Consider the following 72089-nt stretch of genomic DNA (forward strand, 5'->3'; position numbering starts at 1 on the left):
GCAATTCAAAGGCGCACATGCTACGGCTGAATTCATACGAATGTTTGACCGTCTTTTTGATGTCCTCAACTCAAGAAACCCGTTTGGCAGGTCGTACAAGGCAGCTCTGCGAAAGGCAAATGAGGCGTCCATGAGGACCTTTTTTGAGAAGGCTGAATTGTACATAACAAAACTCAAGGACGCAAAAGAAAAACCAGTGATCGAGAGCCTCAATAAAACCGGATTTGTGGGACTCCTGATCTGTATGCGCAGTGTCACAGCACTCTTCGATAGACTTGTGGCAACAGGGAAGCTGCAGTACTTGCTCACCCACAAAATGTCTCAAGACCACCTGAAAACATTTTTTGGTTGCGTAAGAGGAAAGGGCGGCTATAACAACAACCCCACTGCCTGCCAGTTTACAGCTGCCTACAAGCGTCTTCTTATTAGAACAGAGGTCGCATCATCAGAGGCTGGAAACTGTTCTCGGGATATTGTGACTGTTCTCTGTCCCTCAAGCGACGTAAGCCTTGTTGAGTCACCAACGTCTCTGGTGTCATTAAGACGATCATCACTGTTGCAGCCACCCGACGATGATAACGATTGCACCCAGCGAGTGGGCTTCCCCACAAGCCTTTCGCCTGTTGTCGGCGCAGTAGTGCCATATATAGCAGGATTTGTGGCACAGAAAGTCTATGGTGGCACATCTTGCGATGAATGCTGCTCTGCACTGCTCTCTAGTGAGCTGCCACCACTAACAGCTGTGAAAACAAACGGTGGTCTGGTGGCGCCATCGAAAGACGTCTTGAAGATCTGCCACACTGTGGAGAAAGGGCTTCGTGCCCTACAGGTTCAATGTAAGGACCTAAAATCGTTGCATGCAAACAGTGATCGCCTCATGGTAGAGGTGTTAACGGAGGTGTTTGAACAAGCATTATTTTCTGAGTTAGAGCCTCATCTGTTGGACTGCGATCCACTCGACAATCACATCTACGTTTTGGCGAAAAAGATTGCCAACCTGTATATAACAATCAGGCTTCACCACATTTCCAAAGAAATCAACCGCAAGAACTCGCGCAGTGGGGTACGAACCCAGCTGACAAGGACTATTATATTTAAAAATCTGTAAGGTACAGATGAGAACCAGCGTTGAACAAAGCGGAGCAGCTGGTATATTCTATATTTTTTGCAATTTTAGTGTGTTGTTATAGAGTTGCCTGATATAACCTGCGTTTTGGGAATCAGGCCGTTTTCATGTGAATTGTTTCTGTTTTATTGTATGTGCTTTTGGAAATTGTATAAAGCCGTGAATGAATAAAAACTCATATACCCCTGTGTTGCTTCCACCGTGAGCCTCATTTCGAGAACTGCAAGCGAATCCGCACTTACAGCAGCTAACCGTTGTAATGCATATTCGCTAATACGTAATCGCGTACGGCTCACGTGTAATATCGTAACTGACGGCTTTGTACAGATCTTGTTTATCTAACACGAAGAAAAAAATGCGAGTGAAATTAATTACACTAAGTGCCCCGTTTCATTCGAAAAAGCCGCCACGGAAGCGCGCTGGATACGTTGTCTGCGCTCTCTCTTGCCTGGAGCAAGATGGCCGCCAACCGGTTTCCCCGGCTTCACCCGCTTGCGTAGGCGTGAATAGGGGACCTCCACTCCAGAAGTTTTTTTTAAACCTCCTTGTTTCTACTACACCGATTTACCTGTCGCACGACAAAAAAATGGTTCTACAAACATCTAAACCACAAAAGGCTGTAGAGCACCTAATGTCGAAGCAGTCCAAATACGTTGTGATGTTCCAATGTTATGCAAATAATAGCGAGAGGGCATTGGTGACTCGATCAGTTAATTTATTGGCACTCTTTTAGGCAATCACGCAATTTTTCAGGTTCCCGGAATCCGTCCTTGGTGTACTTCAGCAATCCTTTGAGGCAGAATAGCCTGCTGAATTTACCAAAATAGTTTGTAGAAGAGCAGGCGTTACTGAAGTCATCGTAGTCCACGTCGTATGCAGCGACACCAAAGGCATAGGACCCCTGTTGCGCCCTCACCTTGCAGAGCTGTGGATATGGCCAGTAAAAACAGGAATAGTTTTGTAGCTTAGTGCCTCTAAGTTCCTGCTATGGTTAGTTGTTGCTGATGACAGTGATAGCGTTATAAACGTCACGCTACGTAACCTGACTGTGGGGAGCAACTGTAAGTATTAAGAGGCTCTGCCGACTACTGCGATAGTTGTAAATTAGGCATCGAATGTGGCGAGGGAGCCGAAAATTGTTGTTCGGCGTGCCACCTTGTGTAGTCACTGTGATATTAGAGTCACGTGTTTATTCAAAGCACTTGAAACGTTTCAAATAACATTTAACGACATTCACAATGAAGCTCAATTGGCATCAATGCTCCCCTACCTTGTCGACATGAGTGGTCTCATTGTCAAACGTGAATGTCCGGCCATCCGATCGGTTGTAATACAGTGGCCCATAAGCTCCCGCTTTGTATCTGGAGCCATTAATAAAGCTGGGATCTTGGCAGACCTGATTCAAGGAGTGTGTGAGAGAACAGGTACACAGTCGATTCAGCGTTTACACACAAATTTGACATTACACGAAAGGCCATGACACGAGAATCACAGACAGGGGGTGCAGGTAGCATTGAATGGAATTATTGACATTGCTATTCGTTTATTTGGCATACGTCACATATCCGTTTTTTATACTCTAAGAGGATCTCTACAATCGAATATATATACAAATAAGTCATGAAAAAACTGTGGAAGATACAACTGCACATCGGACATGAATTTGAACACGTAAAGTGATTCGGACGTATAGTAGATAGTAACAAAGGTAAACTAGACAACCATTCGTTTGTGGCAAGAAGCCAAGCGACTTCTTAACCTTTTGCTACCTTGCAGGTCCAGGCAGAACTTATTTGCAATAGTAGGTAATACATGCAGACTAAACACAGAATATATAACATTTACACTTTAAGTACATTTGTAACCTTGTGCCATCAGCTCGTGATATTGAATCTCTCATTAATGAATAAGCTTTCAAAAGTATTCATTTGCTATTGTTATCATGGCTTATGCTTGCGAAGTCACTAAACCTTCAACCAATATATTAAACAAACAGACCATATCATAAGCATCCAATTTTGAGAGGCCACATGGCCACAGCTTTACAGAAACTCGGGAGTACGTTTTGGTCGAACTGCGCACCACATGATCTTAGCACGTTTTAAAATCACTCGAGCATATCTCGTCCAGGTTTCTGGTAACACATAGCAGATATTTGGCATTTTCTTCTGTCTCGCCATTCCGAAACTTCTGACGCTAACTATACGTTCAACGCAGGAAAATTGGGGGGGAATCTTAAACTTCATCTCTAAGAGCTGAACGCCATGGCGATATTTGCGTGTGCGTATGCGCACCCAAGCATATATACGCACCCAAGCATATACGCACCCACGCACATACATGCAAAACCATGCACATACATACACATACACAGGCACACACACACTTAAGTGACATACCTAAGGCAAAGACACTTTTTTGTGCCCGTTTCAACCACTCCTTCATGGCAACCGTATATGGTATGTCCGAACTACAAGTGAGTATAGTATGTTGGTGCACTTTTAAGACACACTACAAGGACAGTGTCCTGCGGCTATTCTCTTTGCGTTCGTAAGCGCTGAATTGACTCACTACGCACAGGCACGAACATTGCCGTGACATTTTCAGTCACTGCAGCCAATACAAAGAATTACCACTAAAGAGACTTCATCACAAGTGGACGTGACATGATAATTTTGGGTCGTAGTGTCAAATAGTCATCTATATCTGTGTAAGAGAATGCGTGCCAGCATGTGTGCACCATTAGTTACGGGCAACTAGCGATGCGCCAACTTCGTCTTTGCCGGTAAACATCCACAATGTAATAGAAACTGGGAATGTACCACGATCATCCGGGCCACCACCATATGTATTTATATAGTGCCTATTAGTGATAATAAATTAGTTAAAAGCCTGCGCTGGTTCTCGCTTTTTGTGCTCGTTGTGTATTTTTGTACTGAGTAGTTTGATAATGAAATACCAAGAAGCCCGATCCCATGCTTCACCACCGCCACATTTGGTCTAGGGCGACTGGCACTGCAGCGGAGCACTGTTCGTTTTACGTGAAGTACTCAATGCTTTCCACAATGCCTGTGCTTCAGCAGCCCCAAGGAAAGTGTACCACTCTTTTTCAACTGACCAACAAAAAGTAAGTGGCAATTTCACTTACCTAAACGCACACGCCCCCATGCTAACACTATAAAAATGAGAGCTGATCTATCTATCTATCTATCTATCTATCTATCTATCTATCTATCTATCTATCTATTTATCTAACTATCTATCTATTTGTCAAAATATCTATATATCTTTTTATCCATCTATCTCTCTATCTATGAATCTATCTATTTATCAAAATATCTATATATCTATTTATTTATATGTCTAATTATCTTTATGTCTACTTAGTTATCGATCTATTTATATATATATATATCTATTTATTTATCCCTCTATTAGTACAATCACCTAGGACTGCGCTTTTCCGGACCGTTTAATTGAAGGGACTTGTACTGAAAATGATGTGGCATAAATGACGGCGTGTCAAATATAACTGGCAAGGCACGAGTACAAAATTATAACATGCATGTGATGGAGCACATGATCTGCACGCCGCTACCTCGGTGTTTTTGGCGGCTGCTCTGCTAACTTTGTATATACTACAATTAGTACGGCGTGACAAGAGTGCTTGACGAACATAAGCGACTGGTTTTAACCTGCAAACAATGACACGCAGGTTATATACAACATGATTTATATCAAGTGTCTTGGCTTTCTCGGGGCAGTTTAAATCATTGCATGTATGCCGAAATCACTACGACAAATGCACGTGTACTACAAATGTAAGGGGCAGGCGGTAAAGCGAAAATCATGACTTGCGCATTGTGTACGCCATCAGTTACAAATTTCCCCGCCTATGACGTGCTGGTGATATGATTGGCAGGTGGTGAAAAAACATATATTTTATTGCACACAAACTAAGTGATATGTCCTACTTTATGCTTATATTGTGTTATTTATGGTCGTCATTTAGTGACGTTAGGACATACCTGTTTTGATATATATCAAGAAAGCAAAACCACTGCGAGCGCTTCACAAGCAAGGCTGCTAAAACTTCGCTTACATGAAATGCCTGTCCTATTTCTCGTTACTACCTCTAGTTATGTTCGTTCTACTGTCCCCTCACGCATTAGTTATTATCAAGGTCGCCAACCCGCCATGAGCTCAATTAGGCGCGGCATATATTGCTGTATATGAAAATGCGTGTCACGATTTTCATTTCCCAATTTATCTTTTATGTTCGCGTTATAGTCACCTAGCAAAATGCCAATTTTAATGAATATCAAGCTAGCAAACCGGCCATGAGTCCACCTTGAGCGCGGCGTGTAAACAGAGTCGAACGCGATACAGTAATCGTACCCTGCTCGTATCGCTTACCCAATAGCTAAAACCTACCTTCGCCTCTCGCTGGAGACTTTAACAATATAAGAAAAGTTACAGGTTGGTAGGATGCGCTGTTTTGCGCGGTGGAAATGCATGTCACAAAGCGCAAGACATGATTGAGTGCAAGCGCGGTGCTGCTCAAGTGGCCCCAAATCATTAAAGAGCATCGCACACGTGGATGGATGGTGCAACGTTGAAGATGTTAAAGAGAGAAAGTGTGCGCCAACACGCTGGTCCAGTCGTCAATGATCAGGACGAGTCATGTGGGCCGGAGTTTAAGGAAGATACTGAGGTACAGAACAAAAAAGATTTGGAGCAGAATGAGACGAGCGCAATGTGGTCGTGGGACCGGGTGCTTAAGATCGGCTGTCGGGTAGCGGACCCACACCACGAAGCGGGAGCTTCTGCTGTCAAGCTCCCGTTCTATAGGACCGTAGCCATGCAGTCCTGCACTTCAGTACAGGGACTGCGGACTTCGGTGCTGACAGGCAGCAGCAGCAGCAGTCGGGCAAGTGCTCTGCACTGTGCATTGAGCTGCCTGGCTACGTAGCCCCTGGTCTCACGCTGCGTCGCCCAGCAGCCCGCGTCGCCTCACGTTAACCAACCAACTCATGCCAAATGCACTAGTGAACCCTCCACATATCGGTGTGATCACACTCACAAGGTTCACCATTGCGCCACTCAGGCGCGTTGTTGATAGTTTAGCTCAATGGACTAAACTTGGACCTTTTGGTTCATTCTGAGTCTTCTACTACATGCTGTGAACATTTTGTTGAGTGTGTAGATTGACGGAAATATTTTAGGGGTGGAGCTCTTTATAGCACCACCCGTTCATTCCTCGTAGTCGTAGTAGTAGTCGTAGTGTGTAACCAGTCTTACATTTTGACCTCCAAGGTGGTGCCGGTGAGAGATTTCTTCTGTGCGTTGTTGAACAATAAAAAAATCGCAGCGTGCACGTTAACTAAGAACCAAAGTCTCCTGTCCCTCATTCCCCCTTAGCAGCCATTGGCATGTACATTGAGCGCTATCTGACAAGAAAGGGTTGCTACGTTATACTCGCTGGGCATAACCTCCTAGGTTTTAGAAAGGTTTAGCGAGCGCTGTGCCGTATCGCCACGAATACAGTGAACTAGTATATACCATGAACTCGAGATGGTTAAAGGTGGGAAGCAGACACGAGGCGCAAGCTGTCAGAAAGTGTGAGTGTGCCACTTCTCGTTCAGTCCTTGGAATGTCCGCTGGATGGCGGTGCAATGCGGAATAAATGACCAAAAGATGCGAATGGTGGTACTTGGAATGTTGAGTAGATGAATGAATGGGCACACAGACAGATGCATGGACGGACTCACGGATGGCTGCATTGACGGATGGACGCAGGGGCGGATGCATCGATGGACGCAGGGACGAACGTACAGATGGACGTGCAGACGCACGAACAGACGCACGCACAGATGGTCACACAGGCGCACGCATGGACGGACGGAAGCAATAACGAATGAATGGACGGATGCTTAGCCCCACTCTCCATCATTCACTCCGTGTACATGTTGCAATTTTTTTACTTTAAATAAAAATGAGTGTTTTCTGTTGTCTTCTAAACCAACGGTTTTTTCCTTCATAAAGCTCTCAGTGGCTTAACCACACAGTGATAATGAAATGAACAAAAAATACCTGAATCGCAAATGGCGTCCGAAGCAACAAGACGTGCTATTACAAGCTTTGACAGTGGCTATAACCACTGTTACAAGCTACCACTCTAGCGTCACCAGCGCGAAGTCGGCGACAGGAATGACAGCAGGTTAGTTCGATCCGTACGCAAGCAGGAACAGTGAAGAGATCAGAGACGTGAGAAAACAAAACAAACATTACTCTAGTGATATTTCAGCAGAGGGATCTAGTACAACACTTCAATACAACTAACAAAACACATCAACACTTGATATAACTAAATATACATATAAAGAACAATAAATCAGCTTACGAGAGAGAACTATTACAAACTACACAAACCAACAACAATAGAACTAAGGAGGATAAAGTTCGAAGATATAAACAGGTGAAGGCATACGTGTGATGACCGGCAGCGTTGCGTCCCCGACGATCGGATGCGAGAAGTCGAAAAGAGTTCTGGCACGACTGCGATGTCGGTGGTGTTGCGACGCTGGTGGCTCCGGAAGGCTAGTGCTGGCAGGTGACCTCGGGCAGGTGGAGCTAACTCGAAGCGAAGTCCCGATGTCTACGTTGCAGACGTTAAGATCGCGTCACAACTAGACGAACGGCTACGTTTAGGTAGCCAGCCGATACAGAGCCCCACTAAGAATTTCTAGAAGAGATACTTGTTGATCTGTTTCTAAACCATGTTGGTCAGCCTGCCTAGCAGGGCAAAATAATGTGCCTAAATCCCCCTCGTGTCCCCTCGCTCTCGTCCTTGGGGACACGAGACCTCTACATGGGTCCAATCATGCGCGTTTCATTGTTGGAAACTCCGCCCCAAAAATATATTGACCCCACCCCTTTTTAATTGGGAGAGGGCCCTCAACTAGCGAGAGTGACAACCTGTTGGGGTGCTGTCATACGGCTTGGCCACCAGAAGTTTTCCCGTGGGAACGGTCAGACTGTTTGGCTCTCAGCCGGTGCGTCCCGTAGTCTAAACCTTGTTCGTGGTACATCGCGGCCTTCCACGAACCTTCAGATGCCGCTGTAGGTACAAAGGATCAAATGTCGGCGGTGACGTTCGAAGAAGAATACCCCATTCTGCACTTCCCGGCTCTCTTGCATGCGCCCGCAGTTCCCGCCAGTCAGCGGGGTAGTACGGCGCCCGTTAATTGCCGTGACGCCGGGTCGCGAAAATGGCAGTCTGTGACATTTCAAAGGATCAAACGTCGGCGGCAACGTTCGAAGAAGAACACCCCATTCCGCACTTCCCGGCTCTCTTTCATGTGCCCGCAGTTCCCACCGGTCAGCGGGGTAGTACGGCGCCCGTTAATTGCCGTGACGCCTGGTCGCAAAAATGGCAGTCCGTGACAACCATGATGAGCTGGTTGTTGGAGCTGACGGTATGTATGGCTCCCAATGGATTGCAGTTTAGGAAGTGGTACGACGGCCAAATGGTGCGAGCGCAGGATGGAAGGTTTGCGATATAGGAAGCTAGAAAGCTGAAGTATTAATATGTGAGGTTTAACGTTCCAAATCCACCATATGATTATGAGAGACGCCGTAGTGGAGGGATCCGGAAATCTCGACAAGCTGAAGTTTTTAACATGCAAGCAAATCTGTACATGGGCCTACAGCATTTTCGCCTCGTACAAAAATGCAGCCGCCGCAGCCGGGATTTGATCCCCAGACGCGCGGGTCAGCAGACGAGTACATTAGCTCCTAGACCACTTTAGCACAGCAGATTGAAGCAGCTAGAGTGAGCAGTTCAAGGCAGACACGCGTAAAAGTAAAAGGCTATTCGAGGTATAGAGACACCCGAAAAAAAAAAGTTGGCTAAAACGGGAGTATGAGACTTTGCAGCTGCTTCTTAAGTTGTCAAAATGCGTTAAATTCGCTGTTTTAGAGCCAGATGTGTGAGGCAGTGGATAAGGTGTGCTCGGATTTCAGTTACATTGAAAGTGAGTTGGATTTCAGTAAGGCAGACCTTAAACCTCGTCATATCTTTGCGTTAGAAAGAGAACCTCAAGTAGAGTATGACAGGTAGAAGGGCAGTGAAGATTTTAACAGACCTGAGGAGCTCCTTGAAGAAGCGGAAGGCTTCGAGAGCATAAAACTTCTCTGTTCTATTCACAAAAATGGCTGTGCTGGAACCTTCGAGAGGCCAAGCGCATACCATATCGCGAAAAGTTAGGATTACCTCTCATTTGCTCAATTCAATGAGCAATAAATAATTTCCAGGGTAACGACGGCGATCGCCTAATTATGCTTTGATGTGGTGGTTGCCTATTTTTTTCTTACCGCTGAATGTAGCAACAGGTGCCACGCACAAGGTCTAAGACTGGGTATAACTCCCTAAGAGAGAAAGAGGGGAGTGTTCGTTTTTGATATAGCGTAAATGCTACAACTCTGAGAGAGCGGCTTGAGAGTGCAGACGCACTTTTCTAAATAAACAAGGTGTGGTTGGAGGCGGGCTGGGTAGTAATGTAAATGTGGCCAGACCGAATGACCACTCTGAGAAGGCGAAGAGCGTTAAAGATCATGCCATATTGGTTGAAGGCGAACTAGATGAGAGCCTATTGCAAGGGAGTTCAATTCTAAAAAGAGAGGAAACTGACGCGTTTCACATAGCATCTTGATATACAGAGGACACTTCATTTACACTCAGTGACGACGTTCTAAGGCAGCACAGTGCATCTAGTCCACGAACGCTAACTTTTGTGTACTGCGTAGCCTCAAGGTAAATATAAAATTAAAAAATTTGATTAATATGTCCATGATTGCTATCAACATTATTAGGAAGTTTACATTCTGTGGAATTCTGCAGAACAGACGCCTTGTGTCGCAGCGCGCCTCTAATGAGCTTTGTTGGAATCATAAGAGGGGTGACCGGCAGGGCCATCGTGAGTGTTGACCAGAGAAGTGTAGGCACGCCGGTGGCCACAAAATTGACTGGGCTGGAGCTTAACGAGCAAGCTCCTAAAATATGACAAATCCTAATTCGAAAGATGTTCAATAGCTGCGGCAAAAATATTTATTAATTTAAGAATGCAGCACAACGTTGCCCAAGTCACGTAGAACAAATACAGTTTCGATATATGACGCGTAATATCACAGCAGTGGAAAATATTGCTGCAGAAGGTCATCTGAAAAATTTTGAGAGTCACATTTTCTCTGCAATGAACACTTTCATTGAACGCCTACCTCGGATGGGAACCCAACACTACTAAATATTAGCAGTTCAGCTTAGCGAAACGCCTCGTGCAGCTGCTGTCAGGGGTAGTTTTGAGGCACGCAAAGCTCCAACATTGATTTGATTTATATGTGGGGCTTAACGTCCCTAAACCACAATATGATTATGACAGCGCCGTAGTGGAGGGCTCCGGAAATTTCGACCTGCTGGGGTTCTTTAACGTGCACCCCAACCTAGGCACACGGGCCTACAACATTTCCGCCTCCAGCGGAAATGCAGCCGCCGCAGCCGGGGTTTGAACCAGCGACCTGCGGATGAGCAGCCGAATACATTAGCCACTACTTTAGCCACTAGACCATATTCTGTCCTCGCCAGCTTGTGGCAGCACAGTGAGGCTCCCTGAATATTTCGCGCTGTATGGCGGAAGAAAAATACGCATTTTCTTTGTCTCAAAGCTCCACCAAATACCGTCGTTCAACCTCTCCTTGACCTTTCCTTAAAGAGGCGCCAGCAATCGATTCCGCGACCGTGCCAAACAAAAAATGGCGGACGTGCCTGGTGTTGCAAGAAGACTAAGCGTTATGAATATTCGCTATTATGGACGTTAAGATACGTGATGTCCGCAGTTACTTTTTTCAAGATGTTTTCTCCTTCAGATTAAGCGACCAAGTGCCGGTGATGCGTAGGTGGGAGGAAGAGCAATGGCCGCCTAGAGAAGTGGTGGCTCCCTTTCTCGCACGGGGTCGGAACCAGCCGAATACTGATTCCGGACAACATTTTGAGAGAACATGTTCCAGTAATGTTCATATGTAGTAACCCGCCAAGTTCTGGCGGCACAAATATATATATATATATATATATATATATATATATATATATATATATATATATATATCATGCACTCGCCAACAGGTACCACGCTCAACAAGCGCAAGTTTTCTCACCCAAAATAAATCAGCCGTTTTGTCATGCGTTTGTATCATACACTGGTTTAAGCAAGCAGTAAATATTACCGCTGCGCTAGCATGCTTACTGCATTACTTACTTCTGTGTAGCTTCCGAAGGATTCCGCCGCTGGATCGTGAACACACTCGGACAGAAATGCGGCCGGTTGTCCGGCTTTCAGTGTATTCCATCGGCCTTTCATGGTAACGGAGAGGGCCCACTGGGAATTCACGCCCCTTTCAACAAGCTTCCTCATGGTTTCCGCCGCCGTGCTCTGTGCAACATAACACTTGGACTGTCATTTGCTTTTTACTCAGTAACAGCATCAAATCAAAGTAAATAAAATGATTCTTTCGAAAGCTTTTCAGGGTCGATGCACCTAAACTTTACACACTGCTCATCCTTCTCCGATCGGTCCGCGCCATAATGCACAGTCGCAGCAGAGGGAATGCTCGGGTAACGTATTATATGTGAGACAGAAAAGAAAGATTGGAGAATGGGCTAACTCAATTCGTCCGCGCCATAATGCACAGTTGCAGCACAGGGAATGCTGGGGTAATGTATGATATGTGAGACAGAAAGGAAAGATTGGAGACTCGACTAACTTCGCTCATTATTGTGGCGGAATATAACATGGCTAGAAGCACAAACTCGTTATACTAGTCGCCAATTTCAGCGTAGACATTACGGACACTTTTGCGACTTTCAAAATATATTTGTGTATGTAAATAGAGTGATGGTTTCAAAAGAATGCCTGTGTACTTCGAAGTCATTATCACTCAATTTGTGAAAATGCGTGATTTTGTTAGTTTAGCGACAGTGCGCCTGTTTCAGGAAGAGAGAAATTTCCCACATATGTACGAAGTGAATGAAGATGAAGGAGCTTGCTCAAGAGGTTGTATTCGGTAAACCGTCAATCCTCTGTACATATGCGTAATCATCATGAGATAACGATGTGGCACGAGATATGTTGTGCTGTTATTCTATACACACGTTATATGCACAATTTTTATTATTTACACAATAATTTACTGTATACAGATTTTATATACCGATGCAGTATATGCCTTTTGCTCAAGAGCTTACTTGCGGATGACATAGGCTCAGAGTAACCTTTTAGATTTAGTATTATGGCTTTTTGATCCGTGAAGTACAAATCCAGAGGATCGTGAATTTAAGATGTAGTGGAAAGCTCAAGAAGGGTCCTGACGGCGAGCGCGCGCTTCCGCCGCATTGCGAGTCTTTCGTGCCGCCACCTTGGCTTCCGCAGTGTTCATCATGCGTAGCGCTATTGGCGAAAGAGAAAAGAAGCGCGCCGAGAGCGAGCGCGATGTATACACGCGGTCACCTAGGAGTCTGCTAACAAACTGGAGCGCAAACCGACAGTGGAACAAACGTCGCCTCTAGAGTGCATCGCACTCAACGAGGCACCCTAGTCTCCATAGTGGCAGCACGCAATCAAGTGAGCGCTCTTGAAATGAAGAGCCCAGTTGCGCCTCTAGCGGGAGCAATGAACATTCCGTCCACACCGCCGCAATGACGAGACAACTTCCCAGCAAAAGGAACAAGCTCCTGAAAATGCAGAAAACTACGTGCCGTGAAAACTGGCGCAAAGTAAAGCGGTGAAAGTTCTAGAGTCGATCAGGGTGAGTTAAGACCTCTAGTCCTAATTAGGTAACCATCGTCATTACCGTTTGGAGGACAGTCTTCATTCTGATCATTATATGGCATTATCCTCTTTTCATTTGCAATTACCATCATCATCAACATACCGCCCGTTATCGTCATCTTTTTGATATGCTAACGTGCGGTATCACAAGAAATGTGTTTCTACGGCTACTATACTGCTACTACTACTACTTCTGTACCTGTTGCTGCTGCTGCTGCTAATACTAATAATAATCAAGCGGTATGAGCCCTGGGACAGGAGAGCAAGAAGCACGAGAACTGGGCAGGAAAGGAAAGAAGGATGTAGTTAGGAATACAGCAGATTAAGATGAATGCCAGTTCGACAGAGAAGCTATAATGCTGTTCCGTTCTTTTAGGTAGGAACACTGCCTTATTTTTTTTTTTGGTAGGTGTAACCTTAAGAGACAAGAAGAGAGCAGAGTGGATTAGGGGACAAACGGGGGTTAAGGATTCATAGTTGAAATAAAGAAGAAGAAATGGACATGGGCCGGGCATGTAGCGCGTAGACAGGATAACTGCTGGTCATTAAGGGTAACTAACTGGATTCCCAGAGAAGGGAAGCGGGTTAGGGGGAGACAGAAGGTTAGGTGGGCAGATGAGATTAAGAAGTTTGCGGGTTTAAATTGGCAGCAGCAAGCACAGGACCGGGTTAACTGGCGGAACATGGGAGAGGCCTTTGTCCTGCAGTGGACGTAGTCAGGCTGATGATGATGATGATGACTGCCTTATTTTGGCGCAGCCGGCCATAAAATCCAACAAGTGGGTAACATTCTTCGTTGACGAGGCCCACGTGGACAAGATGATCTTTTCTAAGTACCAAGTTCAAAATGAAGCAGCGGTGGAGCTCCCTCGTGAGCTCTGCTCGGAAGAACTCGCGAAACTTGATGCAGGAAAGCCAGCCGTGAACACTACTGCCATATGACAGAAAGGGATCGTAAAAGTGAACTTGCGTGTGGCGACCTTCTACAGCTTAGTCCTTGAAACAGCACGTCCAAGAGACCCTGGATCAAGGTCTTGGACAGAAGAGGTGAGCCTCGTTTTGAAATCTCTTCAGCTGCAGCAGGAACAGACTGTGCAACAGAACCAAATATTGACATCTCTTATAAGCTCTCTAAATCCTGAGAAAACAGTGCCTAAATTCGTAGAACGGTATGTCTTCATGTCCACAATGTTGGCTTTAGTTTAACGAATATACCGATGAATGAAACAGGTGGCTCTAGGATTAGGAGAAAATCACTAACATGCGTGTTTACTTGAGAGGTTTTGCGCTCAAGTGGTATGAAATATGCATTAAGGAAGACAATGGTGACTCTTGAAGTTATTGGAAGAAGGAACTTTCGACCGCATGTGGAAGCAATCCAGTATATAGACGGAGTGCAGCACTTATTTCAAGTCGAAGCAAAGCTCTCTTGTCGAGTACGTCTTCGAAAAACGCCGTCTTTTGAAGTTAGCTGAGCCTTTGCTTCTATTTACGGCCGTATAGTAGCATTATTAACGCATGAATTACACACTAAAGTATTGAAGCAGGTAAAAATATGGTCATCTGAAATTTTAGATGACATCCTGGGGTGTCTTCAGAACATACCATCAACTTCGGAGACAAGCATAACCGCTAATTAAAGCAGCTGTTTCATACAGAGTAAAGCAGACTGGTCAAGCCGCGATCAGCGAGAAGCAAGCCACCTCGCAAGTAGCACGCCTAGCTTGACCTGGTGTGCTCTAAGAGGTGGAGTGAATAATATTGACACTAAAGCTCAGGAGGATTCGACAGAAAAAGAAATAAATAAATGAGGTTGTATAGTCCCACGCGATGGCTCCAAATGAGACTGTTTATTTACGTTGCTCTAGCTATACTTCACATTCCAGTCAAAATAGGAAACAAGCTGATGAGGGCTCTCGTAGACAGCGGTACATCTGGGTCCATTATAAATGCCAAGATGGTGGACGCACGTCGCGTGAATAGTGGGAGAGTCCTACGGGTGTAAGGCTATGATGGAAAAGTAACGTTACATGATCAGTGGGCCTTTGTAGACATCGAGTTTCAGGGTCAGCCATTAGAGAGCGAAGTGTTGGTGGTAGAGGTGGTGACGTATGACTTTTTCCAAGCAAGACCAGGTATAAAGAAATTAAAGATAGACGAATACTGGGACGATGTGGTTCTAGTCGAGGCCACAGCAAGAAACGAGACATATGCAGGTGGTCTCTCAAGGTTGATGGTACGAAATAACACCGAACAATCCGAAGAAATCAATGAAGTGAAGCTGCGGGAAGGCTCCTAGCAACTGGTTTTAACTGATGTTCTGTATAAAGTCCCACCAACACTTGTTTCCAGAGTCCTTTATTTGTTCCACGATATCCCGGAATCTGGAGGACATGACGGATTTGGCGCACTTACAAGAAATCGGTCAAGAGATTTACATGGCCTCACATGAAGAAAAACGTCAGTCAGTACGTTCGTTCCTGCCATGTGAGTAAACTACACAAAGTCAAGTATAAACAGCCCACGGATGCTATGGTACTACCTTGCTATTCGAACGTTCCTTTCGAGGAAGTTCACGTGGATTTCGCCGAACTAAATAAGAAACAGGAAGGGGTCATGAAAACGCAAGCTTTTCTTCTGGCCATGGATGAATGCACGAGGATGGTCGTGGCATGAGCAGGAAAAGAAGATACAACTAGCGTCATAGTCCTCCTCGAAAGAGACATGTTTAAGATTACGCGGTGAATCGTATGCGATAACGGCCCTGCGTTCAAGAGCGACAAGCTAGCAACATGGGCTCGAGATCACAGTATATCGATAAAGTTCTGAGCTCCTTACCATCCCGCAGCGAATGGTCTGGCAGAACGTGCCATACGAGACGTGAAACAGTAAATCAAGATGCCCGATAGTTATCGTGTTGGATGAAAATGTTTTTTAGAAGCCACCGTGAAACGTCATAATTGATCCTATACGTGAAGGGCTTGTGGTGAGTAGCTTGGGGTAATCGTGAGAGGCTTGGGGTGCAGTCCATAGTACGCTTCTTCAGAAGAAACCCCTAATCTGCAGGCAGACCATGAGTCCGGACTCTTGGAAAACATCAACATCGTCGAGGAGAAGCAAGATAAATCATGGGAGGAGAGGTACCGAAAACAAATGAAACAGAATTTTGACAACAGGTATCGAGCAGACATGCTAGACATTCAAGTCACCGACCACGTACTAGTGAGGAAAGGAATAAGAGTTGACAGTGCAAAATTCTATGGTCCTTACACTGTGACCAAGACAGCTACCTAGATCGGAATTTTGAAGACTGTCTGGTAACTGGTGAACGTGGATCAGTTAAATGGGCTTCAGTTGGAAATGTGTTCAAATATTACCCCAGGAGGGGTACTAAAAGAAACCGGGAAGGGTGAAATGGTATGAGCAGAAGAAGAAGCACGAGAGCCGGGGCAGAAAAGAAGGATGAAGTAAGAAATAGAGCAGAATAATATGAACGCCAGTTCTATACCGAATCTATAATGCCGTTGCGCTTTTTTAAGTAGGAACACTGCAATTCATAATAATAATAATAATAATAATAATAATAATAATAATAATAATAATAATAATAATAATAATAATAATAATAATAATAATAATAATATTATTAATATTAATAATATTAATAATAATATAAATAATGCATCACTGTACACAACCATGAGAAATACGAAAAAACAGGCCTGTCTAAATTTCTGAAGACTTGTGCGACTAGGTCCCGCAGAGCGGGTTACAGCGATTTGTTTCCAGGGCTACGAACTTATCTTTGTTTCTTCAATGTTAAAGGTAATATTACTAATAGTATCACTTGAACTAGTGAAACGACGATGCCACAGGGTAGGCTGACGGCTTTGCTGTATATGTTTTACCACATGAAGTTCTCTATAACACACAAAAGTGAAAGTTTCTGGTGCACAATCGGTATCGCGATAACATACAGTTTAAGGGCGATGGTGCATTAAATTACCTAAACGTCCACATAGGATTGCATGAAACATCTTGCTCCTCTTAAAGCACATCGCACAATGGGAGTGCGTCAGCCCCCATAGACATTGGAAATGTGGGTAAACAACGTGGGAAGTGCTGGATAAACAATTTTCAGTTTCGTAGCAAGGGCGAGCTAATGAATCGGATAACAAAAACAGTGTGTAAACCTTACGCACACCTTTAATAAGCGTGCGCTCAAGTATTGAAGGCATTATGGTGCTAAATTATATTTATTTTTTTGACTAAGCTGCTACATGAATAAATTTGATGGCATTTAACCTGGTGAAGTCTCTAATAGGAAAATTTGAAATCAGGTATTTAAGGTTATCATTTATATTAATAATCATAAATAGGCTTGTTAAGAGCTCTAATATGCGTGTACGAGCAACGGCATGCCGTAGTGAGCATTGTATGCTTCCTTTAGCTTGGGGTGGTCCCTGTTTTTTGTACAACGTTGCAACTGAGCACATCAACTCTGGCCATTACTTGTTGAATCTGAAGCCTAGAATCCGATATGGCGCCTTTCATGTAGATTCCGCTGCAAGTATGAAGCGAATATTTATTATAGTGCAATCGTAAAATAGCAAGCCACGTGTCATAAGTAATGAATAAAACGCTTTTCACATGGCGGTAACTACATGAAAGGTTTTAAGGGTGAACTCAATGGACCCAACAATGACCCATCATAAACCGCCATCCGGTGTTTTTAGCAAACGTAGCGCAGGTACATGTGAACAATGGGAAACGTCTCTTAACAAGAAAAGAGGTTAAAAAAAGGCCGTTAAGCAGAAAAAAACCAAATACCAAGTCACGTTCTCGAAACATTAATAATTAAACACCCATCAATCACAGAATATTACAGAAGAAAAGGTTAACAAGAACAAAGTGAAAGGCTGTGGTGCAGAACATAAAAAAGGACCGCAACACCATACGACCGGTAAAGCGGCACCGCCAGCATGCTATCACAAAGTTCGCTGCGCCTCAGAGAGCGGCTAAATGCCAAAAGCATTGTCTACCTGTGGTGCAGACGCATTTACACGTGCGAGTAGGCATGTCAAGGTTTATTTACGTGAACAATGAACGATCCCCAGTGCTTCGTCCAATCATCGTGGCTCACTTGGTGGAGATGCGTGGATATTTGTGTGTGTATGTCTATCTACTGTACGGATCAGGTTTCGACGCTGAACATCTCAGTTGAATAAGTTTTAGCGAAGTCACTAGGTGACGAGCGGCCCCATAGCGAATGCCCTTTTGTTTACCCGTGCGGCACCGCACAAGTGGCATTGGGGTAGTGCCACCTTCTCTGCTGATGTGCCGCAGGCGTAAGGTGATTGTAGCGTGACTTTTCTCATGTTTTGCTGCTCTGTGGATGTATTGATACCTCATTTACGAAAGGTTTTTGCGCTTAGCATGGTTTTTGCTTCCTCCTGAATCAGAGCCATCCCCCCTCCCCCAAAGCAATCTGCGCTTGAAGGGCCGCTCACCGCTCAACACGCCCCATAACAAATTTTAGTTAAACCATGGAAGTTGTGTGCCCAAAAAGGAGCATAATGCCACAAATTTTTTCAATCAGTTATTTACGAACTGAGGAAACTGTTTTTTTTTTCAAGCTTGTGAGACGAGGATGAGGGCGAGCTAGAAACTCTTGCCGTTCGCCGCTCGTGGACTTTGCATGTCTTCCCTATTCTCTTCGGCACCTGAGCAAGTTGTTACGTGTGCATTAAGTCCCCGAACAAGCGAAATGCCGAACCGAAGACATTAGTGCTCACTCGTTTGGAAACACTGGTTTAGACGCAGTACAATAGATGAGCGTATTGAGGGCTCGAACGCACAGGACCAATATTTTGTTTCCAGGTGTGGCTTGTGCTCGATGCGTTAACCACAGGGACAAAAACGCCTGCAAAACGCAGGCGCATTAGCCCAACATTGCGGTGCAATTCACGTGAAAAAATGAAAAATACAGGCACATATTTTTTCTGTTTCTTCCTTTATTTCAAGCTTTATAAGCTTTATTTATCTATTCGAGCAAGAACTTACACAAACTGCACATGTAGTGAAAAATATTTTCGCCATGTCACATGCTGCTGTTGGCCACGTAAGAGCGCAGTCGTCTACGTAGAGCGCCAACGTTACAGCACTAACGTCTATGCATAGGGCAATTCCTACGTCTACGTCATGCACTCAGCCTCAAGGCGCGCGCCCGCGAAGAGAAGGAAAAGCAGCGTTCATCTTGAAATTTGACCCGTTTCCGTGGCGCGTAGCGTTGAAACTTTTGGCGAACGTGAACGCGAACACTCTATATATGCATTGCGATCGTCATCTTGAAATTGTCAAATCACGTGAGTGGCTTTTATTATATGCTTTCAATGTCCCTTTAAAGGCCAACTACGGTGATTTTTTACTGTATCATGATAACGGTAATATTATGTTTTCCAAGATGCTCTTCTCACGCGGCTAATAGCTAAAATGCTCAACCAATTAGAAAATAGTATGTAATTACCAAAAAATTGTGATACCAAAACCCAACTAAGTGCACTTCTTCGTGTGACGTAATCATTAACCCAAACCTGCCTGATTAGTGTTATGCCCCCCAAATGGCACTACACTGTCCACACACTCACAAGTTCAAGCAAGGCGAAATGAGAAGTTCAAGTAAGACTGGAAATTAAACGACGTGGCATACGCAGACTTGCTTTCGGAGCACACGGGAATACCCCAATTTAGGGTGTACAGGGATACTTGGGATAGACTTTGTGTGAGTGCAGGGAAGATAGCAGCAAGATAAATTTAAGGAGCGATTGAGAATAATGAGAGAGGAGCATTGGGATAGAAAAGATTTCAGCTACTTGCACATGAAGAATATTGATAATAAATGGAGGAAGCGAACTCGAAAATTGTCAAGCAAGTATCTAGACAACAACGCAACACCAAGGCAAAAGAAAACATCGGTTAAGAAGAAGGTTAAAAAAACAGAGAGGGGCACGTGGAAGATGGCAATGCTAACGAAATCATCACTGGAGACCTACCAGAATATTAGGCAGCAAATTGCAAGGAAAAAAATCTACGATAAATTTCAGGGTAGTTCTCTGCTCTTCGAAGCTAGAATCGCAGTATTGCGGACCAAGACGTACCGAGCAAAATACGAAGGCACATACACGGTATGTAGTGTGTGTGGAGAGGAGGCAAAAACGGCTGAACATTTGAGGATATTTTGTAAAGGGCTTCGCCCTATTCTCGAAAATATTGTCACCAAGTTTTTCGAATCATTGGAGTTTAGGGACAGTGAAGGCAAAAGAAACTTTAAACAGGTAAAAATAACCGTGAGGAGTCTAACGTATTGGTGTCTACAATAGAGGCGCGACTGAAATACAATCCTTAAATATACAGTGATAGTACTTAACTTTATGGCTAGGGGGCGTGAGCCGCCACCCGATATAAAGGCCACAGCCGGATACATCTATGCATCGCTTAGTCCGCTGCGATCGGCTAAAATGTTTACGCTATTATGGCGAAGGTATGGTGACTCGTGTGTGGCCCACAGCGCACCACTTGCCACACTGTAAAAATGTTTACACCCAAAAGGGTGTAAATAGGCTTGTCCTAAGGGTGACACCCTAAGGGTGTTAACTAAGCACCTTACAAAAATAACGCTTTTCAATGGGCCCTTAAAATAGGGCGTACATGTAAACAAACTGTAGGGTGTTACAAAAACACCCTTTAAAAAGGTGCTTTCAACGCCCTTCACTTTTTAATACCCAATGAACAGGGTGCGAAAAGGGTGCACAAAGGTGTTATGTGCCAATGGCAGGTGCGCCAGTATTTTGTTAGAGTGCACTAATAGATATCAACATGCACTGATTACCCAGTACTTGAATAAAGCGGTCCAGATTGGTGATGGTGTGCCTCTAGTCTAGCTTCACTTATAGCGTGGGACAAATATATATATATATATATATATATATATATATATATATATATATATATATATATATATATATATATATAGTGGGAGTAATAATTCAATGGGCCAGTTAGTCTTCGTGAAGGTATGGCATATGGCACAACGGGAGCGTTGTCAACAAGGATAAATATATTTATTTCCCAACAGTTTCGGGAGGGGACCTCCCTTCATCAGAGGATGAGTTATACTGACATGAGCTTCCAAACTTCCTTGCTGCCGCGTCCCTCTCGCCTTGAAAGACGTTTGCGAGAGTGAGAGGGAACTGGAAGAAGGGGGAAAAAGGAGAAAAAAGACGAAAAAAGAAAGAAAAGAAAGAAAGTAAAAAGAGGAAGAACCACTGTGAACACTGAGAACGAAGCCAACTGTCCGTCTACATCCACCTACGGTTCATATCACGTGCTGTTCAGTTCTTGGCGTGTGTCGGGCCACCCAAGATTGTTGCCGCGGTGCCGGGAGGGTCCGGGACGGCGTGCCTAAAGAAAGGGGTTTCTTTCTTTACCCCTTTCTTTAGGCACGCCGTCCCGGACCCTCCCGGCACCGCGGCGACAATCTTTGGTGGCCCGACACACGCCAAGAACTGAACAGCACGTGATATGAACCGTAGGTGGATGTAGACGGACAGTTGGCTTCGTTCTCAGTGTTCACAGTGGTTCTTCCTCTTTTTTACTTTCTTTCTTTTCTTTCTTTTTTCGTCTTTTTTCTCCTTTTTTTCCCCTTCTTCCAGTTCCCTCTCACTCTCGCAAACGTCTTTCAAGGCGAGAGGGACGCGGCAGCAAGGAAGTTTGGAAGCTCATGTCAGTATAACTCATCCCCTGATGAAGGGAGGTCCCCTCCCGAAACTGTTGGGAAATAAATATATTTATCCTTGTTGACAACGCTCCCGTTGTGCCATATCCAATACCTATATATATATATATATATATATATATATATATATATATATATATATATATATATGAGAAATTTATACCTAAGGGCTCGTTTTTCCGTGTTTTAACACATTATAATGAGATCTAACAGACAGTAATGCCAAGGAATGTACAGCGGAAGTTATTAGAACCAATGGAATGTAAATAAGAAGAAAGAAGAAAGAAAATTGGATGAAAAAATAACCAGCCGTGAGCAGAAATCGAACCTACGACCTCCGAATAACGCGTTCGATGCTCTAACCACTGAGCTATCACAGCGGCCTTCCCTCCATCCCCTAGGTTTATATGTGAATTTAGAAGTAGGAGTGACAGTTAGCGCCATCTATAAGCCAAAGAACGAGTGTGAAAACACTCTTATTCGCATGTTTGGCGTCACGTAGCACGTGAACTTATTATGAGCGGGCAGCTGATTAATTGTCCCTCTTATACAACCTAAACACACCAAGTCTGCCAGTACGAGACCCTCGTTCAATGAAATAAGAGAAACAAGTGTATACCTAAGGGCTCGTTTTTCCGTGTTTTAACACAATAATAATGAGATCTAACAGGCAGTAATGCCAAGGAATGTACAGGGGAAGTTATTAGAACCAATGGAATGTAAATAAGAAGAAAGAAGAAAGAAAAGTGGATGAAAAAATAACCAGCCGTGAGCAGGAATCGAACCTACGACCTCCGAATAACGCGTTCGATTCTCTAACCACTGAGCTATCACAGTGACCTTCCCTCCATCCACTAGGTTTATATGTGAATTCAGAAGTAGGAGTGACAGTCAGAGCTATCTATAAGCCAAAGAACGAGTGTGAAAACACTCTTATTCGCATGTTTGGCGTCACGTAGCACGTGAACTTATTATGAGCGGGCTCGATGAGCAGGTTCGATTCCTGCTCTCGGCTGGTTATTTTTTCATCCACTTTTCTTTCTTCTTTCTTCTTATTTACATTCCATTGGTTCTATTAACTTCCGCTGTACATTCCTTGGCATTACTGTCTGTTAGATCTCATTAATATTGTGTTAAAACACCGAAAAACGAGCCCTTAGGTATACACTTGTTTCTCTTATTTCATTGAACGAGAGTCTCGTACTGGCAGACTTGGTGTGTTTATGTTGTATAAGAGGAACAATTATTCAGCTGCCCGCTCATAATAAGTTCACGTGCTACGTGACGCCAAACATGCGAATAAGAGTGTTTTCACACTCGTTCTTTGGCTTAGAGATGGCGCTGACTGTCACTCCTACTTCTAAATTCCCATATAAACCTAGTGGATGGAGGGAAGGCCGCTGTGATAGCTCAGTGGTTAGAGCATCGAACGCGTTATTCGGAGGTCGTAGGTTCGATTCCTGCTCACGGCTGGTTATTTTTTCATCCACTTTTCTTTCTTCTTTCTTCTTATTTACATTCCATTGGTTCTAATAACTTCCCCTGTACATTCCTTGGCATTACTGTCTGTTAAATCTCAATAATATTATATATATATATATATATATATATATATACTCTTCACAGTATATGTATAATTCGCGTTACAGAAAACTAAGCCTCGCTGCACTTTCATATTGTATTCATTTATTAGACGAAATAAAACTCATTTAGAAGTTGGTGCCATTCGTGCATGTATAATTTTTCTGCCACACAACTTTGCCAGCATACGTGTAACATGTTGACGTGCACGCATCGCACGCCACCAACTCCTAAAAGGGAATGGCACGCTCAACAAAGGAAGCACTGCCCAACCAAAACACAGTCTGTAGTAGACAAGCAGACGCTGCAGTGGCACATCAGTTATGTCACTTCCGCCGGGCAAAACTGAACGTCACACGCACAATGTTGCCATTCATTCTTGGCAAGCGAAGGGAGCGTTGCAAGTCAAAGTATTAAATTCATTTGAAAAAAATCTGCGAAACTATCAAGTTTCCAATCGGCATGAATGGCGCAAACCTCCTAACTACGTGCCCAATAAATTCGATTGTGATCTATTGACGGGAAAAAAATTGCCGGAGTTGCGCTTTTACAATCATTTTTTCCGCTGCCTCGTGGATGTGAGGCACTGTAAGTTTTCTGCAGCGCACTTGGCTTTACATTACTTTCGTGTTCGGTTCATCTTTCATTAGGTGGTGACACAGTCTGATGACGAAAAAATATGGCGAGGTGTGGCGTATTAATAAAGCTTCACATAATAACGCCATGACTGGGTGATTTCATCAAGCATTTACTCGTTTTCATGTCAGCTGAGCCCAACAGCAATGACAACTTCTCCTGTTTGATGACGCATCTAGGCACCTTGAAACTTGGATGCGGGACGAAGTAACTCCACTAGCTTAAAAAGCAATATGAAAGGGCGGCTCGATTTGAAGTAAAGGCACTAGCTATACCTAGCATATAGACCCGGAAACAAATACGTGTAGTATTTCGCATTCGTGGCATAGGTGTGTTTAGGCAAACACGATCGCAACACGGAGGTGATAATTGTGCACACACGCTATCAAAAGTCGGGTGTAAAGAGATGAGGCCGCTGCAGCTTGTAGTGAAAATACTTTGATGCAGTATAACGTTCCTACACAAATTGAAGGATGAGGACACAGCACATACAAAGGCGTGAGCCTTCTGATGATCGCTGTACAGGCGAGCCATGCGCTGCCATTACTACCAGTTCAAGCCCAGCAGATCGTTTTGCTCCCCCTCTCCCCGACCTTTTACGTGAGGCCAAGCAAACAGCCAGCACGTTTCCTTTACGCTTACGAGCCGAGGTCATTAGCTGCACTTCACACACTTTCACTCACACATAAAACTGAAGAAGAGGTGGATGGTATCTCTGTGCTGTGGCTTTATGCTGAACCTCACGAAGATGGCGATGGCAAAGATGGGCACAGAGTGCCGGTGTAGTTGCTAGCGCTCTTTTAGCTGTGGAGTTTACCATCAGTTGAGTTGCTGCGAGAATAACACCAGGCTGCTAGATTGGCTATATAATATAATTACGTTATAAAGAGAGGTTGGGGCTCGAGTTTGCAAACGTATCAGGCGGTCGAGAGAAGTCGCCTCAAAATTCAGTGATATGCATACACTGTTAACGTAAGTTCTCAGTACTAGAGCACTACATTTGTTTTGACTAACTACACTAGGGAAATATCACTTACTGGCACCTTTGATAATGACAGCGAATGAGCGGATGGGACTTATTCTCCCTTGACTTCTGCAGAATGCATGGGTATTGCATTATATAGCTGTCGTGACAGTGAATTCTTTTGTGATATCCTATTGAAAAGACGAATAGCCCGAAAAAAAAAACGTTTCTCACCATGTCGTATGTGTAGCTGCTGTTGGTAGTGAGTAGCGGCGGTCTTTTCAGCATGGCTGGCTGAACAACCCGGCAGTCCTCGAAGGTGTTGTCACCTTCCAGGTAGTGACTGATGATCACTACAATGCTGGGCGTATAAGAATACCTGCACATTCATACGAAGAGGACGGTCAGAAAGGTTGATTGATTGATTAATTGATGTGTGGGGTTTAACGTCCCAAAACCACTGTATGAATATAAGAGACGCTGTAGTGGAGGGCTCCGGAAATTTTTACCACCTGGGGTTCTTTAACGTGCACCCAAATCTGAGCACACGGACCTACATTTTCGCCTCCATCGAAAATGCAGCCGCCACAGCCGGGATTTCATCCCGTGACCTGCGGGTCTGCGGCCGAGTAGCTTAGCCAGTAGACAACCGTGGTTGAGCGACAGTCAGAAAAGTGACGATATTTACAAATCTGTTGAAGTCACGTTGGCTGCCGTGGTCATCACGAATTCGTCAATGCCAATATTTTCTTTTTCTTTGCTAATTGATCAAATCATACCACTATAGCATATATACCCTAGTGGCACGACCGACAAGCCACGTCTGCTTTCTAGGTGGCCCAAAACGACACGAAAGGCTGCTAGGATTCCTCGCGGCGCCACTGCGCCTTTTCATGTGAGCTAGCTTGTGCCGGCTGCGTGTTCTCTCATTAGCCTGGGCAGCCCGGGAGTCAGTCAGTGCTTGTGCAGGGTACATGCCTGAGATTGGCGCATTCAGACAACGTCACCTATAAAGAAACTTCTTCAGGGCCAGGAAGCTCTACCACATACCTCAATGAGGCGACAGCGCTTGTTGCGTTGTGCGCTGTGGTGCTGCACAGTGCAACCAACGCCGACATGCCACGGCGCGTTTGCATCGGCGTTGCAGCCCCTGAAGCATTACTGCGCTTCGACAAGAAAAAGCGAATGCTGCATCCTTCCCTGTGTGCCATCGCGTTGTTTGAATATTGATGATTGCTGCTTGTTCTTGGGTTAGTGTTCTTCTTTGAGTTACAAGACTGCAAGCAACTGCGTTGCCAAGCCAGTGTTGTGAAAACATTTCTGAGGAAATCGTGAATCTGGGCCGCTAGTGAGCGTATCCGGATTTTTGACTGACCAAGGCACGTGGAAGACATAGATACGGGCTTTCGTTAGGGATAGTGTCAACCCATTAAAGATGCCAAAGCAAATGCGCTTCTTTTAATTCATTTCATGTGTTGTGTTACATATAAAATCGTGTTATGCCCTGTCACTTTTATCCCATGCGCGTTTCAAAGTACACGTTAAGACCATTACAATAAGAGGGAACCGTAATGCTGCTGGTTTCTTGTCATTCACAAATGTTGGAAATGATTTTTAGCCAGAGTGATATAGAAGAGAGGGCCAGCGACGGCCGGAGGGAGGTCTAGGGTACACAAGACGCGCTTTTTTGTTCCCCAAGTTCGTTCTCATGCTTATCAACCAGAATTCTTGCGAAACGCGTACCGCTGTCGTGTGGGCCGTGTAAGAAAACGAGACTTATGAGCGTCTCTTGCAGGATGGATAATTAAATTTCAAGTTCTAACAAGCTACTCTACTGCACGTTTGCCATTTCGCGCTGCTGCACAAGAACCGTGGTGGAGTCTGCGCTTCGTTAGATATCCCGCACCAACAAACATGTCCTTAGTGACATGTAAAAATTGAGAATGAATTCTCTTTGTTTTGCCCGGGGTGTCTGAAGCAATAATGGGAGCGCTCTGGCGGCTTCGTTGTTTGGATATTCCATGCCAACGCTCAGTTTAGGTTGTCCACGCACTAACCGGGTAGTATTGCGTCTGCTTGAACCAGGGAGAAAACGCGCGTTCCAAGTAACTACAGCTGCAGGTTTACAGGAGCCCGCGATGGCACGACAACGCAGCCGAAGCTGGCAAGAAATGCAGCAGTGGTGGCACCTGGGGGCATCCGCGTGAAAGCTTACGGCACAGTCTAGCCGCTCGTGCCACAAGAGTATATACGAGTTTACTATAGACGTGTCATTTACCTCCGTCATCCATTCACGTCACGAAATACCGAATTTGGTATATGTGAAGCTGGCGAAACTGTCGCCAGCATGGTATGAGCGTAGCGTGTCATGTTTTACATGACACGCATACCATGATTATCGTGTTTGGACGTGCTATTTACACACGTCATCTATTCACATCACCTGATGTCAAATTTGGTGTATGTGGAGCAGCACGCTATGAGATTACAACGTAATTATGCTTCACTTGACAATATTGTCCTGATTATCACGTTCAGACAAGTCATTTACCTTCATCGCGTCTTCACGTCTGTGATACCAAATTCGGTAAACGTGGAGCTATCGAAATAGCTGAGAGCGAGCTATGAGAGAGCATGTAGTCATGTTTTACATGGCACGCGTGTCTTCATTATTATGTTTGGACGAGTCATTTATCTTCGTCGTTAATTGACGTCACGTAAAACCAAATTTGGTGTATGTGAAGTGAGCGAAACGGCTGCGAGTGCATCATGAGCATAGAATTTAGTGATGGTCATACAATACACTCATGTGATGATTATCACGTTGGCACCAGTCATGTAACGTCGCCATTCATTCTCGTTCCATAATAGCAGATTTGGTGTACGTGAAACTAGCCAGGCGACCACGAGCGCACGATGAGCGTGGCGTGTAGTCATGACTAGTCATAACATGAAGTAATTACATGCAAGTTATTATTTCCACGTTTGAATCTGTCACTTATGTTCGCAATGCAGTTATGTCGTACCATACCAGTTTTGCAAAATGTCATGTGAACGAAACCACCGCAAGAGCAGGAAGACAATGAAATGTATATCATGACAGTCATGACATAAGACTTCATGAATTTTATGTTACGACAAGTCACTTACGCTCGACGTATCGTAATGTTATGTAATACCGATTTTGGTATCAATACTATAATCCAGACAACCAGTAGAGTGAACGTTGTAGGCGGCTGGATAGCTAGATACTCTCAAAGGCGCCGAAGTTCACTAAGAAATGCTCCTCATTCAAAATACTAGGAAGTGAACAAAACAATTTTCTCGGCTCGGCGTTGGCGTTTCAAAGCGGCGTCTCTAGCACACAATTCAGATTTTTCTTGAGAGGCATCGGTCGAGAGTGAGGCGCAAGCGGGCGAGAAAGTGGGGTGCAGGAAGGAAAAAGAGAACGGCGAGATAAGAAATGGCGAAGCACTTCACCTACTTTTAGGGGCAATGCTCCTTATAGCGGCACCCGTTCGTCCCTCGTAGTCGCTATAGTAGTGTGTAACCGGTCTTTAATTTAGACCTCCAAGGTGGTGCCGGTGGGAGATTTCTTCTGTGCGTTGTTGAAAAATAAAAAAATTTGCAGCGAGCGCGTTATATAAAAACTGAATTCTCCTGTCTCTCATTCCCTTTTAGCAGCCATTGGCATGTACATTGAGCACTATCTGACAAGAAAGGGTTGCTACGTTGTACTCGCTGGGCGTAAGGTCCTAGGTTTTAGAAAGGTTCAGCGAGCGTTGGGCCGCAGCGCCAGGAATACAGTCAACAAGTATATACCATGAACTCGAGGTGGTTAAAGGTGGGAAGTAGACATAAAGCGCAAGCCGTAAGAAAGTGTGCGTGTGCCTCCTCTTGTTAAGTCCCTGGAATGTCCGCTGGATGGCAGTGCTTCTACATCAGGAATATATGATGAAACGATGCGAGATGGTGGTACTTGGAGTGTTGAAGAGGTGGACGAACGGACACATAGACGGATGCATGGACGGACACATGGATGGCTGCAAGGACGGATGGACGCATTGACGGACGCACAGATGGACGTGCGGAAGCACGAACAGACACACGCAGGGACGGGTAGATGGATGCATGGATGGCCACACAGACGCACGCATGGACGGACGGAAGCAAGATTGAATGGACGGATGAATGCTCTGCCTCACTCTCCATTATTCACTCCGTAGATATGCTGCCAATTTTTTCCTACACTCCCTCGCACTGCATTCTCCAGTTGCTAGGGACGAGGATAAGCGTGTCGGCCCGGAGCTGTTGCTGTTACCTTGTTTCATTGAGGGACCTTATATTTTGGTTCAGAAGTTCCCTTCAGCACTGTGGAGGCTACAGGCTCCTCCACCAATAGGAAAGGCGTTGAGCCACCCAACGTGTATTCATTCGCGCCATGTCATCTGCTCATCGTATTCACGGCGTCTGCCCAACAAATTGTTGTTATTATGGCTAGTTTATTACCTTAAACTGCAGTAAAACTACTAAACAAGCAACTACAGTGGGAACTGGAAAGCCCGAATAGGTTCCTCAGCTGAAGATCGCTAGAATCCTATGCCGCGGGATTACTTCACTTATTGGCTGCTTCTCTGCGACGCTGTTCATTGCTCTGTTATGTCTGTCTCTTAGTCGAAACGTTCATTCGCGTCTCCCGCAGCAGCGCTTCTTTACTCTTTTTTTGAATGCGAAACATTTCTTACCGAGCTTCGGCGACTTTAAACGTATCTATCTATCTATCTATCTATCTATCTATCTATCTATCTATCTATCTATCTATCTATCTATCTATCTATCTATCTATCTATCTATCTATCGATCTATCTATCTAGCCGCCTACGACTTTTAGGTCTCCCAGCAGCTTCAATATTAGTATCAATACAAAATTTGGTATGGCATACCATGATTATAGAGCAACATATTTCACAAGTCATAACATGAAAATCATGACATGTGTCATAAATGTCATGATCTTCATTTCATGGTCCTGCAGCTTTTGCGGTGGTTTCGGTCCCCGGCATGTTGCAAACTGGTATGGTATGACATGATTGCATGGGGAACACCAGCGACAGACCCTAAGATGACAACCATGACATGTGTGCCATGTAACAATATGACTGCATACTACGCTCATGATGCGCTCACGGCCGTTTCACTATCGTCACATATACCCAATTTGGTATTACGGTACGTTAATAAATTACAAACGTATGTGACTGGTACAAACATGATAACCAGGAGATGCGTGTCATGTCAAAACATGACTACATGCCACAGTCAAGGCACCAATACTTCTCTGCGTGACGCGGTGTGCGTGCTCGGCGGCGTTCATTTCATCGCCACGCCACGCGAACAGACAGACAGACAAAGAACTTTATTCAGGTCCTGAGGAACTGCGTAGTAACGGCCCCGTTTAGGGGGAATCCGTAGCAGTCGCGGGCCGCTCCCACGTAGGGACCGGAAGACCGTTGCCCTCCGCCCTCTCGCAGGCCCTCTGGACAGCCCGAAGTTGAACCAGGAGGTCGCCGCTGTGAAGGGCTTCCTCCCAGTCCTCTTCTTTGTTGAACTCTGCGTCACGTAACGCAGGACATTGCCAGAGCATATGAGGTAATGAGCAATACGCCTCACCGCAGTCTGGACAATGCGGCTCGATGTTGGGCGAAAAATGGCTGAACCTGCCACGCGAAGGGAAAGACCCCGTTTGGAGCATCCTGTAGGCCGATGATTGCGGTCGCGTAAGTTTAGGATGAGGAAGTGGAAAAGTCCTCCGAGATAGATGATAATGAGTCATGATCTCGTGGAAAGTGAGTAGCGAGTCCCTGTATCTTCCGGCGTCCCCGCCTGCGAATCCGCCGGGACCGCCGCGGTGAGCGATACCTCGCGCACGGTCATGGGCAAACTCATTGGCGTTGGGGACATCAGGATGTACGTTGGCCCCCATGTGGGCCGGGAACCATGTTATGGGGTGAAACCCGGCAGCCCCCTCACAGCCGAGGATGGCCGCTGCCTCACGCGAGATCGAGCCCGAGGCGAAAGCCCTAGCTGCGGAACGCGAATCTGTAAAGACATTAGGACGCGATGGGTCCTTCATTGCTATGGCGATGGCGATTTGCTCAGCCACCATTGCCGAAACCTTTCTAACCGAGGCAGAGCATAGGAGTGTGCCACTATGATCGACCGAGACCACTGCGAAGCGATCCGAACGCCCGTACTGGGCTGCATCGACAAAGGTCGCGAGATGCGGTCTGTTTGCAACTGATTTTAATAAGGAACGGGCCCGAGCTATGCGGCGCCCTACATTGTATTGTGGGTGGACATTTCTTGGAAGTGGAGCTACCGAAAACGTGCCTCTGATCGAGGGTGGTAGTGTTACATTACGCTGGTTAGTCGCCGTAGGACCGCAGCCTATGGATTCCAGGATGCGCCTACCAGCCCTCGAGGACGATAGTCGCACGACCTGAGCCATCTGCTGGGCCTCTATCACCTCCGAGAGGGAGTTATGCATGCCCAATTGTAGGAGCTTCTCGGTGCTAGTGTGGATAGGCAAGCCTAGAACTCGCTTTATGCTTTTGCGCAGTAGTGTATCAATTCTTGCCTCTTCTCTTTTGGACCAGCGCAATGCCGAAGCGACATAATTAATGTGGCTTATGAGAAATGCATGATAGAGCCGAAGGAGATTGCTCTCGCTCAGCCCACCCCTGCGGTTCGAGACCCTGAGTATGCGCCTAAGCATGTTCTCCGTCTTGGAGGTGATGCGGGCTATAGTTCGTGAGTTGCCCCCCTTGGACTCTAGCAGGAGTCTGAGGACCCTGATGGAGTCCACCCTGGGTATTCTCTGCCCATCCCGTCTGTATAAAGCTATGGGAATCTGTTCTAAAGGAGTGAGGTTCCTCAGTCCTTGTCGGGTGGGTCTGTATAGTAGTAACTCAGACTTTGCCGATGACAGGCTCAGGCCTGAACCGACTAGAAAGTTCTCCGTGATGTCTAATGCCTCTTGGAGCGCCTGCTCTACCCCGGCGTCGGACCCTCCCATGCACCACACGGTGATATCGTCCGCGTAGAGAGCATGGTTAACCCCGCGCACCGTAGCGAGTCGCTCCGAGAGGCCCTTCATGGCAATATTGAAGAGTAGAGGAGAGATAACTGCCCCCTGTGGGGTGCCTCTCGCTCCCAAGATAAATTCCGTGGATTGGATTTGACCAATCCTAATGGTAGCCCTACGATCCCTGAGAAAAGACCTAACGTATGCGTGGAACCGTTGCCCTAGACCCATAACCGAAATTGCCTCAAGCACAAACTTGTGCGAGATATTATCAAAAGCTTTAGCTAGGTCTAGAGCTAGTATGCCTCTAGTATCCCTGGTGTTGTTGTCAATGATTTGTCTTTTGATAAGGAGCATCACGTCCTGTGTGGATAGTGCAGATCTGAATCCTACCATATTGTGTGGAAATAGCTCTCTGCTTTCTATGTACTCGCATACCCGATGGTGAATCGCATGTTCGGCCACCTTGCCTACGCAGGACGTAAGCGAGATGGGTCGCATGTTCTCCAAAGCCAGAGGTTTGCCTGGCTTTGGGATAAGCGCTACCGAAGCTGTCTTCCAGGATTCGGGGACGTGCCCCGTCTCCCAGATCTTGTTGACTTCCTCGGTAAGCTTCTCGATGGATTTGCCATCCAAGTTACGTAACAGCTTATTTGAGATTCCATCCGGGCCCGGTGCAGAGCGTCCGTTGAGCTCGTGGAGGACCTTACAGATTTCTGGTTCAGTGAAAGGTGCGTCCAGCTCCGCCACCATTCCACCCCTGTAATGCGGATAGTCCGCATCGCCGGAAGGGCCCAGCGGAAGATAGCTGTCCGCTAACCTCTTCAGGAGGGCCTTTTCGGACACTCCCTTCGCTTTTTGGTTGTGAACGATTCTGTCAATAGCCAATCGCTGATTTCCCTTCGACTGTGACTCATCAAGTAATTGTTTGAGGAGGTTCCATTTGGCCCCCACTCTCATCTGTCCGTCAACCGAATAACATACTTCATTCCACTGCTGTTTGGAGAGTTCAATAAAGTAGGCTTTGATCTCGCGATTGAGTTGCGCAATTTTCTTTCGAAGTCGGCGATTGAGCCTTTGCGTCCTCCACCGGGACAGGATGGAATTCTTAGCCTCTAAGAGATGCGCGAGGTGTGCATCCATCCGATCGACCTTCAGGTTCATTTTGACAACCTTGGTCGCAGCATTAGCATCCGCCTTGAGCCTTGCAAAGAGGCTGTCTAAGCTGTCGTATTCATCCCGGTCCTCCTTCCGCAATTTACGAAAGGCATCCCAGTCCGTTACTTTAAATTCCCTGGGGGGAGCTGCATTGACTGCTAGGGTAATAGCCACTAGGAAGTGGTCACTACCTAGATTCTCTTGCAAATTTTGCCACCCTGCTCCGGCGACGTTCTTGACGAACGCCAAGTCTGGAGTTGTGTCTCGGACCACCGATGTGCCAATTCTTGTCGGGTATTGCGGGTCCGTAATCAATTCAAGAGAACAGCTAGATACGGCCTTTAGGAGGTTGTTGCCTTTGGGGGACTGCCTGGCGTATCCCCAAGCGTCGTGCGGAGCATTAAAGTCTCCCGCTACCACGATGGGGGCCCCCCTGGCCAGAGCCACCGCTTTTGCCATGATCGAAGCGAACCCCTGCCGCTTGTCCGACGGCGAGCTGTACACATTCAGGAGGAATACGCTGTTCTTGAGCCAGCTGCTGGGGATTATTTCGAGGATAATGACCTCAGCCTTGCTGTTGCCAAGCTGTAGTTTGTGTTCTTGAAAGGAGCACTTTTTTGCGACCAAGGTTGCCAAACCGCGCTTCCCTTGCTCGCGCACCGAGACGACTCGATAGCCCGGGAAAGTTAGCGCATCACCGAGAGTTTCCTGTAACATAATTACGTGCGGTTTGACCGCCTGAGAAGCAATAAAGTGCAGCAGTGGAGCCCTGCGCCTTTTGAAACTGGCACAGTTCCACTGCCACACGACCAGTTCATTAGTGTTGCCCGCCATAATTACTGTTCTGAGACAGCCAATCTCCTGTCGGGTTGACTGTTACCGCGCCTGCAGGCGACTGTGCCCTGTTCGGGCCTATCGGAGGCGAGCTACCCGTAGCTAGCGATGCCTGTGTACCTTCAAGAGACGACACCCTTTTCAGTAGGGTAGTCATGCTATCAGCCAGTTGTTTAATCGATTGCTGCATGCTTTCGAGAGCCTTGCTGTTGGATTCTGTCTCCATAGCATCCCACTCCCCTTGGGGGGGTGAGGCCCTACGTTTTCCTGAGCGCGCCTGCACGTCCTCTGGTGGGGGAATCTGTTGTCTCTCACCCTGCGAGGAGTAATGTTTGCGGAACGACTCAAGGTCAGCCCTCAGCTGTTGAATCTCTGCCTTAAGGCAAGCATTCTCTTGGATCAACTTAGCTACCCTGGGGTCTTCCCTATGCTCTGGCAATGGTACCCGCGTTACCTCTGGTGGCGGCGCCGCTGGCTTCGGCTTGGCTCGATCCGCCCAGGTAGGTACTTTCTGGATTCGTGCCCGGGAGCAAGAGCGCCCTTTGGTGCGAGCGCGGCCCCTGGAGCGGTAGCGCCGGCGGCCAGCCGGAGTGACGGAACGCCCCTGCCTGGGAGCGCTTGCCACGCTGGAATCCCTTGACCGGTCCGCTTCGACCAGCTGTTGCTGAGACTTTTTGACGCGCTTTCGGCGCCGTCGTCCTCTCCGTCGCACGACGTAAGGAACTTGAAAGCGTTCTTTGCACGTTCTGTCCGCCGTCGGATGTGGGCCTCCGCAAAGGGCACATTTCGGCGAGCACTGGTGATTGTCGTGTGGAGACACGAGCCCACAGCCCCTGCACACCTCTCTCTCTCCTTGTTGGGGTTGGGGCAAACATCGGCCCTGTGACCAAGTCCTCCACACGCGTAGCACACGTCGGTTTGGCGCTTGTAGAGCGTGCAGCGCAGCATGCTGACGCCGCATATGACATAGTTTGGTACCTTCATGCCGTCGAAAAGCACTACCACAGTAGTGGTGTTCTTGATCCTTTTGGCTTCTAGGGCCTTCGGATTTCGCTGGTTGACGATCATCGTTTGGAGCTGGGCCTCGCTGATGTCAGTGTCCACTCCTCGTGTGACTCCTTTACAAGTGTTATCGGGGGCCGCGACATATGCCGCCACATGGTACATTCCTTCACTTATCCGAATCTGTTGGATCGCGGCGTAGGCGTTTGCGTTCTTCTGCTCCGGTGTGGAGACTACGAGAATGTTCTGGGCGATGTTTGGGCAAACGATGTCCCCTTCCGTCTCTGCCGGGGCAAGAGCAGCCGCCATGGCAATAGCCTGTGCGAGCCTAATTTGGCTTACTTTTCTGACGTCAAGTCCGTCCCTCGGCCTGACGATAATTCGTATGTGGTCCCTCGGCAGCCGGGGGAGCCTCGATGCAGATGCGAGGCGCTTCATTGCACCTTGCGGGGCTGCCGTGCGGCGGCCTCCCTTCGAGCCCACATGTGATGCATTGCCCGCGGAAACTGGCGTTTCTACACGAGCTTTCTTGTTCCTGCCCAGCGCTGTCGTCCAACCCGGGCGATTGGCTTCTTCGTGAGAGATTTCCTCTCCTTCCACCATCGCTACTTCGGGCATGTTGCCCCTTTTCTCCCGCCTCTCGCCGTCGACGCTAGGCTAAGCCCGGTAGGGTTAGCCGAGCCGCGGCGCGTTCCACAAGAAAAGTTCCAATAATTCAACAAAAGGACCACTCACCGAAAAAAGTCTGGTGTCGACGTGATCCTCAGAAGAAACTGCGTCGAATGAAACGCAGCTCGAGCACAGGCACCACAAAAATCCTAACGAAAACATTAACAGAAACGGGAGCCGATCTTCTCGCGTCCGCACTGGTCGGCGCCCCCTGCGTCTCCGCCACGCGAAGGTCATGCCAGATACTAGCAGGCGTGCGCCATCCTTCGTTGCTTTGATGCATGCGCGTTTCAGCACGTCCGGCGTCCCTCCGTGACGAAAAGAGGGAGACGCAGTGTTGTTGTGGGTAACGCATCAGCGCGAAACGCACCAAGTCGCTTTTCGCGCTGGTTGCCAGCGAGTCGCGCAGACGGATGCTGGTCGCGCCTGGCACCAGAATAGAGTTCTCGCGTTTCGCAAAAGTAGCGTCGCTGAGGCCAGTGTGCGCGTGCAATGCTACATGGGAACACTCCCATTGAGTCCTTCATGATGCCGTTGCGGCCGTTTTGCTAGCTCCACATATTCGAAATTTGGGGTTAATGATGTCAATGAATGGCGAAAGTACATGGCTTGTGCAAACATGGTAATCCTGGCAAGCGTGGCATGTGAAACATGCCAACATACCACGGTGATAGCCTGCTCACGGCCGTGTCGCTGGCTCCAGATATACTAAATTTCGTATCACGTGACGTAAATAGAAGACGAAGGCAAACGACACATCAAAACATGCATGATAATCGTGACACGTAAGTCATGTGCACTATCTTTTACCTCAGGCCCTTAACATTGTTGTGATATTAAAGTGATATTTCTACCTTACTCATTTGTGTTTCGCATATTATCGATTCCCACTGTACGTGGGATCTGTCAATTTGTTTTTGTTTTCTTCGAAGCAGAATTTGACGCGCATGGAATGTTGTGAGAGGTGGCATATAAGATATTTAGAGGTGCAGTGTTCTTGGCCTGACGGTGCAGTCCGAACATTGCCTCGGCACGTTATGATAGCAGGTGCAGCAAGGAATGCAGCATATCTCGCTAATATTGACAAAACGTACCTGATGATTTAGTGGCCAAGTTAGATGAAACAAATCGATGGCTGATTTTAACATTTCTTTACTGCTGACAGCGCAGTGGGCGCGTAGCAAGGGCAAGTCCAGATCGAAGCGGAGAGTCACTTCTTCATGGGTGTTGATTTGTTGTTTATTAAACAAAATTATCGGTGGTAACCAACACAAATAAATAAATGCGTAAGAAATGAAATAATTGCGAAGAAGACGAAAAACATATAACGTATATTTGGTGTGTAAAACACACCAAAGACACAATATTTCAAGCGAACCTCATCAATTTTAAGCCGTATATGGGAATATGTTTTACTGTGCAAACGTCTGGCTTCTTAGAGCCGTTCCACGCACTTCCCGCATGGCCGCAAAGCACTTGCCGGGAGCCCTACCACACGCAACCAGGGGACAAATGAGCCAATTGGCAACGCTCTTTCAGCTTCCGCAGCGTCGCCAAATGGCGTATTTGTCCCCCACTTAGGTGCGGTACGGGTCCCGGCACGTGCGTGGCAGCTGTGTGGAAAGCGCGTGGAACAGCCCTTACACACTGTAGCTTTGATAGGGCAGAACCAAAGTGGTGAAACACAGTAGAGTTTCCATGGGAGATGCCGGTAGACAAATCCCGAAGGGCGCCTGACATAGACCGCCTAAGAAATGCATTCGCATATCAAAAATAGGATCAAAGAAATATTTAAACACTTCATTTAGCACTTGTTGGTGCTCGGAACTGCAACAGCTTGGAAAAATTGGCACTTTCTCTCAGAAATATTTCTGCACATAAATTTGCTGTGCTCATAGACACATATATAAAGCACTTTTGGGACAGGGAATTTTTTATGATTACGGTACCCACCTTTTAATGACACACCAGCTGAAACATGCCGTTTGGGATTCCTATAATGCAACCGTATGCTTCCGTATGGTACCAATATATTTTCTGTCTATTTATAATATTTCGCGATGCATATGTTCTTAAGAATCTTAATTATTCAGAACGAATAATAAAAACTCTTTACGCTAATATTTAGTGATTAGACGTCTGTCAAATTCATTGCTTTTTTTTAAATAATAAAAGTTAAGTTCAATGGAAAAAGCTATTCTTTCAATACGTTGGTAGCCGCCATGATGTAAAAGAACTTTCCAACACCGCAATAAGGCACTGTCTGATTTTTAGTGCTCGTGAGATATTTCGCAAAGAGCGCATCTATAGCTTACTTACAAAAAGTGTTCAGCGTACGCGTCTTCGATTTTCGGGTCTGCAGGTGGTAAGGCAAAAACGGTGACGCACTTTTCATCATGAGGCTGCTCTCTTGTGAAGTAGGAGTCGATGCACTGCAAGAAGTAGGAAGACTCAACACCATGCCAAGTACAAAGGTAGGTGCAAGAACTCAGTACTGAGAAGTATGAAAACTCGAAGAAACGAAAGCATTCGTTGAACAGTCGGATACACCTTTTCGAAGTCCGCCGCATTTCCTCCTCAGAGACGGATGCACACAAGCCTGCACCAATGGGCACGCACTCCTGACTGCGCTGAAGAGTGGGTGGCCGCGCTTTTGCAGAGCTTTGGCAAGTGCGTGAGCGGGAATGTTTGTTTAGTCGAGGAGCAGGTCGGCATGCCACGCTACCGTTGTCTGGGTTGATTTGATTGATATGTGGGGTTTAACGTCCCAAAACCACCATACGATTAGAGAGACGCCGTAGTGGAGGGCTCCGGAAATTTTGAGCACCTGGGGTTGTTTAACGTGCACCCCAATCTGAGTACACGGGCCTACAACATTTCCGCCTTCATTGCAAATGCTGCACCCGAGCCGGGATTCGATACCGCGAGCTGCGGGTTAGCAGGCGGGTACCTGAACCACTAGACCACCGTGGCGGGGTGGTCATCTGGGTGCGGCCATTCCTGACTTCTTAAGTTGTACTCCACTAAAGTTTTCTAATGCACTCTGCCTATACAATCCCTGCACGGCGATGGCGCGCCGCCCCGCGGCTGTCATATAGCGTACTGACATGCTTTGGCCGCAAAATAACGAACACACATATTAAATAAACACTCAACGACAAGCACAAGCGGCACTTCCAACTAGAGTAGACCGGGTGCAAATCCAGACTTAAGTAACAACATACAGACATGCGCACTTTTCACACAGCCTTACGCTATTCAGCTATCGAACAATCTCTTCTCCGATAAGTACAATGTCACCGACTGTTCACTGATACAACTTTCACCTTCCTTCTTAATGTAATATGCTTCCATCAACTCACGCGCAATTTCATGCCTACTTCTACCTGGAGTCTTTTACTTCTACCTAGTTGATGGAAGCATATTACATTAAGAATAAAGGTGAAAGTTGTACCAGTGAACCGTCGGTGACGTTGTACTTATCGGAGAAGTGATTTTTCGATAGCTGGATAGCGTAAGGCTGTGTGAAGACTGCGTATGTCTGTATGTTGTTACTTAGGTCTGGATTTGCACCCGGTCTACTTTAGTTGGAAGTGCCGCTTGTGCTTATCGTTGAGTGTTTCCTTACTTTGTGTGTGTGTTATTAAGCATGTCTGTAAGCAAATACCAACTAGGCCAACGATCAGTATTGTCACATAGCATACAGCCTTTTAGAGCCCGAGCAGAACCGAACGCTCCCACAACGTTCGCTAGCACGCAGTTCATTGAAATCGCAAACAGTTTCCGTAGTCATTTGCACTAAAACGTACACGTCTTGTCCTGCGGGAATGACGTTTTACATTTTTTCGATTCGGCCCTGCTTTATTAGACAGGGAAATAAGTCAGTTACGGTGGTGAGACGTAAATAGTGTTTGGTACCCGCTCCCTCCGCCATCTCTGCTTCTGCCGCTGCATGCTTGAATCGGTATGGGACACCACCTTCACAGGTGCAATATTTATTACGTGACGGTTCTGCAGCCATAAAGCTGGTGAAAAAAGAAAGTTATGCAAGACATTTTAGTTCAGCTTGTGGCTGATGGAATGCTTAAATGGACTTTAATAATTATTAAATTGTCGTCTGCCTTTTGAAGTTTTGGGGAAAGCATGCGAGGTCAAGTAGTGCTTTGCTGGGCATAGAACCATCCGATAGGGAACGAACTGACTTACGTAGCATGTATATACCGTAACCACAACTAGCCATCCAGCAGGGCTATGCGAACGCAGTAGGATCCAGCTAGGACTTTGATGGTTGGGTTAACCCTTATTAAACGGGCGCAAGCCACCATAGACCATGGGCCTCCAAATCGTAGATGTTTTGGTATAAGAAGGAATTTGTTGATAACCTAAAAACTTAGCAATAGATCATTATCAAAACAAGTAATCAGTCTAAATCACGAGAAAAAAACATTAACATTGTTGAAGAATAATCTCGATTGAGATAACCTTATCTATAAATTTGTTTCGTCTCCCGCAGTAAAGCGCAGTTGTACTCGCAAACGCTTCATCGCCTAAAATCTAGTACTGTAGCCCCAAAAGGAAGAACCCCCGAAAGTGATGAATTGAATCTCATTCTTCAAAGTGACTCATCAAGAAGTGTTTTTCTTTGATGGGTAAATAAATGTGCATGTTAGGAAGAAATAATGCAGAGCGAAGTGCAGAAGAACTACTAGGTAAAACACGAAGGTTTGCCAGTGCTGTAACGACAGATGTGCGTTCCGGAAAGCAGCATGAATAACGCACGAGGTTGTACTGAATGAGAGACGACACGGTAGCAAAGTGACCGTACCCGAAGTAATCGCCCTCTTCACAAGGTGAAGGGAAAGATGAAACGGGGCATGTGGCGTCCTCTCTGGTAGAAATCGTAGCGCCTTCTCATTCTCGCCCACGCCTGACGCTCTTAGCATGGCTTCGCGTGCGGTGAAGTAAAGACCATGATACTGATGAGCGAGGATAATGCCGCGACTACTATTTCAAGTGAAACTTTTCGCTAGACCCGGTAGCTCAAAATAACCATGCAACGAAGCTTCAACAAACGAGAACGCCACCGGCAACTCACGATGATATCCACGATGCACCGTAGAATCAACATTCATTAATGGATGGCCGGGGAGCCATCAGTATTTCTAAATACTCTGAGTTTGTTGCAAGTGTGCGAGTAGTGGCAGGCACAAATATTATTTTAAGTGTGAAAAAATGACAGCTTACGCTGATAGATATGAAGCAAGCATCTTGCATTCTACACACCTGACGCACGCATTTGCCGTCATACTGACGGCGGGCAGCAAGGCGTTAACTAACGTGCAAAACGTAGCGGCTATTGTGCAGCTTCTCCCAATTAATCCTAGTGGCATTGCGGAAAAATGTCTCCCTACGATATACTAAAATACGACTCGAAGAATCAACGCACTGGCCATGGCCGGTAATGCCACCATAGCTACCAAGGCAATGAGGAGCTGCTGTCTGCTATGCGTTTCTCAACGTTGTACATCCGCCGCACTACAAATAGCACTGCGCGTACCTTTCAAAGCCCCTCTTATAGATCCCAATAGAAGTGTATAGTTTGGCTTTGGTCTAGAAGGCGGAAATGTGCACTCTTTTTTTTTTAACGACGATAATAGGCACGCATCGTGCCTTGATTTAATGTGCTCTTAGCCCAATCTGGTACCGAGATATATTCCGTCAGCTTGTACGTAGGATGGTGTTTACTAATCCTACTTCCTTTTGTTTGTGCGGCATTTTATTATCATAAATAGATCAATAGGTTGCAGGAATATGCCCCATAACCTTGATAAAGATTATACACTGGATTTTTCAATTAATGAGTCAAAAGTCTTTAAAATCAGGAAAACGCGATGTTTACCCACAGGCCTTGGCAATCACTTTTTTTCGGTGGTGGCAGCCTTATTAAGTAGGCTAAGCGGCATCACTTTTTCTTTCCGGTCCTTGTTTTTCGGCGCTTTTAAGTTGTTTTGTTATGTCTTGCAGACTCACCCGAGCCTTCATGCTCCTAAAAAATAAATACTTTAAATTTTAATTAGTGGTGTCAATTGGTTATCTCAAAAAGGAGAATTGAACTTCTTTGTGCTGAGAGCACATTACAGCTTTGTAATTTAAAAAAAAGCGACATTTAGCGCAATTATTGTGGCGTATCAAAGATCAACCTAATTCATCAGTGCACTTGAAACCGAAGCACCTATAAGCGCATAAAGCAGACGACCAGCAAGACATCGCTATTGAAGGCAACTTCTTCCAAACACGAAGTTCTGGCGCATTCTTTAACAACGTTGCCGCGCGTGCACAATTGCGACTGCAATATACGCACCCTCAAAATGATATCAGTTAATGTTTAGCAATACGAAGATCATTAATTGTTTTTGATGTCCTCAAAAAATATTGCTGTTGCAGCCTTCCGCGTGTTGGTTGTAGTTTCAATGCTCAGTTAGAGTGAGTTTAATTACTTCGCAATTATCCATGCAGGTCGTTTTTTTATATCTTCGAGCTTTATTGGATTCCTGGTATGAAGTACTTCAACTCCTCAATATGAAACCCGCTGACCTCTACTCTTTGAAAAGATAAATATTTGAACATTCACAGTAGCGGGCAGGCACCCTATCTGTGAGTCACTAACACAAAGTAAGCCAAAATTAGCTGAGATGGGAGTTCGTCCAGCATAAGAGCCCCCAAAATTTTCCTGCTCCAATTATTTACTCCCTGGTGCGGAGTTAACTCGGCACATGTCGCCGTAAAACGCCCCCTGCTTAATGACGTAGTTTATGAACGACATTACTTGTTAAACTCCCCACAGAGTTTCAGGTCACATAATTACGAACTCCCTATGAGAGTTTTAAAAACCCTTCTTGGTCGTGACATCCGTATGTGCGAGTGTTTTTTGTATGTACGGGCATCTGTTAGCAGGTCGGCGTGAAACACCAGTGTTTTGTGTGGCTGATGCTGCGAGCATCTGTCGACAGGCAATGAAATCATCAGGGCAGCGAAAACTTACAACGACCGGTTGGTGTTGCGAACATTTCAAGATATTTCGCACTAGTGAAACACGCTGGCCATCGCTCTGTTTCCTCAACGAAACGCCGCGAATGCTGCGCTTCAAAGAGCCGAGTTACACAAATGTTTGAAGAATAATTTATTGGTAGCAAAAGTAAGCTGTTACGGTCGTCAGCGACTGCTTCTGCTGTTTCCTACGTCTAAAACTTCGAAGTGGTCTGAAGTAAGCTTCGCTCGACCACAATAGGCTGGCCGGCAACTGGTGTGAGAGTTGCGCCGGCGACGTGCCCGCTCCGACTCCACCGATGGTGGCTTCTCGGAGTACCACGCGTATTTCAGTGGCTGCAACATCTAAACGGCAAGGCGGCCTCGTTATACCACCGGTATCAAGCCGCCGTCAAAACGACCTCACACTGTACGCCGGCCGCCGTGGCAAGCTCTGTGAACAAGCCTGGATCACTTGCGAGGCAAAGAATGTGTTTCAAAAAAAATAAAGGCTGCTGGCATGAATAACAGTTTTCTGCGCCTTGCGACCGCAGTTGTGAAATTACTAACATGAAGGCAAGCGCCTAACGAGGTGTAGTACAACCATCAGCGATCGCTTCTGCAGTTTCATTGTCTAAAACGTTGAAGAGGACCGAAGTAGTCTTCGATCGATCGAGCAAGACTGGCAGGCTACCGGCGTGAGAGCTCCACCGGCGACGCGCTCGCCCCTATTCCGCCGATGGTGGCTACTCGGAGTGTCACCGGTATTTCACCGGCTGCAACATCTAAGCGGTAAGAAGGCCCCGTTATGCCGTCGGTATCAAGCCAGCGTCGTAGCGAGCACGCACTGCACTAGCCGCAATGCCGAGCTCTACTAGTGAGCACTGACCACCAACGAGGCAAAAATTGTGTTTCACACACAAAAAAAATATCAGATTCCACGTTCAGTGGAAATTGATGATATGTGAAACTTGGATGAGAAATGATATGTCACTTTAAAATCAGCAGAACGCTACGAGGTGGAGATAAATGGTGCCATACATGATTTACCTATCATGCTTATTGTGTTGCGATGTGTTGTTTACCTTCGTCATCTATTCATGTACCGCGATACAAAATTTAGTATATGCGGAGCTAACGAAACGGCCGTGAGCTTGCTGTGAACGTGGTATGTTGTCATGTTCTTACATGAAATACGTCTGAAGATTATCATGTTTGCGCCAGTCGTATAATTCATCAACCACTGCCGTCACGTAACACGGTATTTGGTATATGTGCAGCAAGCAAAACGGCCGCGACCGCATCATGAAGGGCCCAATATACTCCGATGTAGTGTTGAAGCGTGTGAACACTGGGCACAGCAACGCTACATTAGCAAAACGCGAGTACTCTAAGTCTGACGCCAGGCTCGACCAGAGAACGTCGGCGTGCCCCACGGCAACTGGCGCTAAATACCACATACTGCATTTCACGCCGCTGCGTTACCCAGAAAACACTGCCTTTCCCTCTTTTCGTGACGGATGGACGCCAGACGTGCTGAAACGCGCATGCGTCCAAGGAACGCAGCGCAGCGCACGTCTGCGAGTATATGGCAGAACCGGCCCCTGGCGTGGGAACGCCGGCGTGACGCTACGAAATGAACGCCGGCGGGCGCGCGCACCCCGTCACGTCGAAATGTATTGGCGCATTGACTGTGGCATGCAGTCATGTTCTCACATGATACGCATCTCATGATTATCATGCTTGCATCAGTCACAAACCTTCGTCCTGCATTGGCGTCACGTAATACCGAAATTGGCATATGTGAAGCTAGCGAAAACGCCGCGAACACATCATGAGTGTGGCATGTAGTAATGTTGTTACATGACACGAATGTCGAGATTATCATGTTTGGGTGTGTGATTTACCTATGTCGTCCATTCGCGTCACGTACGACGAAGTTTCCTACATCTGAGGCTAACGAAACGGCCGCGAGCACATTATAAGTGTGGCTGGTAGTCATATTGTCACATGACATGCATCTCATGTTTGTTATGTTTGCACCACTGTCTTACCTTCGTCCTCCATTCACGTCGCGTAATAACAAATTTAGTATTAGTAAAGTTAGCGAAGCAGCCACCAGCGCATCATGAGCCTGGCATGTAGTCACGTTGGTACACAACACGCATCTCATGATTATCATACTTGCATCAGTCACATACGTTAGTCATTCATTCACACCTCGTTATACCAAGTTTGATATATGCGAAGCTAATAAAATGGCTGCGAGCACATCATGAGCATGGCATATAGTCATGTTGTTACATGACACGCATGTCATGAATTTGATGTTAGGGTCTTCCGCTTGTGTTCGCCAGGCAGTCATGTCATACAGTACCAGTTTGGCAACATGTCAGGTAAACGAAACCACCGCAAGAGCAGCAAGCCCAGGAAAGGTAAATCATGACATTCATGATGTATATGTGAAGATTTTCATATTGTGACCAGTTATATATGCTCATCATATAGTAATGCGATGCCATACCAAGTTTGACAACGATTCTATTTTTCAAACGACCAGAAGAGCTAAAAGTCGTTGGTTGATTGATAGATTAGATAGATAGATAGATAGATAGATAGATAGATAGATAGATAGATAGATAGATAGATAGATAGATAGATAGATAGATAGATAGATAGATAGATAGATAGATAGCCACGCTCAAAGTTTCCGAACTTCGCTGAGAAATGCTTCGCATTTAATGAAGGTTGCTGGCCTGAATAAAATTCTTCTACGTCTTGCCACCGCAGCTGTCAAATGAAACACACAGAGTTTGCGTACCGCTTGCGTTGCCATGGAATGCATGCGAGCAACGGGAACCACGGCTACGAACTCTCTCGTTCGTTCAAAGCCATCGCTCCATAGCTTAAACTGCGTGGATAGCGGACACCTATTTCTGTGCATGGTGAGAATACCGAGGCGAAAACTGCTAAGCAGCAAGCATTTTGTGATCGCCAGCCGTCATTCATCGTACAACCGTGCCGTACTCCTGAGTGAGGCGCAGTAGTCGGACACGGTAGCGGCTCGGTTCATCGCGGAATGTGCTCAGTTGAAGTGTTCAAGCACGGACGTTCAGGCTTTGTGTACGATTCAGTGCATTTTACGGATTTGCACAAAGTTCTGCTAATGAAAACGCAGTTCTCGTGGCAAAAGACCAACTGATAAATCACGCTTGCTATAGTTAAAAAGTATCGAATATTAGGTAGGTTCAGGATAAAGGCATGCGTGTTCAAGTGCTTACATAAGGCGATCGCAAATTAATGTCTACGCCATGCATAATTATTGCTTAATTTTCAGTAATGTAACGGTCCTTCCAAAGCTTTATGTGAGGTCCAAATGTGGTGCGTAAATGTGGTACACTTAGCGACCGTAGTGTGGGTGTGAGGCGGGAGCCGCAAGTTATGGTGAGTGTAAGTGTTTTAATATTGCGTGAACGTTGTGTGAATGTTTGTGTACTGTGACCAATATTGCGTGCTTCGAAGGTTATTGAATGAAATTTATGCTGGCGCATGCTACGGCTGCGGACGGGACTTTTTTTCTTCAGTTGATGTAAAAATTTACTCCCATACTGACCTGAAAAATATCCCCACTGGTTGTAAAATAAAAAAAAAATCCCCTCAACTCATCCAGAAAACCCTTCCTGTTGGAAAGTGAGTTTTTACTCTCTCCAGATGGCGTTTACCGAAACCCCCGTTGGGGCTTGCGCTAGAGTACAAGTCGTTTACTCCCATCTCAGCTTGTGTTAGTTTACAGTGCACAAGGCGTTTTTTGCAGACTGCCCTTTCTTGTGCATTCTGCTCGGCAATGCTGGGATCACACAAATAAAATTTTGAATTTCTGTTTCGTTCATGCGAGTTTCCACGCTACCGATAACGGTACTAGATGAAGCCAACTACACAGTCTGGCAACACGGCATGGCTACATGCCGCATTCCCGGTGGTGGATATAAATGTCATTCAAGCCCGGGCGGCTTCTGGCATGGCACCGCATCTGTGACGACGACCTTGCACAAGCTGTTTTTGCAGGTTAGTTACCTATCTAGTGCTTCGTGTGCGAAGACCAGCAATTACTTTTCGCTAAAGTTGTCCCCATCTGTAGAGCTACCCGATGTGCAGTGGCGAACGCGTGCTTTTCTTCTTGTGCTTGCTGTGTTGCGGGCAATGATGCTTATGCTTTATGGTGATATTGAGTCCAACCCTGATCCGACGACTAAGGCGGCGGCGGAAACGCTTGAAAGTGTCGCAGATACAATCATTAAAACTATAGAAGAAGCACACGCAGCACTCGTTGCTTAGCTGCAACACGGTGCTCCATGCGGCATAAAGGGTAGGAAAGGCGAAATAGCAACCATCCGGAGTAAAGTTGAATTACTAACCCAAGGGCAACGCCCCCAAAAGCAAACGTTCCTTCGTAGTGCATGGTCAATTCTGCCACTTAAGCCATTGTATTGCAGGGCGTCTCTAAGCATATCGTAACAATCATTTATAGGTGTGAGGAGGCTGAAGACAGGATACGACGATCTAACTTGGTTTTCTTTGGCCTTCATGATGACTCTGCAGAAGACTGGGCAGTATCTGAGCTTAAAATACAAAAGTTTTATGCAGAAAGCAGGAGATAAAAACCACTGGTGCGCGATTCCAACCTGTACATCGGCTAGGCAAATTTAATGTTGATAAGCACAGGTCTATCACTGTCGAATTGGCAACAAGAGCTTCTTGCAGCTGCGCGCAAGCATGAATATTCTTTATTCTCCACTCACGAAAACACGCCTCGAATTATATAGCATTTGCTGAGACTAAAAAAAATCATGGCTTTTGGTAAGCTGCGCAGGAGTTAATCTATTTACGTGTACAATATTATAACGCAATCTTTGGTACAGCTGAATAAATAGCAATAAACAGCTAGAGAGACGCGCGTGCGCTCAGAACCATCATGGATAACCAGATATTACATCAGGGGCCGGATTCACAAAACTCACTTACGAAAACATTTTTGCGCAAGTCGATTCACGAAACGAAAAAAACGTCGTAAGAGGCCATTGTTGTCACACCGGCCGCTGCAATAAAGCGCGCTGTGACCGCCCGGGAACAAGTAGCGATGGTGATGCAGTTGCTATATTTGCTTAAGTCACCGAAAAGTGCTCGTAAGTGGATTCACGAAGCAAAATTGTGAGTAAAAAGAACGTGGCTGAGATAAAATCCTATGAGTGGTCCGGACCACTCTTAGGAACATTGTGGCTACTTTGAACCTGCCGCCGCGGCGGTATACTTTGACGCCCTGGCTGGTATTGGGTTAATTCACGCCCATGAAGGGCTGCCTGATGACTGCTGGTGCGTTTTTATTTCTTTCGGCGCTTTGACTTTCGCGTGTTGTTTCTCTTATACGCAATGAATGGTGTTGACAACCACCGTCGTCCAAAAGTTCGAAGTCGCAATAATTGAAGAATGCCATTGGGCGTCATTGGCGTAAAATTATGCATGTAAAATTTGTGGTTGAATGAAAACCAATGTGATACGTGAATGGTCGGTGCATTGGAACGCGGCATGGCATAGGATCAACCTTATTTATTATGTTGTTGTGTTGCGCCCCATCTCATCCAATTAAAAGAGCGACTCGAGATCTTTGCCTCATTGGTGGAAATTACCATCAAAGAGGTAATGGGAGCACATTCCTTGCAAGCTATTGCAAATAAAAATGAGAGGAACTTTTTAGTGAGGGGTTCGTACAGCTTGTGCTCTAGTGTACTTCCATTGGCTCTAACTGTCGAATGGGTGCGATCTCTGATTTACAGTTGTCGATGAATTTTGGGATGATCTGGAACTTCGCAAACCGAAGCGTATTAGGGGTCTGCGTGATTACGCATGGAACTACAAACAAATCACTCATTTTCACCTTCACTGTTGAGAGCCCAATATGGACCGTGATAATATGGCAAGCAGTTAGAATAAAACGACCCTAGTAACTGTCAAGCTCATCAGAGTGATCGACAGACGCTCGTTACATCGTGACCAAGAGAAAAAGCGCTCTTTATTGTTTTGTCGTAAAATATAAACAGTCAGAATGATCACATGACTCCTGTGATAACCGAATAAAGAAAACCAAGATAGTGCGTGTCTTGGCGCTTGTCTCTGGAGCAGGTGGCCAAGGAATGCAGCAGGATGACGTCACATCTTCCGCGTTTTATAAGTATCGTGGGCCTGTTCAAAAAACGGAAAGCATTTCAGAAATTAATCATCAATACCAAGACTTTTCGAAGCTCATATGACGCGCCCATATCGCGTCGTTCTTTGCTCAGGACTTGAAGTTTTGTTCGATGAACGAGGCTCTTGGATGTCAGACGACTTGGTAGCTACGATGTCTTTGTCCGTCGCGTCCGTTGACTCGCTGTTTCGTGGATGCTGCTCCATCCTGACGGGGCTTGTTTCTCCTCCGTGTGGGAGAAGGAAGAGATGACGCCTGTTTCTGCATACGGTTTTTCCTTCAGTTTGGACCCAGTAGGATCTCGGTGTTTTAGAAGAACGAAGGACCGTGCCCTCGGCGCCTCTGTCATTGAGCCACACTTGAGTGCCTGCGGATAGACAGGGAATAGGTCTCGCAGCATGACGTTTGTCAAAATACATCTTTTCTTTTTGTCTGTATTTTTCGTCTTGCTCTTTACAAGAAGCCTTTACTACTTCTGGCTTTAGCGCGGATGGCATGCAGGGTACTTTTGAGCGTAAACGGCGGCTCATTAGCAGCTGCGCTGGACTATAGCCGGTTGGACCCGGCGTGTTTCTATAGCTCAGCAATGTGATGTAGGGGTCCTCTGCCTTCTTCAAAAGTCTTGTAAGAGTCCCTACCATGCGCTACGCTTCCCCGTTAGCTTGAGGGTAACGAGGACTTGTTGTGACATGCCTAAAGCTGTAGTTTTTTGCAAAATCAGCAAACGTGAATGAGATGAATTGTGGTTCGTTGTCTGATATTACCGTTTGTGGTATCCCATGTCTGGCAAAGCAGCTTTTCAGGTGCTGGATGACCGCCTTCGACGACGTTCCTCGATCCAGCAGGGCCTGCTCAGGATACCTGGAGTGATAATCAACAACGAAAAGGTGGACAGCTTCTTTCATCTCACATAAATCAATTCCGATTTTCTGCCATGGCAGCTCGGTTGTTTCCGATGGAGTCATTGGTTCGGAAAATTGGGTACGCTCTGTGGCGCATGCTTGGCAGTGGGCCACGGTTTGTGCAATGTCTTTGCTAATTCCTGGCCACCAGAGAGATTCTTTAGCGCTCGCGTGGCAGCGTGCAATTCCTTGGTGTCCCTCGTGAACCCTTCGATGCATTTCTTTCCGCAGTGCTCGTGGAATCACCAGCCTTGAGTCCTGCAAAAGCAGCTGCTTGCATACCGTGATGTTACCACGATGTGCCCAGATTGGCTTGAGAAGTTTTGTGTAGTGCTTAGCTGGCCAACCTTGCATACAAGCTTCGAGCAACGACACACATTTGGGGTCGTTTGCTTGCTCTGAGCGTATGCGTTCGAGCATTTCGTCAGAGGACCCATACTGAACGACTCCCTCTACGTGAGCCGAAACGTCTGCTTCAGACAACTCTCCGACCGAAAGCGCAGTGTTCATCACTCTCGCGCGAGAAAGTGTGACCGCCGTAGCAATACTTTTCCCCGGGAGGTGTGTTAGCGTGAACGAGTACCCCATAAGACGCATTCTGAACCTTTGAATTCTTGGTGGTAGAGAATCAAGAGGATTTCGGCCCAGTAGCGGGAGGAGAGGCTTGCGATCCGTCTCAAATAGGAACGTGAGGCCTCTTAGGAATTCGTCGAAGCGTTCCGCAGCCCAAGTTAAAGCTAATGCTTCTTTTTCGATCTGTGAATACCTCTGCTCTGTTTTTGTGAGCGATCTGGAGGCATATGCAACAGGACGTCTCTCACCAGATGGCTGATCCTGGAGGAGTACTGCGCTAACCCCTAGTGAAGACGGGTCCGCCGGTACAATTGTCGAGTACCGGGGGTTGTACCTCGCCAGGCATCGGTCTGAGCTGAGAGTGGGCTTGATCTTCTCAAAAGCTGTCTCTTGTTGAGGTCCCCAAAACCAGTCGCTGTCCTTGTTAAGAAGGCTGCGTAAAGGAGCAGACATTGAAGCTGCATCAGGTAAAAACCTTCAGAGATGGTTCATTATACCTAACAAGGATCGAACCTCGGCAACGTTTTGGGGTCTGGGCAATTGCTTGATTGCTCTAACTTTCTCGGGGTCTGGACGCACGCCGTTGGCATCGAAGATAATCCCCAAAAATGTGACCTGTTTAACTGAGAAACAAGACTTTTCCCTGTTGAAAGTCATGCCTGCTTGTTGAAGTCGTTCGAGGACGTTACAAAGCCGCTTATGTTTCACTTGGTTCTTGCCGTACACCAGAATGTCATCTATGTAGTTTAGTACGCCGTCTAGGCCTTCTAGAACTTGCGAGAACTTTCTTTGAAAACTTTCAGGTGCGGATGTAATCCCGAACGGCAACCTGCGGTAGCAGTACCGCCCATACGGCGTAATGAACGTCGTGAGCTTTTGACATTCCTTGGAAAGCCTAATCTGGTAGAAACCAGAATGTGCGTCTAGTTTAGAGAAGACTTTGGCTTCCTGGAACCTTCCTATAACTTGCTCAATTGTTTGCAGTTGATGACGCTCTCGTCAGATGAACTGGTTCAATTGAGTTATGTCAACGCAGATCCGTACTGCTCCAGACGGCTTCATTACAGGAACGATAGGCGCGCGCCATTCTGTCAGTTCTTCGACCTTCTGTATCATTCCTTCTCGTTCTAGCCTGTCCAGTTCTTCTTTGACTTTTTTCTTTCATGGGAATAGGAACCCGTCGCGGTGTAGACAGACTGTACGGGATTGCATGTGGCACAAGGCGTATGGTGTGTTCTCCCGATATGGTACCCATGCCTTGGAATATCTTGGGATACTTGCTTCCCATGTTGTCAGCAGTGTCTAATTCATCTAGGAAGCGAACAATTCCCAGAGCTTTTATTGCTTGTAGTCCCAACAAGGGCGTGCGCAAGTTCTGCACGACGTAAATGGTTTGTTGTGAACAGCTGCCTTTCCAAGATATTTTAGTGTCAATTTTTCCGATCGTACGGATGCTAGTATTGCTAGGTCCTTTAAGATCGGCTGCGTTTTCCAGAGAAGGCGGAACAAAAAGATCATTTTCACTGACGACTTTCACTTCGGCTCCCGTATCTACTTTCATGCGGAGCGTCTAGTCGTTTATCTTTACCGTCACGAAATGCTCAGATTGTGTGTTCGCACACAGCTCGACCGTGCCTATAAACGTGACATCAGCTTCGGCGATGCTATGGAGATTTGTGTCTCTTTGCTTCTTTTTTCGGCATGCCTTTTCATAGTGGCCCAACTTCTGGCAAAATCTGCACGGTTCTTTATGCGCTGGACACTTGTTTCGCGGGTTAAATGGTCCAGCACAATAACTTTCGTTATTTTGATGATAAGCGGGGTTCTGACAGCGAGTAAACGTGCTCTTTGCAGCGGCTTTCTTGGGCTTTACTGCGGCGACGCAAGCTTCTGGGACTGTGCCCTAATGCTCTTTTAGTTCTGCTTGCGGTTGCTTTACGGTTTCGCTCGTACGCGCTCTTGCCAAAGCAGTGGCCATTTTTCGCTTGGGGTTCATCTGCAGTTCTTCCGAAAGAACCTGGTCCCGTAGTCCTACTACGAAGTGGTCTCTTATAAGGCGTTCCTTCATGCCTGCGATCTCGCATCTGTCGGCTAACTTGCTAAGCTCGGTTGCGAACCGGTCTACTGCTTCTCCCAGTTGTTGGCGGCGTAGATTAAATCGAGCACTTTCGTAGACTATATTCTTGGTGTGGACAAAGTAGTCCGTAAATTTAGACTTTACTAGCTTGAAGTCCTCCATTTCTTCGTCTTTTACGTTTAGCGATCGAAGAATCTCCCTCGACTTTCTGCCCATAGTATAGAGAAGAGTCCTTACTTGAGCTTCGTCTTTTTTCTCATGTAGCCCAGACGCGAATCTGTAGTCGTGAAATTCGTCCATCCAGGCGGCGAGTCCGCTGCGTTCTGGAAGTCGAAGTGCTTAGGAGGCTTGATTCCCGCCATTTTGAAGCATTATCGCCGATACGGCTTGTTCTCGTAGACGCAGCTGCCAGTCGCTCGCTTATTGACGGGGCCGTTGAAGCGCTAGTTGGCTAAATTGAAACAACTTCTGACGCCATGTCGAGCTCGTCGGAGTCATCGACAAACGCTCGTTACATCGTGACCACGAAAAAAAGACCTCTTTAATGTTTCGTCGTGAAATATATATAGTCAGAATGATCACATGACTCCCGTGATAACCGGATAAAGGAAACCAAGATAGCGCGTGTCTTGGCGCTTGTCTCTGGAGCAGGCGGCCACGAAATGCAGCAGGATGACGTCACAGTAACTTTGTATGACACCGGAAATATGCGAACCCTCACACTGGAGCAAAGCTTGGCTGAATCGATCCCTGCGATAATTACAAGCCATTTAACTTGACCCACGAACATCATTCAAAAGTAGAGCGAGCCACTGACATGTATTTTGTGCGACGCAGCGATTACGTACCTGAGTTGCGAAGGCAAATCCCCTGTCACATGGTCTGATCGAAGCAGACGACAAACGCCAGCCGATGACGGCTTGGCCGACCGGCACAGCTTGTGATTGGTTTTGAAACAATACCCTCTACATCAGCTCACTTCGTGACGTTGCCAAAACAGTTCTTTCATCTGGCGCGCCTGTCCTGTTCGTCATATCACCCCCCTCGCACATAAGAGCAAAGTTTGTCACGCCGTGAAATTAGTGCAGGTACTTTCTAAGAGCTTTCTTACGTGCTGCGCAGTTGCCGAAAACAACATGGCGTCCTAAACAGCATATCGGTCAGTGCCACTTTCAGCAAACGCTTCTCGCATTAGTTACTTCTGCGTTCGACCGGATGCGTTGTGATTACGGCAACTCTTTCGGTGCGTGTAAGCAGTGCGGAAAGCTGCGGCAGTGCAATGGTGTACGGTGAAGCGCAGCAAAGCCTGTGCGTCGGTGCGGTTATCAAGCGGGGATCGGCGTCGGTTTATCGAAGGCAATTAGCTCTCGAGAAGCTTGCAATGTCTGTTTGTGTGCCGGTAACAGTTGGTTTGCTTGACTTTCCAGTCTCTCTGTTGGGTGCTGGGCGAAATTTTGGATAGACAGCGTTTTGGCACGTTACTTGAGTGACCCCAAGTACGTACGGAAAAGTATGAACTACGCGCTGTGTTCGGTTCTTGCTTCGCCAATGGTTAGCCCGTACGCTTCTATTTTCTTCAGAGCTATCTAGTGTTCGGGAGTGAAACGATGTTCGTTGTGAACAGTGGTGCTGTGTTGACGTTCCAAGACTTGTGAACAAGCTGTGCTCGTGTGACCGAAAATTGAAAGACAGCGCTGATAACTGTTTTGCCCTGTGAAGTTGTGGTGGTGGAGCTTGGCGCTTTTGCTAGTTAACTCGTCACTTCTCCTTTTTGTGATAACCATAGTCCTAGCGCTATGATGTGATCAACCAAAGCTGCGAGATGTAACATTATGTTCTGGATCGTGTTACTATGGAAGTGCGCCTAGACTGTTCTTCAGTAACAACTTGAGAGTTCTATGTGGCAGCGAGAGCCCGTGAACGTCAAGCTTCCCTCCGGCCCCCAGAAAAAGCAAATATTTCACCGGTGCCTCGCTTTGGATGAAGTTGAAGGCCAATATCGTATAACTACAGGTTTCCGAGTTCGTCTGGCCATCGTTTTGCACGGCACTAGAGCCTTGACAGCAGCCGGTCATGGCCAGTTCTTACACTTTATCAATGGACGTGCACGCCTGGCCAGCCCTTCATTGCTGTCATCGGCAGCTTCCAGTCTGCAGATGCCTTTTGCTTGTTGGCCGTAGAGCACACTTGGTTCCTCATGACAACGACGGCTACTAAATGTTGCCATCGGTGAATTCACCTTGCAGAACTAAATTTCACCGGTACTCTAATTCACGCAATACTATAATTTTAAGCCCATCAGATGTAATGTTTCCCTATGGTAAGTTGAAGCATAAAAAATTTGCTACTACTGTTATACACATACATATAATATAGAGCAAAGTCATCAGAAATTTTTTTGCGATTTGATAGAAGTGAACTCTTGTTTGATTATGAGGTTGGGCCTGTCGAATTACCAAGTTTGATAGTTGGAAAGTTAATGTGTATTTTTCAGGAGCCAGGTTGAACTTGAGAAATTTGTTATTTTAGAAAACTAGTTGTTTAGACGATTACCACTGTGGTAGTACTATACTTCACTACGACGTTTATATTGCAGTACGTAAATTTTACATGAGGCTTCAGTTTATTTCAAAGTGAATATAGCAGATTTTGGTCACTTTAACGAAGTGATAGCGTCGTCAAATAAGTATCAAAAGTGAGTGTTTTTAATGATTGTTTTAAATATCTCGTTTTTGACTCTTCACAGATCGCAGTGATTGGCTTGTTAAGGTCTTGTGATTCATCGGTTGCACACACTGGCACATAAATCCTCATCATGACTTGGAGAACCTGTACAAAATAAGGAAGGACATGTGCTCCCTAACTGTGCAAGTCTATCTCACTGCTGGGACTGTTATCGTTCGGCGGATGTGGCCTGGAAGCATGAATGGCAGCCTCTTCTGGAAGGACTGCGATCTGCTTGGGAGCTTCGAGGGCACAAAACTGCCTTACGGCTGGCTGCAATGTTAGTTTTTCTTTATTACATACGAATAAGTGAACACCACTTACTGTGCACAATTTGAAAACCCAAGCATGGTTGCTTGCAGTGGATACCTGTATTGTCCTCACACATGATTCTGATTCAACATTTGTAGAACTAAATAGCAAGATAATTGAAAATGTTGAAAAAGAAATGCCCGCAGCTTATGAATGAAACTTCAATAATATGAGACTCAAAAACTTGTGCTTTTAAACGTGCGCAAATCTTTCGATTCCTTATTGAGCTCTTGAGCCTGTGACTCCCTCTGTGCATCAAGTGCTCTGGATGGAAATAGCAAGTGGGTGAAAATTGCCTGGCTGTTCACAACTTGCAAGGAGAAAGACATACTGAACAAGCCTCAGACGACATAGGGCAAGTAACTGGATCTTTTACTTCATGTAGCTTTTTCTCTCTCAGTGCTGTGGCTTGTTGTGTTTCAGCCTAACGTGTTCACCACGATTGCGTAGTGATATATATTTTTCTACAAATTGTACCTGACCTAAGTATGCATTGTTGATCTATAAGGGTGACGTTCAGTGTGTTTCAAAGCCATCGCTCCTCATCTCTCTGTCTGTGGTTAGCCTAGTTCAGCAGCAGTGGCATGCAGCCAGCACACATGCAAGCCAAGTCATGGAGCACTCCTTTGGTGTTCGTGCAGGACGCAGCATATGCTGGGGTGTTCTTGGCTGAGGATTCAGTGGTTTTAATTTTGCTGTCTTATAGTTCGATTCTCTAGTTTATCTTTTTTCGAGTCTCACCCTATCTCTAGTGCTCATGTCGACTACTTCTCCTGGCCAGGCGCAATCCACCTAGTCAACGTCCATGCCATCTAATGAATTGCCGCCAGACTCCTTTTTTCCGCAGTGGTATCGACAGCATTCCCGTGGAACTGGTACATACAAATAGAGGCTTCATCACGCTTACAAACCCTCAGGCAGTCCAGAAGGAACTTAAAACAACTTCAAACCATTTCCAGACTATCACAGATGTGCGCCCATTTGGGCGAGAAGGTATCGTGTGTAGGTCGCTGGATCAGACCGGCCTGCAAAATCTTCTCAAAAGCACCCCGTTTGCTCCTACCCTGGTGAGTGTTTTAATTCCGCCTCACCTTGCATGTACAAAAAGCCTTGTACGGGGAGTCGACTCCAAGCTGAGTCCAGCTGAGACCCTAGACAGACTCTCTGGCGCAGGCGTAATTGCTATTTACCGATTTAATCGCCTGGTCGACAAAGAGAGGGTACCAACTGAATCTGTCATCGCGACATTTGTGGGCACAAAATGCCCGTCAGAAACAAAATTATGGTCATTGATCTTTCGAGTAGAGCCCCTCGCTTCTCGTCCGATTCAGTGCAAAAAGGATGTAAATCCAACGTTCGTTGTAGCACCTGTGGAGAGAGCCATCCTTCGAGCAAGTGTACTGCAACAGCGGAACAGGGTTTTCTCTGGGGGGGGGGGGGGAGTCACTGCACCGAGAACTCTGACTGTTCCGCTCGTTCCTAGGAGGTTCAAATCCTAGAAGTTATTGACCGCCGCCGCTGTTCTCGAAGGGAAGCCATTGGCATAGTTAGAGACAGGGCTTTTGGATACTCTGGCATTACAGCGCGCTACACTTCCAGTATGGACTCAAATCTATCGCAGGCTATTGAAACTGCTGTAGAAAAGGCAGTGAGGAAGGCATTAGATAAACTCACATCTAACCTTTCCGACTGTTTGGTGTAAATTTCTTCAAGTCAGATTGGGCAAAGAGTACAGAGAAGTACAGAACCTGCAGTAGCGGACATTACCAGCGATGCCACTCAGCTACGCAATGCAGTGTTGGACGAACTTTCTGCATCTGCAGGCAGGGCTTAGCAGTAAGGAACACAGGTGCACTTAGACGGACATACGCCTCAGCTGAGCACAAGTGCTGCTACACATATGAAACCCGATATACGAACTAATAAACGTACCAGATCCCCTGTCTTCACCGATCTCAAGTCCAAATCTAAACGGAATGAATCAGCTATTTCGCTTGAGGATGCTAACAAGGGTGCGACATGCGCCTCGGCGGTGCGCCCAACACCATAGGTCAATTGAGGGTACTACAGTGGAACTGCCGTTCTATATTTTCAGCCTAAACCAACTTACATTACTTTTGCAATAATTTTATTCTTGGTAATATAATTCTTCGAGAATCTTGGTTTACCCCACATAAAAGTTTCCATCTTGCAGGTTTTCGTTCCTTTCAATTAGATCGCCCATCAAGTGGTGGTGGTGTAATGATTCTTGTATCAAGTAAATTATGCCATATGGGGAAAATTTTTTTCAAAATGTTAGACTCGGATTGTGAAGTACTAGCATTAGACTTGTGTATCTTTGGACAACACCCATTTTCAATTATAAATAGTTACTTCCCCTCTGGTGTGCAAAGTACGCGTTATCTTAACAGTGTTTTGGTAGCATGTAGAAATGAAATTGTACTTACACGAGATTTTAATTCACATCGTTTGTCTTGGGGTATAAGGACAGATTCTTGTGGTAGGCGTCTGTGGTAATGGACTATTGATCACAACCTCTCATGTCTGAATAAAGGTCATGTAACATTTGTCCGTTGTCGGACTTGCTCAGTATTGAATTTAACGTTTCGCTTCAATGCAATCGAGGTTTTGTCATGGGCTGTTCTGGATTCGGCAACTAACAGTGTCACGGACGGCTATTTTCGGCGACACCGCGTCACGGCAATTAACGGGCGCCGTACTCCCCGACTGACCATGCATGAGAACGGCGACGCATGAAAGGGAGCCGAGAAGGGCAGAATGGGGTGCTCTTCTTAGAACGTCGCCGCCGACGGTTAATCCTTTTGTAACTGTGGCGACGTCTGCAAGGTCGTAGAAGGCCGCGGTATACCCCGAACAAGGATTAGACTACAAGACGCATCGGCCGAGAGCCAAACGTTTGACCGTTCCCAAGGGGAAAAGCATGGGAAACGCTCTGGTGGCCAAGCCGTATGACAACAACCCGACAGGTTGTCACTCTCGCTAGTTGCGGGCCCTCTCCCAATTAAAAAGGGGTGGGGTCAAAATATTTTTGGGGCGGAGTTTCCATCAATGAAACGCACATGATTGGACCCATGTAGAGGTCTCTTGTACCCAAGGAAGAGAGCAAGGAGACACGAGGGGGATTTAAGCGCAGGATTTTGCCCTCCTAGACAGACTAGTCGCTGACCAACATGGTGTAGAAACAGATCAACAAGCATCTCTTCTAGAAATTTTTAGTGTGGCTCTGTATCGGCTGGCCACCTAAACTTGGCCGTTCGTCTAGTTGTGACGCGATATTAACGTCTGCAACGTAGACATCGGGACTTCGCCTCGAGTTAGCTCAACCTGCTCGAAGTCACCTGCAAGCACTAGCCTCCCGGAGCCACCAGCGTTGCAACACCGCCGACATCGCAGTCGTGCCAGAACTCTCTTCGACTTCTCGCATCCGATCGTCGGGGACACAACGCTGCCGGTCATCACACGTATGCCTTCACCTGTTTATAGCTTCGAACTTTCTCCTGCGTAGTTCTATTGTTGTTAGATTGTGTAGTTTGTAATAGTCCTCTCGCGTAAGCTGATTTATTGTTTTTGTATGTATTTTTTAGTTGTATCAAGTGTTGATGTATTTTATTAGTTGTATTGAAGTGTTGTATTAGATCTCGTGTGCTGCAATATCGCTAGAGTAAAGTTTGTTTTGTTTTCTCACGTCTCTGATCTCTTCACTGTCTCTGCTTGCGTACAGAACGAACCAACCTGCTGTCATTCCCGTCGCCCACTTCGCGCTGGCGACGCTAGAGTGGCAGCTTGTAACAAACAGCAACCATCTTCCTGTAGATTTTGATATTACTTGTCCAACAATAACTTTAGATCAGCCAAAACGCGCATACATCAACCATAGCAAACTTCAAGTCAGCCTCCGTTGTGCCAGTTTCAAGCTTGCAAATTCAAGTACTAAAGAGACTAGATTTACGATTGGTTTAATGCTTGAAGGATCTAAGAAAATTTCATATGTTCTATTCTATCGAATAAACGATCCTCCTCTCGTTTGCGGAACAATGAGTGTACACGCGAATATAGAAGACGAAAAGCCGCTTGGAAAATCTTCTTCTTAATCAGAGCCGAACAAACTGGAAGGACTATCAATTCCTTGCAGGCGTATTTAAGCGTACAGTGAACCACGCGAAAGAAGAATACGACAGTAGACATTTTCATTATCTTTCTAAATAAAAAATAAAAGCGTGGTTTCTTCGCTTATATTCGGACAAGAAAAGTACTGCCACCACTTTTACCGTTGTAGTCATGTGTCTTGACGCCGCAAGAAATAAACACCTCTCTATAAGGTATAGCGCAAAGTTTAGAACGCCGCTTCACTGCTAATCTTTCGGCTATTCAGCCCATGCTAGTAAATTTGCATGAATTTTCAGAAATTTCTTTAGCTGAATTGAGTCAGACATTATTATGCTTACCGAGGACAGCTCCCGGACCAGATGAAATTACGAACTCTATGTTAAAATGTTTACTCCAGGAATCGCCTAATTTTTTGTTAGAACTAGTAAATTATTAGTTAAAAAACGCATAGATACCTCCAGAATGGAAACTTGCCAAATCATATTGTTGCTCAAAAATGAAAATGAAGCATACATGTTGGATAACATAAGGCCGATTGCACCGACATCAAACTTAGTGAAATTGGTTGAGAGAACCATCAATATACGAATTAATGAACTTATTACCATGAGGTCACTTCTAAGCCCCTGTCAAATCGGGTTCAGGGCTAGTTTTTCAATAGGGGATGCCCACGTTGATTTAGAACGTAGGCTTCAATTAGCTCGGCTAAACAAAAATATGCAGCTTTAGTTAACCTTACACATCACTAAAGCATATGATACCATGCAGCACTGCATTTTGATAAATCGACTATAATACCTTGATTTTCCATCATACATAGTAGCGTGGGTTCACAATTTTCTTGCAGACAGGAAGTTTTATTGTTTCAAAGATGGGTTTTCATCATCAACTCATACCCAAACGAAAAGAGTACCGTTAGGCTCAGTGCTTTACCCGGTGCTATTTATTTACTAACAAGCACCAAACGGGGTATAATAACTTATGTTTATGCAGACAATATCACGTTTTTTGCAATGGCACATAACATTCTGACCTTATATGAACGGCTGCAGATTTACCTTAATATATTGGCGAGCTGGCTTGATGGCAACTGCTGTCTACTTAATCCGAGTAAATGTGCCGTCCTTGCTTTCCCGCTGCAATACTCTGTGCACATCTCTTTGTATTACCATCCTTAGGATATACCACAGGTGGAATCTGTTAAATACCTCGGAGTAATTTATCACACATCGCTTAACTGGCGACCTCATATCGAATATAGCACCGGAAAAGGTGTGTGCGTCATTGGTATATTACGTAGGCTAATCAACTACCGCATAGGTATGAGAAGAGACACATTGGTAATGATATATCTCATGTACGTTCGTCCAATTTCGGAATTTGGTTGTGTGCTTTTCTCTGGAGTTCCAGCTTACAAGTTGGGGCCTCTAGTTCTTCTAGAAAGAGAAGCTTCGCGCTTATGCTTTGGCCTTCCCAAAACAGTTGCTAACAATGTGTTGTATATTGAATCGAGGGTCCCTCCGCTTTCTTGTGAAATTCGTCATCCGACTGTTCAGACATTCTTAAGAATTTATGAATCACCATTACGACATTAAGAAACAGCCTTTATTTCCTCCCCGGAAATATTATTTGGTGCTATATGGCCACAATTTGACACCCCACAAATTATATTTGTGCAAAACTGGAGCCTCTAAACGAAAGTATATGCGACATCATGCCGAGTCGTGATAATTCATACCCTATGGAAATTCACTTTGACAACATTTTTCCTAATGACGCCAAATTACTTCCCCGTAATAGTTTTGATGGTTTACTACAAGATCACCTGCGCAGTATTACAACGAACGTTATTATTGCTACAGACGCATAGCATTATGACAAAAAGTCAGGGGTTGGTATTTTCAGCCCGAATATAGATAAGATTTATTTCCTTCGACTACCCAATTTCATACCCGTTTTTGTGGCTGAATTTCTGGCAGTAGTGCTCGCCTTACGCAAATTAGATACAGAAATTACATCAGGTGTCATAATAACAGATTCTCCATCTCTCTGTGTGGCACTTACTGTTGGTGCATATAATCAAGTAACAAAGGCGTTCCGTGCACTAGTGCCTGCGCATTTGAGAAATGTCCGATAACTTGGGGTGATTGGACATAAAAGCTTATTTCTAAACGAAATAGCTGATTCCTTAGCTAAGTCGTCAATCAGCGAACCGATTCTACCGCACTGTCTATCATCCGGTTATGTGACAGCTGCTCAATTCCGCAGACGTACGCTTATGGAAGTGTTTAGAGGTACAGCACTAACAAACTCTACAGAATATTGCCATTTATTTTATCCCTGGTGAAGAGGCTTTTGCAGCATTCGCAAACAAGAAGTAGCTATCACAAGGCTGCGTTGCCGCGTAACAAATCTAATTTCTGTAAACACAAGTCTGCTCAAGCACCTTCGCCACTGTGCTCGTTCTTTCACGAACTGGAAACAATAGATCATTTCCTTTTGGCCTGCAGGCGGTTTAACACATTATGAAAAACCCTTTTAGAAATACTTTTACGTGGCATTGATAAGGACTTATCTGTGCCCTTCATTTGGTCTTTTTGAGCTTCCATTTCTGGTTTCTCTAATTTATTTATTTATTTATTTCTTATACATTTATTTATTTATTTATCGATACTGCAGGCCAACATGCTGGCTCATGCAAGAGGAGCAAATACAATAATACAGTAACAAAGCATTTACAAAAAGACTAAAATTGCAAGAAAAAAAAACACACAGTGCAAGACGCATGGGATTCACGACGCAATTGCAAGAGATGCACTAAATATTAAGAGAAGTGGTTTTAGGATTCTTTTGCAAGTGTCTCCAATTGTATGACGTGAACAGGTAAAGAGTTCCATTCTTTATAGGTGCGCGAAAAAAAATGTTCATGTGAGATTTGGTTTTGGCAAATATAGGCGTGAGAGAAAAGCTGTGTCTGTGTCTAGTCGACCATGTGTTTAGGGGCACTAAAAAGCAGGCTTCTGAAGGCCAGTTATCCCATTTATTATGTTGTGCAAGAACTGTAGGCGAGTAAGTTTACGGCGATGTTCTAGTGAACTTATTTTATTAGTAAGCATTAGAAGTAAAGGGAATGTTCTTTCTTGTATTTTCCAAAAAGAAATTTAACTGCCTTCCTCTGCACACGCTCCAAATTCATGATGTCTTTTTTGGTGTGAGGATCCCATACAACCGCTGCATATTCAAGTTTTGAGCGCACAGTTGCGTTGTATGCCAAAAGCATTGTACTCACCGGAGCTTTGCTAAGCTTGTTTTTTAAAAACTACAATAATGCGATAGTATGCGCGGCTGTCCGGGACTATACTGATTAAACTAATAGGTTGATTAATCAACCTGTTTCATTATCCTAATATGTCCACAAAATTTTATAAGTATAAAAATCAAAGTATTGCTCTAAGAATAAATTCATTTGTGAATATATTGGTGTGCATTACATTAGGCACCACATTTACCTAGGATATCGGTAATCTTTCTGTTATACCTCCATTATTTCAAGTCTGAACATTACTTTTTAAGACCACTAGATTCTTGGCCAGTCCCCCATAGTGGGTATGCGCCACTGTCAATAGGTGAACAACAACAACAACAACAACAGCAGAGGAAGAACGCGGCCAGCTAGCAAGAACGCTAGTGCCAGTGCGAAGGGGCAACAACAACAACAAGAACGCTAGGCGTTTGGCCTCGGGGGACCGATTGGACGAGCTGTTGTCACAAACCTAACCGGGAGGAGCGTGGCGTGTTCCTGAGGGGAGTGGCGATTCCAGGCCCGGCCTGATACGCTATTCCTGTGGTGGGCGAGCGTGCGGCCAAGTACGAGCGGCTTATCCGGTTCAGACGCGGGTCCGGCACAACCAGTCACCAAAATCATGGCCACGGTGCCAAGTCGGAACCGGTCCGGCACAACCGCCAATTGAAGGAGCGACCTCGCTGTTGCGTCGGCCGCAGCGTGGGGCTGCCTGGTCCAGCACGAGCAACTGATGGTCTGCTCGTGAGCTCCCGTGCACTTGGCAACCTTCCCGTGGCGAGGTTGCGTCGCCGATGCCATCGCCGTCAGCGGGAGCGTGAGCGGCACTGGATGGAATTAGATGATGATGATGGTCCTTGTTACTCTGGCGCACACCCACAAAGGGGGATCGGTCAAGAACCAGGTGGCAGGATCTTAAGTAAAAGGCTTATGGTTTTTTAAACACAAAGTAATGTTGGACAAAAAAAATTATCTAAAAAGAAAAGCGAAAAATTGAAAAAGGAGTATATCTGAGCAGGGATCGATGCAGGCTATCAGATGCGAGTTGAGACAGAGGTAATATTGGGTCTAAAACGAATAGTATATATATATATATATATATATATATATATATATATATATATATATTTATATATATATATATATATATATATATATATATATATATATATATATATATATTTATATATAGGCAGTTTAACATGGCAATCGCTTTGTTTCAATTATGTAGTCAAATACCACAGAGCAGACGTCCTTGTGGCTATAACCAAACTTAATGCTGCCAAACAATAAAATTACTACCACATTTCACTCTAATCCTAATTTTTCAAGTGGAGCTACCAGGTATCTTTTCCGCTGGTAAGAGTATCGTTGACAGAACTAAAATAAATTATCTATCGTTTCCATTTCCTCGCAAATGAGACATAAAGAGACGCCTTTATACCAACTTTATGCAAATAATAATTTAGTTGCGGAATTCTGCAACGCAATCTTGTATAAGTAACTTCCGATTGGCGTGTTGCGCACCACTGTCTAATCCAGCAGTATCCAATATGTGCGAAATCTCGAAATTTATCCAATTAGTAGCAGTAGGATTCATGCAAACAGAGGTTTCTAACCTTATTGCTGTCGCGTAAGCCGTATCAGGCGAAATCGAGATAAGGGGACCGCTAAGAGATACGTTGGCTAGTGCATCCATCATCTCATTGAGATATATGCCATGATGACCTGGTACCCATAAGAGCTGCAGTTTTCGCAAGTTTGTCGGTATGTGTTGTCGAAACACGTGCATAAGAGTTAACTCCTGAAGACAGAGCAGCACATAGTGAAATAGAATCTGTAATTACGACTGCTTCTGATTCGCCCAAAGGAAGTTTCCGTAGTGCCAGTCTAATAGCAAATAATTATGCTATGAATATTGGTGTGTAATCTGGAAGTCTAAGTGGAGAGGGCCAGTCAAGGGAACATGAAAAGATACCTGCCCCAGCCTTTTCATTTGATACGGATGCATCAGTCGCAATTTTGTTGTTCTCGTTCACGTGTGCCAATTGATCCTGAATCCGATCATTTAATTATTGAAATGGCATTTGCTTTGCATTAGAGGGATAAATATTCTCAAATTCTATCTGAAGATCTAAAGTAACGTTATTGTTGAGAAAATATGTTTGGTTTTGACATTCAGTGGTTCTAGGAGCGATTGAACGAACATGATCTGTGGGCAGTGGTATTGCGACCACCAAGTTCCAAAAAGTAAGCTTGGCTCTTCAATAAAAGCATAAAACGATTCTCTCTGGGGCAAAGTGTATAGTTTTAAAAGTGTTTGGATATAAGCATTTTTAATCTATTCAACAATGACGGTAGACGCGCTTCTATGTACAGCACATTGTTAGCAACAAACTTAAGCAATCCAACGCAGAGTCGTAAAGCTTCCTTTTCTATTAGTATTAGCGGTCTCATTTTATAAGTCGCTCTGCCCGAAAATAAGACACAGCCGGATTTCCATGATACGACGCATGTACAATTTATAGACCATTACCAATGTAATTCTTCGCAACCCCGTTTTTCTGTTGCTCAGCTTGCGTAACCACCCCATGGCTTGTGTCGCTTTGGACCCAATGTGATCAATTTGACTTTTCCAATTTAACGAGCTGTCCTATATGATGCCTAAGTATTCAAGTGAATCCATCGGGGGAATCTGCTCTGTGCCATACATCAAGGAGATGTTGACACTATCTCTGAACGAGAACGCTAGAAGCGTGCTTTTGTTTACGTGTAGAGACATTCGAATTTTTTCAAGCCATTTCTCTATCATGTTTAGCTAGTTCTGTAATGTCTGATAAAGTTATCGCAGATGACTTTTGTCGCAAAGAAAGCAATGTCATCGGCATACACTTATAAATGAATATCGCTTTGTGTTGGAATCGAACTGAGGAAGATGTTAAACAACACCGGTGAGAGCACTTCCCCCTGTGGTACGCCACGGTATTGTCGATATTTGTTACAAACACAACTTCTTTGAAAGCAAAAAACTCTATCTCCCTTAAAACCTCTGCTACCCATACTGTCATGTAGTTTGGTAAGCGATACATTTTCATCTGCTTTATTAATATTTTGTGCTCCACTTCGTCATACGCTTTGGCCAAATCCAGAGTAACTAATGCCCAATACTCTCTTCTACGCTTAGCCAACTGTATACGACTCTCCAAACCCATGTGCGCACATCATATGGAACACCCTGATTTAAAGCCAATTTGACTAGGGTTCAGCAGTAATTTCTCCTCAATGTATTTTATTACACATGCATTTAAAACTCTTTCAGTTAGTTTAATCAAATTAGATGTAAGAGAAATTGGCCTCAAATTGTCAAGTGCCAAGTCCCTGTTGTTTTGGTATGGGAATTATTTTGGAAAGTTTCCAATCTGCCGGTATCCAAGAATTTTTCAAAGTAATTAACGATATTACAGTGTTCATGCGGGGAAATGTCGTATAGTACTTTTATCATTGCTGAGGTTACGACATTTGGTCCAGGTGCTGTAGGAGGTAAGTGCCTCACTACATCCACTAGTTCCACTAATGTCACCTCACTGAACTCCTCCCCTGCAAATGGCTTTACTATGTGTTTTGGCATTATTGATCTGAATCTTTCTTCTAATCCTTTAGCAACGTTTTCTAATAATACAGTGAGTTCGCGAGGTGATAAAATTGAAGAATCGATGTTGTCTGATGGCGGTATCATTTTTCTGGAACGCAAAAATCTAAAAAGTGCTTTTCTGTTGTTTGACTTTGAGAGATAGCTAAATTTGTTAGTGTCAAAGTCATGTTTCGCTTTGCGTACTGTACGTTTAAAATCTGCTGCCACGTATATATAGTCACCCCAGTTTTCTGGGCATTGCTTGTGGATAAGTTGTTTCCACGCCGCTTTTCGTTTTCTATACCCCCTCATACAATCAGCGTTCCAACATGCGCTAACAATCCACTTGTTTCGCGTAGTTGTGGCTGCAGCCGCCGCTCCTAAGCTGTTGCGCTACGGGGATCGAAATTATTCTTTGACGATGTGTGACATCACGGTGAAATAATTAGCATGTCATATATCACGTATGTTTTCATCTCACCTTGCACGTATTTCTCATATGCATTTTTATTCATCCTCTGCCACGTGTGACTCATTATTTTAAATACTTATTGTGCAACCGTGGGCACACAGCGTGCTGAAGACTGTGTGCGCTGGCGTCTGCGATGCCCGTCATCCATCTCTTTCGTCAGAGCAGCTTCAGAAGGACTGTGCGAGATGTGTAGGTAAAGGTATTTGTGTGTCGTATTTTAACGCTTGTTTTTATATTAACGTGCACGTCCTTGTCATATGCGTGCATCTTCATCTCCTCTCACGTGTGTCTAAATATATTACTGTAATGTTGTAGGTGCAGCCGTGCGAACACAATAGGCGGAAGGCTGCGTGCGCTGGCGCCTGCAATGCCTGTCATCTATCGCTTCCATCGAAGGAGCTCCCCAAGGAGTGAACAAGATTTGACAACGAGACTGGGTTTGTACACTTCACCATGAATTCACTTAAAAGAATGGAGAAACTTTATGTGTATGTAAAAAAATAAAAGATTGAGACGTCTCACTTTTTTCGTTCGTTGTTGCCGTGACTGCAAAAGCAGCTACACATAGGTTGCTAACTACTTTTTCGCGTGTTCTTTTCTGCGCAATTTGTTGCTCACTGCGCAGAAAAACAGGCAAACAAATATTAGGTCTGGCGGAAAATGAACAAAAAACAATGTTTCAACTGGGGACAAAAAGTTAATCCGATTGCAGTATTTGAGTGGATCAACCGTTCGTCCGGCAAGGTGAAACTGTGAGGCGGCAGCCCGGTAAGGTGTAAATGTAGAGATTAACAGTTGCTCTATAAGGTGCGAACGTGAGGACTAAATGTTAGGCATTTGAGATGAATTGTGAGGCTAACGGTTGCTCACTAAGGTGTAAGTTTGAGGACTAAATGTTAGTCTCTTGAGCTCATCTGTGGGGACAAACTGTTAGACCTGATGCCTTCAGTTCCTAAAAGGATTAATGGTTGTGGCAGTCCTATTAGTCCCCAAAAGGACGAACCACACACCCTTTAACACCGTTTTGCCTTAGAGTGTACCAATACACTCAGATGCGCGCATATATCAGATGCACGCATATATCTACAGATGCACGCATATTTCGTCCCAAATCCGTCTATTCGCTGACGATTGCGTGATTTATCGCCCTATTAACGGCCCTAATGACTCCCAGATCCTTCAAAATGATCTAATAACTATAGAAACCTGGTGCAAAAAATGGCTCATGACTTTGAACATTAGGAAAACCTCCATCATCTCTTTTCATTGCAGGAAATCCCACCCGGCTACTTCATACTTTTTTTCTGGTTGCGAAATATCCCTGGTGAATTCCTACAGATATTTAGGTATAAACATTACGCCAGATCTTACTTGGTCCTCCCACATAACAAACATTTCTAATGAAGCAAACAAAGTCCTTGGTTACCTAAGAAGAAATTTACGACTTGCACCCTCTTCTGTTAAACTTTTAGCATATCAAACACTAGTCCGTCCAAAGCTTGAATACGCTTGCGCCGTCTGGGATCCCCACCAACCTAATCTATCCAAAACATTAGAATCTGTCCAAAATAGAGCATCTAGGTTTATATATTCCGATTACTCGCGCCACACCAGCGTTACTAACTTAAAGATTAAAGCCCATCTTCCCAACCTTGAACTGCGACTCAAAGTCGCTAGATTAGCTCTTTTTCATAAATTTTTTCACTCACTGTCCGAAGCATCTGTTATCATGCCCGCGCATCGCATATCTTCCCGCACTAACCACAACAACCCAGTTTACCCTGCGCATGCCCGTACTGCTCACCTGCTCACCTTCGGTCATTCTTCGTTCAGACAGCGAAGGATTGGAATGACCTTCCGTCCCATGTCTTGCGCCACTACAGCCCCATTCTTTTCAAAGCGCACATGGAAGAAACCCTGTATTGCCCACCCCTCATGTAACACCCCTCCCTGGGGTTTTTGAGGTATAATAAATAAATAAATAAATATCATACCATCAGCTAACAGATCGCTTGGATTTTAATGCGGCACTTACGTCAGGCTCCCCCTCCTGTAAAACTGCAAGCTTACAAATCGTTAATTCGCACCCAACTTGAATACGCGTCGCCTATCTAGAGCCCTCATCAAGCGTACTTAACCGACGCACTAGAATGACTCCAGAATCGAGCAGCTAGATTCATTCATTTGTCATTTTCGTATAACGTGAGTGTTTCATCTCTTAAACAAGAACCTAATCTTTCAAACCTTAGGCCCGCACATCTCACCGCACCCCTCATTCCTTTCATGTCGGCTGGCCACGTGCCCGTACCACGACATTTTCCGTCACCTTCTTTTTTCGTGCGGCTTCCGACTGGAATGGCCTTTCCACTGATCTCGCCACAATAATGTGCCACTCAACATTTACACAAAATGTCACTCATTTCTTTCCAATTTGAATAAATTACATTGTTCCTTTTTGTGCCACTGGTTCTCATTTTTTCTTCTTTTTTTGCAAGGTGTTACGCCTGTTAATATGCATACTCATCCTGCACATGAATAATTTTGTTTCTGTATTGGTTACCCCTGTTCATACATATACCCATCCTGCATATGTATTACATTTGTTGTATGTTTCCCACTCCTTATGTTTCCCACTTCACTTTATTACCTGAAAGACCCCCTCTAGGGGGTCTTTCAGGTAATAAAGTGAAGTGAAGTGAAGTGATAAACAAGCGCCTCACATGGATGCTAGAAAATGGGGAGCACTATCACTGAACCCAAACTGGCTTTAGACCCCACCTGTCTACTCAAGACACACTCTGGTGCCTATACGAGGACGTACTAAAGAACCCCTCACCTTATTGGCCGAGCACTGTTGTAGATATTAACGTGAAGAAGGCTTTCGATTCAGTGCCTCATGATACTATACTACGAGTGCTGTCAGAACTTCCCGTTGGTAGAAGGCTGTATAAAAACGTCCGGAGTTTTCTCCAGGACAGGACCTTTTCTATAAAAAGAGGCTCTTTCACCAGTCAATCACACTTCAACAGAATCGGAGTTCCGCAGGGAGCCGTTATCTTTTCATCACTTTTAGCATAACAATGCGCCCACTTGCCTTTGTTCTAAATGAAGTCCAGTCCATCTCGACGGGAATCTGTGCCGACGACGTTACAATTTGGTGGAACACGCGAGACGTCTCTACACAACAGCAGCAACTCCAGAAGGCAACTGATGTTATCACCACTTTCCTTGACAAGCAAGGTCTCCAAATTTTACCGGAAAAGACAAAATTGATAGTTGTCTGAAACCTACAAACCACAGCAAGGAGCGATTTATTCGAGATAAAATCCAACTGACTGTACGCAACACAAGCATACAGCGCGAAGAGCACAATAAAGTACTAGGCATTATATACCAACAAAACGCCAAGTCTACTCAATGGGTAGAAAAAGCGCTGTGCACTACGAAACAGACAACAAGAGTGCTTCAAAAACGGGCGAATTGCGCCTGGGGCCTATCCGATGGTCAAAATAAAAGGCTCGCACAAACGCTCGTCTACTCAAGGCTCCTATAGGGACCACCCTTACTGCCAATCACGCCGATCCAGCTTGAAAAACTTGAATGCATCAGCAAAGCATGCATTCGCATCACCACAGGGCTACCGAAATACACCAAAGTCGAAAACCTGTTCGAAACAGGTCTACTTCTTCAATTAGGTGACTATGTAGAGCCTGCACTGCAAGCTCAAAATTAGTGCCTAGGGTTAACCCATTCTGGAAGAGCCATCAGAAACGAGCTAGGTCCAAGCAACCAAGACCTGCTACAAATTATACCCACCACTGTTCCATGGAACGATATTACGATGACAGGAAATCAGCCGCTTCCAAAACATAAGAGTCAAGCCTCGGACAATCAGCGAAGGGCATACTACGCTCTGTGGCATATTCAACATCTTAAAAGTATACCTAACGAAGAAGATATGATCCACACGGATGCCTCAAGCAATCTAGAAGGCTCCAACACAGGGAAATTTTTCAACCTGACAACAGGAGAAGCATTCAATATTTCATTACTCAACCCTGCTTACTACCAGAAGCAGCTGGAGGGTACGCTATTTTGGACGTTTAGCCCGTTACAATCAAACAGGATCATCACCAAAAGCTATTCAAATCTTCACGGATTTCCAGCAAGTGCTTCAAGCACTCCAAACTAGACGATGCTACCAGCGTAAACCTGGCACATCCAGCACTTTGCCACCCAACTTCAAGAACGATCAGTCCGGGTACAAGTTCAATGGATTCCTGAACACACAAATCAACCCGGACACGAGCTAGTTCATCAGCGAGTCCTGCGGCATCATAGCAATGACTCGGGGATGCGAGCTCGAAGCAGGCTGCAACGATGACGCAAAATAACATCCATGAAGGCAACTACCGAGCGAAAGTTCAATGCTGGCGGCAATTAAGGTCTAAGTTAGAAGAAGCTGCAAAACAATATGCCCCTCCCCCAACATCCATCCGCCTCTTCGAGGTCACACTCGGAAGATTGCAAACACGAAGTTTCACGACAATATCGGTCCTTCACAAGATACACCCGACAAATTACTGCGACCCTAACTGTGACTACTGCCACGAGCCAGCAACGACAAAGCATATGCTCTGGGAATGGCCCGTTCACGAGTCAAGCCCTGCCGCTTTTATGAAAAAATCCGGACGTACCTTGCCCCAGCTACAGCAAGACATAAAAGGGACCACCAACTGGATACTTGAAGACACACTCGTCAGAGTCAGGCTGAACCTGTGGTGTGCTGCATTGCACACGATCGCCATTCCCTGCTCTGCAGCAACAAGCTGACCAGTTTGAGGTCACACGAGTTTTTTATTCATAGTGTGCCGTCCCCTCTCGAAGAGAGTGGCCGGGAGCCATGTTTGCCTTTCAAGTGCCGCCAAAGGAAGTCGGGGGGACGCTTAAGCCCTTAATAGGGGCTACTTCT

The 72089-nt window shown here is 45.5% G+C and overlaps 1 protein-coding gene across 1 annotated transcript; it reads right to left on the bottom strand.

Annotated features, from left to right (window-relative positions):
• Positions 1–1841: 1841 nt before the first annotated feature.
• Positions 1842–41772, bottom strand: LOC142786337 (uncharacterized). Its single transcript, XM_075883969.1, has 6 exons — positions 41761–41772; positions 38050–38162; positions 25218–25362; positions 11440–11613; positions 2397–2522; positions 1842–2051 (listed from the first exon to the last, which is right to left on the bottom strand). The coding sequence occupies exons 1-6, from the start codon at positions 41770–41772 to the stop codon at positions 1842–1844; spliced, it is 780 nt and encodes a 259-aa protein (XP_075740084.1).
• Positions 41773–72089: the final 30317 nt, after the last annotated feature.

The sequence above is a fragment of the Rhipicephalus microplus genome, unplaced genomic scaffold (genome assembly GCF_043290135.1).
Source record: "Rhipicephalus microplus isolate Deutch F79 unplaced genomic scaffold, USDA_Rmic scaffold_22, whole genome shotgun sequence".
Lineage (NCBI taxonomy): Eukaryota > Metazoa > Arthropoda > Arachnida > Ixodida > Ixodidae > Rhipicephalus > Rhipicephalus microplus.

Coding starts and splice junctions, on each gene's coding strand:
- LOC142786337 (XM_075883969.1), bottom strand. Junction 11,614..25,217: donor GCAGCTACACATACGACATG/GTGAGAAACGTT, acceptor TATGTTGCACAG/AGCACGGCGGCGGAAACCAT. Junction 2,052..2,396: donor AGACCACTCATGTCGACAAG/GTAGGGGAGCAT, acceptor CCATATCCACAG/CTCTGCAAGGTGAGGGCGCA.